Source organism: Tasmannia lanceolata, unplaced genomic scaffold (genome assembly GCF_043159265.1).
Source record: "Tasmannia lanceolata isolate RefF3 unplaced genomic scaffold, GAP_Taslan_0.1 ptg000002l, whole genome shotgun sequence".
Lineage (NCBI taxonomy): Eukaryota > Viridiplantae > Streptophyta > Magnoliopsida > Canellales > Winteraceae > Tasmannia > Tasmannia lanceolata.
The window spans coordinates 32604491-32676579 of NW_027518679.1; the positions used below are offsets into that span (position 1 = coordinate 32604491).

At 39.4% G+C, this 72089-nt stretch overlaps 3 protein-coding genes, 1 long non-coding RNA gene and 1 pseudogene across 6 annotated transcripts; 3 read left to right on the top strand and 2 right to left on the bottom strand.

Moving 5' to 3' along the window:
- Positions 1-260: 260 nt before the first annotated feature.
- LOC143870175 (uncharacterized) lies at positions 261-10725 on the bottom strand. 2 transcript variants are annotated; one of them, XM_077376585.1, is made up of 3 exons: positions 10362-10725; positions 805-4028; positions 261-692 (listed from the first exon to the last, which is right to left on the bottom strand). In XM_077376585.1, the coding sequence occupies exons 2-3, from the start codon at positions 3856-3858 to the stop codon at positions 684-686; spliced, it is 3063 nt and encodes a 1020-aa protein (XP_077232700.1). In that variant the 5' UTR covers positions 3859-4028; positions 10362-10725; the 3' UTR covers positions 261-683. The 2 variants fall into 2 exon arrangements, with proteins under 2 accessions (XP_077232700.1, XP_077232701.1); XM_077376586.1 differs by having other exon boundaries at positions 262-692; positions 817-4028.
- A 10743-nt stretch (positions 10726-21468) lies between these two features.
- On the top strand, positions 21469-22297 carry LOC143884233 (uncharacterized; annotated as a pseudogene).
- Positions 22298-26116: 3819 nt separating this feature from the next.
- On the top strand, positions 26117-46652 carry LOC143870202 (uncharacterized). Its single transcript, XM_077376587.1, has 5 exons — positions 26117-27096; positions 33440-33497; positions 33584-33701; positions 33799-33916; positions 46407-46652. The coding sequence occupies exons 1-5, from the start codon at positions 26560-26562 to the stop codon at positions 46455-46457; spliced, it is 882 nt and encodes a 293-aa protein (XP_077232702.1). The 5' UTR covers positions 26117-26559; the 3' UTR covers positions 46458-46652.
- LOC143870218 (uncharacterized) lies at positions 45734-50767 on the bottom strand. The gene is made up of 3 exons (XR_013245011.1): positions 50452-50767; positions 46646-46784; positions 45734-46519 (listed from the first exon to the last, which is right to left on the bottom strand). It is a non-coding gene; the product is annotated as an uncharacterized LOC143870218 (long non-coding RNA).
- Positions 50768-59788: 9021 nt separating this feature from the next.
- LOC143884242 (uncharacterized) lies at positions 59789-63450 on the top strand. Of its 2 annotated transcripts, XM_077387707.1 has the most exons (4): positions 59789-59878; positions 59989-60057; positions 60286-60435; positions 62769-63450. In XM_077387707.1, exons 2-4 carry the CDS (start codon positions 60046-60048, stop codon positions 63045-63047), a joined length of 441 nt encoding a protein of 146 aa, XP_077243822.1. In that variant the 5' UTR covers positions 59789-59878; positions 59989-60045; the 3' UTR covers positions 63048-63450. The 2 variants fall into 2 exon arrangements, with proteins under 2 accessions (XP_077243822.1, XP_077243812.1); XM_077387697.1 differs by having other exon boundaries at positions 59817-60057.
- The last annotated feature ends 8639 nt before the right edge of the window (positions 63451-72089 follow it).

Here is a 72089-nt window from a genome sequence, read left to right on the forward strand (position 1 = left end):
CAGCTTCTTAACTTCTTCATAAACTTTCAACTCCCATTCAGTTTTGAGTTTTCGGAGCTTTTGCTTCTTTGGCTTAATACCAGGGATTAAGGGTAAGCGATGTTGAACAATTTCTTCACTTAACCCTGGCATGTCATCATATGACCAAGCAAAAACTTCCTTGAACTCTTTAAGTAAGGCGATTAATTCCTTGCGTTCTTCAGGAGATAAAGTTTTACCAATTCGAATCTCCTGAATCAAGGTTTCGTCACCTATATTCACGGTTTCAATTTCCTCTTCGAGTGGTTTTGCTCGGCGATTCTCATCCTGTTGAATCATGTATTTGATTTCAGGAGGAGTGTCGTCGGCATCCTCATCAGAGGGGGAGTCTTGATTGTTATTATTAAGATTATCAAATTCTGAAGCAGAAACAGTAGAAATAAAAGTAGAGACAGGAATGTACTCAGAAGAATTTTTTATTTCATTGAATGCTGAATCAAGTACATGAAATGATGAATCACCCACATCGGGCTTTACAATAGACTCTTGAAACAAATTTACGGACTCAACGAACATATTGACATTTATGTCAATTGACTCTGAACTATGTATGGAAATAATATCTGAATCAACGATAGAGGCAGCATCTGACTTGATCCCTCTGGAAGAAGAGGAATCATCATCGACTTCAGGAGACTCGACATTTATATTACCTGCATCAAAAGAATTATTAGAATAAACAGACTCTGAATCAAACTTAAAGACTGACGGGTACTTATGGACAACTGACTCTTTTGGAGGGACACGACTGTTTAGGAAAGTAACCTGAGGTATGACCTGAAAAGTCCAATTGGTCAATGGTTCTTCTGCCGGGATGATTAAATGGGTAGGGTTCAAAATTGAAATCCTCTGGTCGATCACAGCAATAGTCTGTGAATCTTCAAGAAACAATGAACTCAGAAGGCTCGACTCTACATGCTCTGCCCAATCAGCTTCTGACTCAACTTCTGAAATCTGCAGACCAGTCTGCTTGTCTTCCAACTGCAAATCGAAGAAAATTTCAAAGCCTGGCAACCTTTGCCCTGAACTCTCATCCAGCCAAGTCTCGGCAAAACCACAAAAAGGGACATCAGCACCTTCTTTCCTAAACCGGCCGTTCATCGTCAAACTAATCGGCGCCATTGGTAATTCTAACCCTCTGCGGCGACACTCAGCCCATTTCATCATCAGCAACCTCATTTCTTTAATTTCCTTCTTTGAGGGCTTGTACCCTAGCCCAAACAGACCATTGAAGGATTCGAACTCAGGGAATTCGGTCAAACCCTGATGGTATTTCCCCAGCCCTGCACCTGGCATGTATCCCTGTCGACGAACCATCCGAACGACATTCGAGTTTGTACTGGTCAGGAAACAAATTTCCTCATTCATAGCTTCTTTAAAGGTGATGGTAGCCACCTCTAGTGAAAATCCAGTTAAACTAACATCCTCAGACTTCTCCATTGTCAGGTCCTGAGTAATCAGTCCTACTTCCAGGTCCGGGTCTCCCTTTACGGTTACCACTCCGTTTTTACGAAGAAATTTCAGCTTTTGGTGAAGAGAGGAAGGAACAACCCCGAACTTGTGCAACCAGGGGCGCCCAAGTAACAGCAAAAATGAGGCTTTGATGTCCAAAACCTGGAATTCTATTTCGAAGTCTTCTCCTCCGATTTGTATCTCAGTTACTAGGGTTCCGATCACATCTCGGCGAGTACCATCGTATGCCAGAATACCCTGTTCAGATGGGAAGAAGTCTGCGGGACCAAACCCAAGAGTTGTGGCTGTACTCAGCGGGCAAACATTCAAAGCAGAGCCATTATCAACCAACACCTCTGGTACTCTTTTCTTATTGCAAACAACAGTGATTTTCAGAGATTTTGTGTGGTCTCGACCCTCAGAAGGCAAATCATCATCAGTAAAAGACAAGGTCTTAGACACTCTCGTCATGGCAACCAAGCTCACCAATTCATCAGGAGTGGTGTCTACAGAGACTTGTGCCGAGTTGAGTTCTCGAAGAACTAACTTCCTGTGCCTGGACGAAGCCATGAGTAAGCCCCATACAGAAATATTGGCCTGAGTCTTTTTCAGCTGCTTCAGCAAACTCTCTTCTTCTTCATCTGCGCTGACCTTGTTCTGCCTCAGATTCTCTGCATTTCTTGCAACTTCTACAGGATTTTCTACACATAATTCTTGAGGTTTGAATACACGCCCACCGCGGGTCATATGACGCATCTCGTCACAATGGTTATCCAACAACAATAACTCATCTTCTTCAAAGTCCTCAGCCCTTAAGACATAAGGAGCTGCCCTTGCATTTCCGACACTGTCAGTCTGAAATACACAAGGCTGGGATGATGATGACTCAGCAACTTCGTCATCAACGAAGGAAATCACATAACGTTCTCTCCTTTCTACTGCCTCCAGCTCCCTATCATCAAACTTCATGACATAGGTTTTTTCTGTTGTAATGGCACAAATGAGGTTTGCTGGATCAAGCAGAGGGTCGTCAGTAAAGATGGCGTTGGTAGTAGGAGGAGGCATGGCATGATGGTTAGGAAGTGGGTTTTGAGTGACGTTTGGTCTCTCCACTGCCAACTCATTTTTGTCAATCATGTTTTGGATGGCATGCTTCAAGGCTAAACAATTCTCAGTCAAATGCCCTGGACCTCTGTGATATTCACAGTACTGATCCGTCTTCCAGAATGTGGGTAAGGGATTGGGTGGAGGTTTGATATCTGGGAGCCGGATCTTCCTGTCTTTCATAAGCCTTTTGAATATCATTATTATCGGATATGGAAGAGGATCAAACTTTCTGTCATATGCAATTCTCCTTGGAGCAGTCTCTGCAGCAACTCTGGCCACAGGCCTGGTATAACTGACAGCATGAATTTCTTTGGACTGGACCATAGGTCTTTTCCCGTCTCGGATTTCAGAAGAAACCTTGGCTCTCAAGCCTTTTGTTATGGCATCTTCTGTCTGAGTACCCGTCTTGATTAAATGGTCAAAGCTCGGGTAATGCTGAGGAGCAAGAAAATGAAAATACGTGGGAGACAAACTCTTCAGAACCAGCTTTATCTGCTCTGATTCAGTCATTTTCTGGCTTAGCTGAGCAGATTTGTGTCTCCAGCGCCTGATAAAGAAAGTGAAGGTCTCTTGAGGACCTTGCTTTAGCTGTTTTAGGTCTCTCTTCGTGACCTCAATACCCTCTTCCATTGAGAATTGCTCTATCAGTTTCTCCGAAATATCTTCCAGGGTTCTCACCTCCTCGGGCTTTAACCTTAGAAACCACTTCTTTGCGATCCCAATCAAAGAAATCGGGAATAACTGGGCCATCTGCTCACGGCTCAGACCATACTGCTGGGACAAAATGATAAACCACCTCATGTGGTTACGCGGACACCCGGTTCCGTCATATTTGTCATAATCAGGAGCTTTGAAGTTGGGCGGTAAAGAAACTGTTGAAGATAGTATTAATTCAGATACGTCAAATTTCTTGGGTCCCTGGACTCTCATCTGCTCCATCTCATGAGCCATCTTGCTGAACTTTTCAGACATTTCCTTCTCAAATTTTTCAAATTTTTCTTTTTCTCTATCAACCTCTGGAGCACAATACTCTGCAGCATACTGATCATCATCTAAATTCACCTCGAAAGACTGGATAACGGGTCTATGCGACTCCGGAGCTGGAACATGAGAAGGCTGAAGTACGGGCCTAGACGTGGAAGTCTTATCACTTATCTGTGTTTTCATGTTTGCCATTTCTTCTTTCATTCCTGCCATGTCTCGGGTGAGGTTTTTCATCATCTCTTGCATGCTCATTAAAAGTTCAGTTGTGTCTGCCATTTGATTTACTTCAAAGGAACCGGAAGACTCTGGTGAAGAAGGTGAGTGTACTGCGGATGGCACAGGAGAATCAAAATGACGAACAAGTCTAGACACTGAAGTAGGTCTAGACCAGGCAGGCTTAGCTTGGGAGTCTTTTTTAGGAGCGATGGTTGCTATCTTTCAGAATCCTGATTGGAAGTTAACAAACTAGATTAATTGATTGACAAATGAAATAAAAGAGTTTGTACCAATAGAGACAAAAGTAAAAACAAACATCCTTTGTATTGATTATACTGGCGGCAATCGGTTACAATGTAAAAATGCTGAAAACCCTGAATCAAAAAAAAAAAAAAAAAAAAAATTCTTTGAACAAATGAAAACAATAAAATGACAATCTTGATCCAAAGATCCTCATGGTTCATTAATTCGAGCTCTTCGGTTTGCAGGCTCCCCAAATTCTCTTCCCTTTCGAAGTTTAGACATGAAAATAGATCTCCTCTCCGTGATTTTGTTTCTCCAGGCAGCTACTATGGATGCAATGAGATCAGGAGTAAGGTCTTCACAACAAGGTGGTGTGATAACCTTAGGAGGACACAAGATTCCAATAATCTGAGAAGGGAAACACAAAGGTGCATAGAAAGATGATTTTTCTAAACCCATAAGATGGACAAATGAGTATGGGCAAGTACTGGTAACAATTTGTGGACATGATTGACTCACCCAACGAATTTGGCTTTCCTTTATGGTCTGCAACCAATGGTGCCATTCTTTAAGCTGAGATTGCTTAATCTTGGTCTTCCAGGAATGAAGACTTTTAAGGGTGTACTCAATGCGGTTCTGTGGCTGAAGGATAGTGAGTTTCTCACATAGCCACACATATAACAGCTTGGCACAGCCGAAAAAGTTATCCTGTACCTTTTTACTAGCAATAACGTCTAAGCCATAAAAGGTTTCAGCTAGCATTGTAGGGACAGGATTTCTCCCCTCATTTATCTGATCTACAATTGTTAACAAGGTGAAAGGAGCAGCACTAGAATCTCTACGAAGAACATGACGTGCAAAGACAGCAAAGACTAAGGCATTACGTCGACACTTCTGAAAACGGGAGTCAGTAGGATCGACGTTTTGAGAAAACAGTTCAATGAGGGTTTGAAATTGCACATTTTTCTCAGTTAAGCAAGGCAGAGTTTTCACGATCTTATTTTCAAAAAGTTTGTAAAAAAGATCATGAGGGGAGTCTGTGCTTGAAGGTCGGATCCAGAGTCCCTCGGGAGGAAGCTTTAACAAGGCACACCAGTCCTCAAATATAGGACAGAGTTGAAAAGACCCGAATCGGAAAACATGGAAAACAGGATCCCAACATTTAGCAGCTGCTTGAAGAAACTTCCAATTTATGCCACGACTATTCAGATGAGTAAATGAACCGATGAAACGCTCAGTGATACTCCATTCTTCACACCTTAGCGGAAAAGATTTAATAGTCTCGGCTATCCACTTGTCTAACAGATTGTTCGCCATGATCAGACCTGACACTCAGATAGAACAAGATGATAAGGAAGGGAAGATAACCTTTAAGTGATCAATAGGAATAAGCTTGACAATCTGGGACATGGAATTTTTTCATCAAAGATGAGTGATCACACATCTTTGATCAAACCCTATAATCAACAGATCAAGGACTAAACCTGGCCAAGATAATGGCGACCAAAAAGCCACTGACTAGACTTAGATCTGAATAACGGAATGGATATAACTGATTGAATTAAATAAAGAATCTCTGACTAAGAGGAGAACCATAATATACATAATCAGTATATATATAGGTATATACACATACACACAAATCCTAACCAGGGGCACCAGCCCTAAATCTAATCTAGCGGAGTCGAGAAAATCTCGACTCAAGACAGACTGATGAGTGTGCTAGGACCGTGTTGTAGCCACGCAAGGTGAGCTACTCTAGTCTACAGATGGGACAAAGCTCCTAACTCTAGGCTCCACATGTGTAAGCAACACATGTTCGACCCTATATGAATGCAATCTCGAAACGGGTACTTCCTAGTTGGGCTTTACTAGGTTAGTAAGTATATATAATATATATAAAACAAAGTAGGGCTCCAGACTCAATCTATCGGGTACTATGCGTATGAAACATACTTAACATGTATAACACAAGTACGCCCCATGTTATACATAGTATGTTTCATTGCTCATCGGCTGCTGTAGACAAAAGTACGCCCAATGTCTACGGCTGCAGCACCGGCGCATAGCTTGGAAATAGATTCAACAGTACCATCAGGGTAAAGATATCCCAGTCGGGCACGCATTGAATCTATCCCGTGGAACCAAGAAGGAAAAACAATGAAAGAAATAACAATTATGATAATGCATGATGTGTAGTGTGTGAATCCCTCATTTTAATTACGCGCCTATCTGGTGCCCCTGGATTCTAACGATAAAGTTCCCATTTAAAATGATTTTAGCTCAAATTTCTTCAAAGTTAGTAAAAATGGCATTTTTATAGAGTTAGGCAATGTTTCAAAAAAACTCCCCAGCAGAGTCGCCAGCCTGTGGACCCCGATCCGAGAGAAGAAATGAGAAGGTGAGGGAACAGGCCCCCTACACCATCCTCTGGATCATCCACGTGAATGAGAGCTCTGCCAAGGAACTCTCAAAACGGATGCCACCCTCATAGCATATCACGAGTGGCGATATAAAAAGAAAGAGATATGTCTTGATCCGGAACCGAAGTTCAAAATCGAGACATACCTAAAATAAACTCAGAGTCGCCATCCATGGACATGCCATGGAACCCTAAAATCAAATCCTCTGTGCAATGGATAACCAGAAATATATATGGGTTCGTGCCTGGTTACGAATGGAGAAGGTCTGAGAGCACCCCCAATTCGTCCGAGTGCAAGCACTTGGTCTCTTATGCCATTTTCATTAACTCTAAAGAAGTTGGGTAAAAATCATGTGAAATGGGAACAATCCTCAGGAATCGTCTACCTAAGCATGCATTTCCTGAGAATGAAGAAATAAACACATAAAATGAAATGAAAATGTGTCACCTAAGCAAAGCTAGGTTATGAGTGACATGCCTAATGGGTGTCTAAGTTTCTGGTGGACACACACATGCAAGCTACAACCAAAGGTATAGTATCAGTACAAGAAAGTAAGAAAACACATCAAAACATGAGATACAAATCTATGCTATATATGACAGGACAAGTCCTAACTCTAATGCAGGACTGGACTCGGACCAGAATGGCCATCCATCCTAGCTGCGCTACGTATCCCGGCCTCGGGAAGAATCGGAGCCCACGTAGTTCGATGCCCTATTCTAAGCTAGGATGCCTAAGACACCTAGACCTTTATCCTAGACTCGATCTAAAAGACCGGACTAGTTATTAAAGTTTCTTACACAATTATTTAAATTCCGGTAAATTGTGAATTTTAGGACACCCTATATGCCCTAACTAATGTAGGTTAGCCCTGGGCTAATGCAGGTGGTTCCTACAACCTATGTGTAACTAGGCCGTGCATCCTAAGGAAAACTATGGGTTGACTATATGCCTAATCTAGCCATCGGTTCGACTAGATGTCTGACCGATCGACTCGAGGCCTCCTAACTCTAGAGACACTCACACGACAAGACATACCATATCAATACCAATCAAGACAAACTCTTAACTCTAGAACACAACCTAAACAGCTAGGACATACTCCTAACTCTAGAGGAAGATCTTTTTGAAAATGGTTTGAATATTTTTGTAATTTTTAAAGATTAAAAATGTTTATTTTTTAAGGTTTGGCTGGACTTAGGATGTGGATCCCGAGCTGCACTACGTACCCTGTTGAAAGGGATCAAGCCAACGTAGTTCGGAACGAACTTTCAAACTACGCTTATAAAAGAAACACTCAACACTTTAGATTTATTTATTTTTTTTAGTTTTTTTATATTTTCAAATGTTTTTGATAGTTTTAAAGTTTTCAAATGTTTTTGAGTTTTAAATTTCTAATGTTTTTGGATTTTAAAGCTTTTCCAATGCTCTAAACCTTTAAATGTTTTCAATCTTAAAGGGAACACGCGAGAACAACCACAAACTAGGGCAAAGCCCTAAAACCAAAAGGGGAAACCCCGAACAAGCAACTAACGCCTCAAAGAGACGATCCACAACAAGAAACTGGCGTCTCAAAGAGACAAACCACAACAAGAAAGATAGCGTCCCAAGAAGAGAGAAAAACGATCCAAGATCCCAAGCAAGCAAAGCTCTAATAAGACTGAGTTAGCCTCTAATCAAAGCGAAGTAATCAACAACTCTAAAGGAGAAACTCCGAACTAACAACACTAAAGAGGGAGAATAAATGAGTCAGAGACTCTCTAATAACACTATCGAGTCAAAGACTCACTCTAAAAGAGGAGGCTACTCTAACATGAGGCTAAGTAAGCCTCCTAAAGGGGAAACTGTCTACATGAGACAAGGCTTGTCTCCGAGACACAAATGACGTAAAAAAGAATAAGAGACCCTGCGCATATTTGGCAAAGGTAAAACACCCAGCCGGGCCGGACAGCTACCTAGCCCTAGGGTGCAACAAATGTGCAACCAGATACCCATATAGGATAGGGGTATGAAGCCAAGCCGAGTAGGGTGTTCTCCCAAAACCAAACGACGCACAAAGAGGAGGTTTAGCAAGAGAAAGAGACTGGGCAAGTCTCCTATACACAGAGGTAGGATAGAGAAAAAAAACTAGCAAGACTAGGCAAGTCTCCTATATACAAATGAGGGGTATGCTACTTGGACTGAGCAAGTCCCCTAAGGATGGGCTTGGGCTAGCACCTTCATCGCCCCAATATAAGCATTAAAATTGATATAGGCTCCAAACAATTTTTAAAAAAAAGAAAAAAGTGAAATTTCCACCCAATATGTAATTCTCTTCAAAAAATGGTCAAAATGCCAAACAAATCATGGGAATGATTCAATATGTGATTTCTGACTTGCTAGCATGCTCATCATATCCCAATACAAGCATTAGAACTATATAGGCTCAAAACAATCTAAAAAAAATGAAATCTCCATTCAACATGTAATTTTCAACAAAAATTGTAAAAAATGCCAAACAAATCATGAGAATGATTCAATATATAATTTAAAACTTGCTACCAAGCTCAAACATCCAAAACAATTATTAAAATTGAATTGAGCTCAAGTTATCCATGATTTTCAAGAAATAGCACAATTATGACATATAATGTGAAAAATGCAACTTTGCACTTACTTTTGGACCCCTCAAACATCAAAATCATAAAAAATACTACTAATCAAAATTGTAGATCTCATCATAAGAAACATTCTCTCAGTTGACCACTTTGTTTGGATCTGGCCAGAAGTGGTCGGAAAATGGCTTCTTCCGATCCATCGCCATTAAAGGACATATTAGTGTTTTAACTGAAAGTTCGGGCTCAGTTTTGACTCTTAAAACATTGCTTCTGGAAAAATTCACTCAAGGACAAAGTATTAGAAAATCTCTTGAATAACATTTTTTCTTTGTATGGCTTCGGACGAAACAGACCTGGAGTAGTCTAAAAATGGCCAACAAGCTGCTGTTGTAGAAATGACATTGTTTTCAGAAAAACTGAAGCTTGCAAGTCGTTTTTGACATATTAAAAAGCATTTATGGAAAACTTTGATCAATAAGGAAGTTTTAGGAAATACTATAACGAACACTTTTCCAGTTCACAGTTTTGAACAATTCTAAGCAGTAGCAGTCCAAAAGTTTCACGACACAGTAATTTCTAATACACAACAAAAACATCAATTAAAGGACATATTAGTGTTTTAACTGAAAGTTCGGGCTCCGTTTTGACACTTAAAACATTGATTCTGGAAAACTTCACACAAGGACAAAGTATTAGAAAATCTCTTGAATAACATTTTTTCTTTGTATGGCTTCGGGCGAAACAGACCTGGAATAGCCTAAAAATGGCCAACAAGCTGCTGTTGCAGAAATGACATTGTTTTTAGAAAAACTGAAGCTTGCAAGTCGTTTTTGACATGTTAAAAAGCATTTATGGAAAAATTTGATCAATAAGAAAGTTTTAGGAAATACTATAACGAACACTTTTCCAGTTCACAGTTTTGAACAATTCTAAGCAGTAGCAGTCCAAAAGTTTCACGACACAGTAATTTCTAATACACTTAACAAAAACATCATTATGGACTGAAAATTTTAAACGGGCATAACTCTCTCGTCTTTTGGCCAAATTTGGGCTGCCATATGTCGAATTGACCGGTTTGACGAGATCTACAAGATTGAGATGTTTAATTTTGAAAATTTTGAGCATTTGAGGTCGAAAAATAAAATAAAACAAAAAAATAAAAATAAAAAATCAGAACTAAGGATCACTATACCTAGGAAACACACATACACATTCAGAGACACATACATCTATTTGTAGACATGCGCATATATATCTGCAAATAAGTACATATCCATATACATTCATTGTATTGACATACCTGATGTAGATAATTCCCTGAGTTCCAGTAGAGCCAAATGAAGGAACTGTAATTGTGCTATTGACGGAAAGATGGTTGGGATTCGACCAGAGTTGTCGAAGTCCACCCGATTGCCGGAGATCGGTGGGATGATCGGCGATGGAGGAGAAAGTGAAGGTGGAGGGAGGAGATGGGATTGAAGTAGAAGATGGTGGTAGGAGAAGAAAATCTCCAAACCCTCTCCCTCTCTCTGTGTTTCTCTCTCTCTCTCTCTCTCTCTCTCTCTCTTTTTCTCTCTTTTCTTTCTTTCTGTTTCTCTCTTTTTTTCTTTCTTTCTTTCCTCTTCTTTTTTCTTTTTTCCTTTTCTTTTTCTCCTCAAACACCTCTCTACACTCTTCTTTTATAGTTGAAAATCTCAGATCTAGATCTGAGATTTTCTCCCAAAATCTCAGATCCAGATCTGAGATTCTCAAAATATCAGATCCAGATCTGAGATTCTCAAAATCTCAGATCCAGATCTGAGTTTTCCCAAAATCTCAGATCCAGATCTGAGATTCCCAAAATATCAGATCTAGATCTGAGATTCTCAAAATCTCAGATCCAGATCTGAGATTCTTAAAATCTCGGATCTAGATCTGAGACTCCCAAAATCTCAGATCAAAAAAAAAAAAAAAAAAAAAAAAAAAAAAAAAAAAAAAAAAAAAAAAAAACGAAAATGATAATAATAATAATAATAATAATAAATGATATATATGCCTCCCTTTTCCATGGACAACCACCTTTAAGATGATTCACCCCCCTTTTTAGATTACACTATGTAGATTACACTATGCTTCCTACATTGCTCGTCTTATTTGACAAATCGGCTTGGATTTTGATGAAATTTGGCGGGGGCCTTGGTGAGACCCTACCCTAATTCGCAATGTAATTTGAGATCTTAGCTTAGTGATTGGATGGGGTTTTGCTTGAACACCGCAAGCTTGGGTCTGGTCAAAATGGGGTGTCTACACTCTGGAACCACTATTTATACCTTGGAACTACTATTTATACCTTGGAACCACTACATAATGGTAAATAGTGGTTCCTATGTATAATTAGTGGTTCCTAAGTATAATTAGTAGTTCCTAGGTATAATGAGTGTTTTTTAGTGTTTAAAACCCTATAAATACAGTCATTCTCACAAGTATTAGACTATCTAAACTATGAACCACCATAACATCAGAGTGTTTAGAAAACTATTTAACCCATTGTTCATAAATTCATTGCAACATTGACGCCCAATGAAGTACTATTAGATTATGTGAAGCAATATTTCTACTCTGGAACTACTATTTATACCTTGGAACCACTATTTATAGCTTGGAACCACTACATAATGGTAAATAGTGGTTCCTAGGTATAATTAGTGGTTCCTAGGTATAATGAGTGCTTCTAAGTGTTTAAAACCCTATAAATATAGTCATTCTCATAAGTATTAGGCCATCTAAACTATGAACCATCATAACATCCAAGTGACAATACACCATACATCCAAGTATTGGGCCATCTAAACAATACAACATAGCATTGTAAAGAGGATGATGACAATAACAAATGCCTAACAAAACTATAACAAATCCCTAACAAATAAACAAGATGATGACAATACACCATAGCATTGTAAGGAACATGTTAGACCTATGCAAATGTATCACCATGGACCTACTTGAGAAGCTTAGGTTTGATAGCCAAAGAAAAATAAAAGATCCAATAAAATCTACACTTTATGAGAGGGGAGTTCCACCTCTCAGCAATGGAATTTCGTTTGGGTTTTTTACAAAGACAATGGAGTTTGATTTTGGCATGGGGAAGAAGAAGGTAAAAAGGTCAAAATGTTAGGTGAAATGCATTGGGATTTGTTGCTTACTTTTTTGGAGGGAAAACCAACACAAGGGCATTTTTGTCCAAAAACACTCATTGGGATGCGTTTCACCCCTTTTTGAGAAATTAGCCAACTTAACCCTTTTTTGAAAATTTTAGATAAAAATCATATTTTTTTGAGAATTTTCCCTATCATTTTGGAATCAACTATACATGCACAACGTTTGCATTGATTAATGTTGTAAGGCAAACAAAACCCCTTGGCCTAGAAATCCCTAGTCTCGAATTCAGTCTGGCCGAGCCGCCGAGGGCCATGAATCCTTTTTTTTACAGAGATTTCATATGTTGTATGCCTGTGAAGTCCGGTATTTTTCAAAATGTGCTGTGGGGCCCACTTCATAGGATGATCTGAACCGTTCATTTGTGGGCATAGTCTATTTACGTTGTGGCCCAACAAATGAACAGTTCGTTCATCCTACAAAGTAGGTCCCACAATACTTTTTTGAAAAATTCTGGACTACATGCGCGCGCACACGGTGTAGATCATCCTGCATATGACATATCTCACACCTCTGTTGCCATGAAATACGATGATGCGTAATCTAATGTGTTCATATCTAGGGTTGCGCCTGTAGCTCAAAAGTTGAGGCTTTGTTTCTTGGGCTTGAGCTTGCAGGTTTGATCCCAGCTTACCTACCAAAAAAATGTGTTCATCTCAACACTGACACACTCATTTCTTCCTTGTGTTGCTGGTACATTAAGGCGACGCGTTTGATAACTGTTGCCATTGAAATATAGGCTGGCCCTCAAAAAGTGAACCGTGTTGAGCTTGTTAGTATTTTAATACTAAAAATAAGTACATTTGCTTTTGAAAAAGTTTTTGAAATTTCCATCCAAAATTCAAATGTGCAAAGATTCTCTTCTCTTGTACTTTTCCACCAAAAACTTTTAAACTTTTGAAGGAAGCTCCCTTACCTTTCAAAAGTTTAGTCTAAGATGGGAAGGTGAGAAAAATTCCCCCATCCATGTAAGAGGGAGTGTTGAGACAAAGGCTTGGGCCTTTCAAGGGCATTCAATTTGGTTGCCTTGGGAATTTTACAGAGAGAACCAAGAAAAAATTAAAAAACACACACGCGCGCCGAGCCGGGGCGGGGCGCGTGTGGGTTTGGGTTTGGGTTTTTCCCTAAACGAGATTATTATTTTTAATCACCAAGAGTTGTGTTTGTTTTAAACACCAAGAGTCATGTTTATTTTAAACCCAATCCAAAGGTCACGTCCATTTAATTCTCCCTAAATCTGACCGTTATATACATCCTTAATAATGTTTAAAAACGTACTTAACGTTTAATGGATGTGTCCATATGTTTTAAAGGATGTTTTTACTGTTTTAAAGATGTGTCGTTTTTGCTTTAAAAACAGATTCTCTCCAACATTTTTACACACACAAATTTACTGTTTTTCTCTTTTTCTTCTTAACAGAACAGTGCTCTCTTCTTCTGTTCTTTTCTACTATTTTGTTTTTTTGGGCAATTGGAGTGTTCAGCGTCCGGTTCAGATCTATCTGATCGTGCACTTCAGAGAGATAGCGATGGTGCATCGGGTTGTTGTATCCTGGGGGTGATTGCGTTCGGATCTGTTGCACCGGAGGTTTTTCCGCAGAGGTGCAAAATCACCTTAAAGAGAGTGACCTAGTCGATGCCTCATCTCGCCGCATCGAAAAGGTTCTACTTATCAGTTTCTCTTTTTTTGTTTTTCACAGAAATCAGTAATCAGGTATGCCATATTATTTATATTTAGAGGAAAATTTCGCAACAATTTTACGGTTCTGTTTTCCTCTTTCTAAAATATGGCATCCCATGATGAGCTTATGTCGGATTCTTCAAATCCAAACAAGCCTTTTTGATTTAGTGGTGCTAATTTTAAGAGATGGAAGAAGAAAATATATTTCTATTTATCCACTAAGAAAGTAGCCCATGTTTTAGATGACCTAAGGCCTTGGAGATCAGAACTTGAACCCGTTAGGTCTTTCATGAAAAAGAATTGGACAGATTCTGATTTCCTTTGCCAAAATTTCATTCTAAATTGCCTCTTCGATGAACTATATTATTTTTATAGTGACTGTAAGGATTCCATTACACTTTGGGAAGCCTTACAGAAGAAGTATGATACGGAAGAGACTAGGTCTAAGAAATATGCGATTAGTAAGTATTTTAGATATTATATGGTGGATGAGAAGACGGTGATTTCTCAAACCCACGAGCTGCAAAAACTTGTTCACGACATCCTTGCAAAAGGAATGACTATAAGTGAACAATTTCAAGTTGCAGTCGTGATTGATAAATTACCCCCTTCTTGGAAAGAATTTAGAAATTCCCTTCTTCATAAAACTAAAGAACTATCGATGGAGGGTCTTCTTGTTCGTTGTCGGATCGAAGAAGAAAACCGTAACCAGGATAAGAAAGAAGGAAATACTGAAAATGTAACTAATGTGCATGCCATTTCTGTTGTTAATAATCAAAACCAGAAACCGCAAGTGAATCTAAAGCCCAAAAAGAAGTTGAAGAAAAAGCAACAGAACCAAAACCGGGGTACCTTTAAACGTCAGAACCAAAACACAACTTCTGGAAAGAATGACTATTCCAAAGTTGTGTGTTATATTTGTGGTCTCAAAGGTCATACTGCACGGATATGTCGACGTAAGAAGAATGCGCCAGCCCCTCAAGCCAACGTGACAGAAGAGCCACTTGTGGCTATGATCACTGAAGTTAATATCGTTGGAGGATCTGAAGGGTGGTGGGTCGACAGTGGTGCGTCCTGTCATGTGTGTTTTGACATGAAGTGGTTCAATACGTATGCTCCTGTAGATAATGAGAAGAAGGTGCTTCTAGGGGACTCGCATACTACAAAGGTACTCGGTGTTGGGAACGTTGAGCTTTGCTTCACTTCAGGGCAGAAAGTGATGCTGAAGGATGTTCTTCATACTCCAGACATGAGGAAGAACTTAGTTTCTGGTTTTCTTCTTAAAAAGGCTGGTTTTAAACAAACCATAGAGTCTGACAAGTATGTTGTAACCAAGTAGGGATCCTTTGTTGGTAAAGGATATGCATGTGATGGAATGTTCAAACTGAATGTTGAAATAATGAATGAAAGTGATTCTTCTGTTTACATGCTTTCTTGTGTTAATTCATGGCATGCTAGGTTGTGTCATATACATAGAAAATATGTACATAACATGAGTGTACTAGGTATGATTCCTAAAGTAGTATTAGAAGACTTTAGAAAATGTGAAACATGTAGTAGGGCTAAAATTTCTAAAAAACCTTTCAAAAGTGTTGAAAGGAATTCAGAACTTTTAGACTTAGTCCATAGTGACATATGTGAATTAGATGGTATCTTGACCCAGTGGTAAAAGATACTTTATAGCTTTTATAGATGATTTTTCTAAGTATACAATCATCTATTTAATTAGACATAAGAGTGAAGCCTTAAAAATGTTTAAGGAATACTTATTAGAGGTTGAAAGCCAATTCAATAGGAAGATTAAGAGACCAAGAAGTGATAGAGGAGGTGAGTATGAGTCATTAGAATTCACTGAATTTGTTAAGTCATTAGGAATTATATATGAAACAACCGCTCCTTACTCCCCCGCCTCAAATGGGGTTGCAGAAAGGAAAAATCGAACTCTAGTAGAACTTATGAATGCTTTACTCCTAAGTTCAGGAGCTTCTTCTAACTTATGGGGAGAAGCAATTCTAACTTCCTGCTATGTTCTTAATAGAATTCCTAATTATAAAACTAAAGTCTCACCTTTTGAATTATGAAAAAATAGGAAACCCGATGTGATTTATTTTAGAGTTTGGGGCTGTTTAGCCTATGTAAGGCTTCCTGATATTAAGAGACCCAAACTAGGGAGTAGAGCCATAGAGTGTGCTTTTATGGGATACTAACTTACAAGTAAGACATATAGGGTTAATAACAATGTAATGGTAAAGTCTGTGATGCTGAATTCTTTAAAGATAAATTTCCTTTTAAATCTAGACATAGTGGGGGTACCAAGCTTGAGATTGGGGTAAACCCCGAAGTAGAAATTGAACCCAGGCAAAGTAAAAGAGCTAAAATAGCCAAGGATTTTGGCTCTGATTTCTATGTCTTTAGTTTAGAGGGAGATCCTTCTTCTTTAGAGGAAGCTTTGTCCTCTTCAGATGCCGACTTTTGGAGAGAATCCATCAATGACGAGATGGGGTCATTGATGTCAAACCAGACTTGGAAACTAGTATATTTACCACTAGGATTTAAGACCATAGGATGTAAATGAGTTCTTAGAAGAAAATTGAGACCAGATGGAACCATAGACAAATATAAAGCCAGGCTTATTGCTAAAGGCTTTAGGCAAAAAGAAAATATACACTTCTTTGATACATACTCTCCAGTTACTAGGATTACATCCATTAGAGTTTTGATTGCAGTGGCTGCAATCCATAATCTGGTAATTCATCAAATGGATGTAAAGACAGCCTTTTTAAATGGTAGTCTAGAAGAGGAGATATATATGGACCAACCTAGTGGTTTCATATCTCTAGGTCAAGAAAATAAAGTCTGTAAGTTAATGAAGTCACTGTATGGTCTTAAACAAGCACCAAAACAGTGGCATGAGAAATTTGATAATGTCATTATATCAAATGGTTTTAAAATAAATGAAAGTGATAAATATATATATTATAAGTATATTGATACTTATTGTATTATTATTTGTTTATATGTGGATGATCTTTTAATTTTTGGTTCTAACTTTGAAGTAGTTAAACAAACCAAAAATCTATTAAAGCAAAACTTTGATATGAAAGATCTAGGAGAAGCTAATGTAATTTTAGGGATTAAAATTATAAGAACTGAAAGTGGTATATCTTTAAACCAATCCCATTATATAGAAAATATACTTAAAAAGTATAAGTACTTTGATTGTAATCCAGTATGTACTCTTTTTTATCCTAGTATTAGATTGTATTCTAATGAAGGTGATAGTGTCAATAAAAAAGAGTATGCTAGTATTATTGGTAGTTTAAGGTATGCTACAGACTGTACCAGACCTGATATAGTATATGCGGTAGGTATATTATGTAAATATACTAGTAATCCAAGTATAGAACATTGGAATGCTATATCACGAGTCATGAGATACCTTAAACGAACCATTAATAATGGGATTCACTACCAGAGATTTCCTGCTGTCTTAGAAGGTTTCAGTGATGCCGATTGGAATACTTTGTCAGAAGATTCCAAGGCTACCACTGGTTATGTTTTTACTATTGGTAGTGGTGCAGTTTTTTGGAGATCCAAGAAACAAACTATTATTGCTCAGTCCACTATGGAATCTGAGTTGATAGCACTAACCTCTGCGTGTGAAGAGGCTAGTTGGTTGAGAAACTTTTTATCTGATATACCCATTTGGGAAAGACCTGTTCCTGCTGTTTTGATTCATTGTGACAGCACAGCTGCTATTGGAAGAGTACATAATAAGTATTATAATGGAAAGTCGCGACAGATACGCCGGAAGCACAGTAGTGTGAGAGAGTTGATCTCTAATGGATCGGTCACCATTGACTTTGTGAGATCTGGTGATAATTTGGCAGATCCCTTAACTAAGGCCTTGTCAAGGGAGAAAATCTGCAATACATCGAGGGAGATGGGACAAAAGCCCATTTGTAAATAGTTACCTATGATGGATACCCAACCTAGGGACTAGAGATCCCAAGAACTAGGTTCTTAATGGAAAAAACGAGTCATAGTGTAACTTGTGGACGATCATGCTGATTTCGAGTTTATCTCAATGTCCATCCCTATGGTGTAACCCAAGCATGATATCCTGAAGTGTTTGTAAGGTTGAGTTATTATTCTTAATGAAATCTATAGCTCGTTTGAGTGGGATGTCTAGGCTACAGGAGCATCCTTGATAGACTCACCTACATGTTAGCGCGGAAGTGGGCCACTTCCAAAAGAGAAGAGGGCTTATTCTCTTATGCTTACATGAAAACTGGGATGTAGCACATGGCTGTAATGTGCAAGCTTTTTTGGAACCAATTGTGTGGTGTACGTCTTTTTGTACCCAAGGATTGTAGTTCAAGACATAGTCACTATCAATTCCTTACAGTTATAATGCACTAACACTAAGTAAAGGTTCAAAACATAGTCACCTTTATTATACGTGATACTTTGCTGATTGCCCATCGTAAAGTTTTACGAGTATTTTTTCTATTAAAATAAGTGGGGGATTGTTGTCTTTTAATACTAAAGATAAGGACATTTGCTTTTGAAAAAGTTTTTGAAATTTCTCCAAAATTCAAATGTGCAAAGATTCTCTTCTCTTGTACTTTTCCACCAAAAACTTTTATACTTTTGAAGGAAGCTCTCTTATCTCTCAAAAGTTTAGTCCAAGATGGGAAGGTGAGAAAAATTCTCCCATCCATATAAGAGGGAGTGTTGAGACAAAGGCTTGGGCCTTTCAAGGCCATTCAATTTGGTTGCGTTGGGAATTTTACAAAGAGAACCAAGAACAAATTAAAAAACACAAACGCGCGCGCCGAGCAGAGCCGTGCCGGGTCGGGGCGCGGGCGCGGGTGCGTGTGCTTGTGGGTTTGGGTTGGGTTGGGTTTGGGTTTGGGTTTGGGTTTTTCCCTAAACAAGATTATTTTTTTTAATCACCAAGAGTTGTGTTTATTTTAAACACCAAGAGTCATGTTTATTTTAAACCCAATCCAAAGGTCACGTCCATTTAATTCTCCCTAAATATGACCGCTATATACGTCCTTAATAACATTTCAAAACATACTTAACGTTTAAGGGATGTTTTTACTGTTTTAAAAATGTGTCTTTACTGTTTTTAAAAGGTGTCTTCAACAGACACGTTTTGCTTTAAAAACAGATACTCTCCAACGTTTTTACACACACAACTTTACTATTTTTCTCTTTTTCTTCTTAACAGAGCAGTGTTCTCTTCTTCTGTTCTTTTCTACTATTTTGTTTTTTTGGGCAATTGGAGTGTTCACCGTCTGGTTCAGATCTGTCTGATCGTGCACTTCGGAGAGATAGCGATGGTGCGTCGGGCTGTTGTATGCTGGGGGTGATTGCGTTCGGATCTGTTGCACCGGAGGTTTTTCCGCAGAGGCGCAAAATCACCTTAAAGAGAGCGACCTAGTCCGTGCCTCATCTCGCTGCATCGAAAAGGTTCTACTTATCAGTTTCTCTTTTTTCATTTTTCACAGAAATCAGTAATCAGGTATGCCATATTATTTATATTTAGAGGAAAATTTCACAACAGAGCTAGCTCTGGAAAGATGGCCAACGACAACAAAATGGATAAAAAAGATAACCGAAGTTGGACTCGGGAAGGTCTTTCCTATGCCTAAATCTCATATGGCAACAATAAGAGCTGAACTGAGTGAGAGAAAAAGCTTGAGAGTGATCTGATGTGTGTTGCATACCTCTAAGTTTGTCTCCCTGTTATAGACTGGAGTCCCAAGCATTAGGTAATGTTGCTTTTTATGTAATCTTGCCTGATTGGGTGAGTTTCTTGGAATACTCACTTTCTAAGTTTATCCCACTGAGGCGGTTGCGATTTCTATGGCTTCCAGAAGCATGGCAAACCAAGTGCCGTGTGTCAGCTCCTTGTTGGATGATGAATTGCATCTTGATTAGAGTGTTTTCTCACACTCTTCTCCCTCATGCCCTCTCTAATCTCTCTCACCTCTCTCCCTAGCTCTATCTCACTAGCTCCTTCTTAACACTAGATCAACTAAATTTCCATGGAAGATTTTTTAGAGCAACAAAACATGACGTAAATATAAAACTTTTATGGACTTTCATATCAGTGTAGAAAATATTTGATTAGTAAAGAGTAATTCATATCGAAATATAGATTAGTGATCAATAAGGTTTTGAGCCGAGAACACCTTAGCCACGTGTGTACGCATTGTAAGGAGTATGATTATTGGTTAATAATATGTGCACGTTCGTTGTAAGCCCAATAAGGTTAATTAGTGGTCTTATTTGAGGAACAAAATTCTGTAATGGTGTGCTCTAGGGTTTCCTTTTGAGTTATTAAAAATACATGATTAGTTCCTACTCTCGTACATAAGGTTGTTATTTCTTCCCATTGGAATACACATAAGGAAGTCAAGAGAGTAGAAGACTGCCCGAGATTGTTCTTCATTTTGCAGAGGATCGGAATCATCTCAGGATCAAGAAATTATATTTACCAAAGCATTCAGAAGCCATGGACTGAGGTATTTATATACAATCACTTCTTATGTTTAATATTTTGAACAATATGCTTACGGGATCACACAATCTTAGTTTTTTATAGTAAAAGTAAGGGGCTCTATTACCACCCAAAAAAAAATTTGACATGAGACAAGACTGCCATGTGAGGTGTGTGGATCTCATGTGTGACCATCCATGTTTTCTTCCAATTACTTGGAAGAGATTTGCTAGGCAATTCCGCAGAAAGCCATTGGTCTTAGTCCAATTCCGAACAAACAACCAATGTGTAAGATAAATGACTAAAAATACAATGATTTCAAAAAATTGAGGAACGATAGATGCAAGGGCGCCCTTGCATAAAGAGCTGCAAAAGGGCCCTTGATTTGAACCACGTCATTAAATTGATTTTAAAAAAGGTTACCAGAAATGATGTGATCCAATCAAGGGCCCTTTTCCGGCTCTACACAAAGGGACCCTTGCATATATCATTCCTCTTTCAATTTTCTTGGTAAAGCCTAAAACGAGGTCTGATGGATCTAAGGGCTAGGATCATTTGATAAAGTTCCGATTTCAAAATTTTCAAAAATTTGAGGAACGGTAGATGCAAGGGCGCCCTTGCATAAAGAGACGGAAAAGGGCCCTTGATTTGAACCACATCATTAAGTGCAACCAAATTTACTTAACCAATTTTAAAAGCTTTACCAAAAATGATGTGATCCAATCAAGGGCCCTTTTCCGGCTCTATGCAAGGGGCATTCCTCTTTTAATTTTCTTGGTAAAGCCCTAAAACGAGGTCTGATGGATGTAAGGGCTAGGATCACTCGATCAAGTTCCGATCAAATGACAACCGGTCTCAATCACCTCCGGTGCTCTGATCCTCACACCTAACCGTCGGGATTCTTCCCCTTTTCTCCTTAGCCCTTTTACTTATTCCCCTCCTCCTCCTTCTCCGGCGTACCTTAGCACAAACCCTAACCCCTCTTTCTCCTCCTTCCAAAATCCCACCCTATCAATGAAGGAATCTACAGAAAACCAGGGTACGCAAAAACACCACCCGGCCCCACCACCACCACTACTCTCCAGCCACCACCACACGCGAAGATTGCTGGAGCGAAGGCGCAACCCAAACCTTAATCCAAGCATGGGACGACCGTTATCTCCAGCTCAGCAGAGGTAACCTTTGTCAAAAAGACTGGAAAGATGTCGCTGACGCCGTTACAAACCTCGAAAAACTGATATCCAATGCAAAAACCGAATTGACACTCTAAAAAAGAAATACAAGCTCGAAAAATCCAAACTCGCCCCCTCAAATTGGCCTTTTTACACCCGCCTCGATCTCCTCATCGGCACAAACCCTAACCCTAACCCTAAAAAACCCAATCAAACCCCCAAAACCCCCTCCTCTGTCACTTTCACCATCAAACGTAAGCTCCCCTCTCCAAACCCTAACCCTAACCCTAATGTGATTCTCGCCTATTCGGCTGGATCTTCGTCGAGGATGAACTTGCCTGGATCTACAGATAGTTCCGGTGAGGGGATTCCAGCGTTTAGGGAGAATCGGCCGGATTTCAATTCGCCACCGCCAGAATCTTCGTATGGGGTTCCGACGTTTGGGGAACTGGCTAGGGCGATACTGAAATTTGGGGAGATTTATGAGAGGCGCATATTGAGCTTGAGTAGATGAAGCGCCCTAAGTATAGTTCTGGCATTGGTGAGTTTCGCCTAATTTAGGAAATATTATTGAAAATCAGATTTATTTGTTTCTATCTATGTTGATCGCGTTATAATAAAGTTGTGATATCTATCATTTATGATTATGAATGGAAAATCAAGGATGTTTTAGGAAATTTGACGGTCTCGAATAGGTCTGCAATTTCTTCTTTTTATCTTGTTTTTTTAGCTTTTCTATGTTGAAGAAAGAAGCCAGGCGACTTTGATTCAAGGAGTTGCGTCACGCTCAATTTTCTTTTTCTTTTTCTTTAATATTCTTGAATTGCGTACTGTCAATATCTGTATTTGATCTGAATGTTTTATTTCTTGAGGTTTGGAATTCTTTTCTATTGGTAATTCATTGTGTTTTATTTCTTTCAAACTAAAGCTTTTGAAACTAGGGGTGTTCGTTCGGTTATAACCGAACCGAATAGACCGAAATTTGATAACCGAAATAATTTTGGTTATCAAATTTCAGTAACCGAACCGAAATTTCTAAAAACCGAACGTATTAAAAATTTGGTTATTCGGTTAATAGTGGGAGAAAAAGAGGGAAAAAGCAAAATCTCGGTTTGGATCGGAGGGCTAGGGTCATCCTATCGAAATGATTTTTTGAGCACAACCTAATTAAGTTGTGATCAATCAAATGGACGGTTTTGATCATCCTACGGAGTACCCATATAGCACTTTTTTTTTTTGAAAAAATAATGGTTTTTATCATAATTTCGGTTAACCGATTTTTTTGTTGTTGAGATAACCGAAACCGAATAACCGAATTTCCAAAAAAAAAAATCACCAAAACCGAACCGAAAAGGAAAAAAACCGAACCGAGTTGACCAAACCAATTCGGTTCGGTTTAGTTATTCGATTATAACTTAATAATGAATACCCCTACTTGAAACAATGCTTAGAGAAATGAATAGGGATGTATCTTAGTTACCTAAGACTAAGCTCATTTATAATTCAATATGTTTTGCTTTATGTTAAAGTATAAAGGGAAAATGACTAAAAAAAAGGGGCTACTTCTTATGAGAATTGGGCTGATTCTCTCGAGCGCTTATGAAAACAGGATCGAGCACATGGCCGAAAAGTGCTAAAATGTAAGAACACACTTATGTCTGAATTTGTTATTTGTGTGATATGTTGTCTCAATATATCATTCAAAGTTCTTGGTTCAAGACTTGAGTTCACCAAGTGCTTGTTAAACTCGGTATATCTATACTAAGTATAGGTTTAAGTCCAAAAGACACATATGTTGATGCATGACTTATTCTATTGCCTTGATTAGAAAGTCTCTTCCATAATTTCCTTGTTCCTTTAAAATTTTGAATTTTTTGGGGATTGTTATCTTTTTTCTTATAAAAGTTATTTAGAAATTCAAATTTTAAAAGTCTCTTCAAAATTCCTATTTATTCAGTGTTTTTCTTCTTCCCAAGTGTTCTTTTTCATTCCCTTTGGGCAAGGCAACATAATGCGTGTTCGCAAGGCTACAGGGCTGCTTGAGTGAACATTCGTGGAGCGGAGTCGTTGTATCCTGTAGGCAGACGCTAGAGGCCCATTTGCACAGTCGATTGATCGAATGTGGGGGCGATATTTGCCTTAAGGACAGCGGATTTAGATCCGTGCCCCGACTGAACAAATAAGTTCTTTCTTCTTTCCTTTTTATAGGTTGATTGTCTCCACAAATTGGATTTTTTTTTACTTGCGGCGATTTGATTGGTATGATCAACTTATTTGCAAGTATTTCTTTATTAACTGTTGCTTTATTTTTATAATCCGAAATCTGCATTACTTTTGACTAACCATGGGATCCTCACACCTGTTTTGCTCTCTCTAAGAAGCTGAAAACAAGAAGCGCATTGAAGAACGAGACCTAACCTGATGAACAAAAATGACTGAGCCACGGCAGATGTGGCATATGTGCTTGATGATCGGGAATGCTAATATGATGGGTCATTAGAAGATAACCCAGTGGGTCCAAATCCAGTGCCAAATATAGATCTCATATTCGTAGGATTGTGGCGTGCAAAAATCAATGGCTTAAAGAGATCTTTAAGTCGTACTTTTCATCATGCTTATCAAAGGTCTAGAAACATTCCTTATCCTCGTTGATGATCCAAATGAGAGGAATAAATCCGGATGACAACACTTTGATCAGACGATCTAGGCCCTTAGATCCATCAAGCCTCAGATTCCGCCATTGGATATCCATTGCCTCGTTATACAAAAAGTTTGCCTATACCCTCACCTCTAGAGGTGCAACCAGGGACAGAGCCAGGAATTTGCTCAAGGGGGGCAAAGAATGGTTGTTATATAATAGCCAATCTACCCAAAACCCATGCATAGGTTGGAACCCACAATTTGCAACTCTTATTTTGGAGTTTTTATAAGGTTTACATGTGTATAGTCCATTATTTTTCAAAAAGTACTGTACGGGCCACACCAATGGATGATCAAAACCGTCAATTTGATGGTCCAGAACTTAAATAGGTTGTGCCCAAAAAGTCATTTCCATAGGATGGTCCTAGCCATCCAATCTACAGCGGAATGTATACTATGGTCCTATTTACATTGTGCCCCATCAAGTTGACGGTGTGAACCCTACAGTACTTTTTGAAAAATTCTCGACTATATGGACTCTCTCTTATAAAATCTCCATATTTTGATGGGGCCGCACATTGCTTTATTCATAGAGAGAGCGCAAAGCTAGGGGGGACTATTTAACCATTTAGAACATCATATATGGGGGCCACTTAGGGTGTGTTCGGCAAGGCTTCTCATTCTTGCCCAAATTAACGGTAGAAACGATTGATGAGACCTGGGAAGCGGCTCCGAGTCGCTCCACAGAATCCCATCTTTTTAGGGAGTAAATCGTTTAAAAGCGAGAAATTTTTGAAACGGGCTTTAGTGGACGGGGTGACCCGAACAAGATTTAAGGAATTCTCGTCTTTTTCCATTCTCCGCACCTAAGAAAGGGGGAAACGTGATTACCATAATGGTTACCGAACACACCCTTAGTTTTCTTTGGGGGGACTATTTAACCATTTAGAACATCATATATGGGGGGCCACTTAGTTTTCTTTTGGTGGGAGGTTTTTTTTAAGAAAAATCAACTTTTAACGTTTTTTTTCTCGAAAACACAGTACTCGAAAACACAGTAGACAAACCCATTTGCGGATGAGGATGTTATGGTCCTAAGTGGAGGCTCGCGGCGGCCCCAGGACCGTAACAGAGGATCATAGTCGCGATGTAGCCAACATCTCCCGTATCGTGTCAGAGACCTTATCATCATAAAGGAAGGGCAGGATAGACTTTAGTCACACGAGAGAGAGAGAGAGAGAGAGAGAGAGAGAGAGAGGGGGGGGGGGGGGGGGGCAGGGGTTGTTAAATGGTAAATCAAGGGGGCAAGGGACAGTTTATATATTTAGGGGCGAGACAAACTCTATACTTGGAGTCAGGGAACATGGAAAAAATCAAATTTTGAGAGGGGGCAACTGCCCCTGGCTCCGTCATTGGGTGCAACTCGGTTCGGGTTAGATCGGGCTGAGGCCAACCCTAACCCAATCCGAGATCGCATCCCCTCAACCGTAACCCAACCTGCCCCTTGTTGAGGATGGTCAACCCTAACCCAACCCGCCTCTAAATTTCTCAACCTAACTCTACCCCTCTAAGACATATTGAGCGAATTGGTTTGGGTTCACCTTGGGCCAAACAGAAAAAATACAATAACCTAGAAAATCAAGATAAAATTAGAGGTCCGAGGTTGGGTTTGGCTCAGCTCGGGTTGGGTATGGTTGCCAAAGGCATCAACCCGAAATTAAATCGGGTTGGCTTTTCCCAGCCTCAACCCAACCCAACCCAATCTGAAGAAATGCCAACCCAAACCGAGCCAAAATTGGGTTGAACCCTACCCAAGTTGCACGCCTAAGTCGCCTCTTTCTAATCCAACAACACCTATAAGGCACCCCACATTCAAACCAAAGTGTTGTCTCGCGCGGTGGTAAAGACCGTTTTGTCCTATTGTCTGTGGGTCGAGCCACCATTTGGCGTACCCCCGCCTTCTCCTTCTCTGCAACAAGATTCCTACAAAACCCTAGCACCCTATCCAGCATCGAGAAATACCTAACTCCCTCCATTTTACTTTCGAAACCCTAGCTGAGAAAGAAAAAAACCCTAAATCCCTCCATTTTACTTTCGAAACCCTAGCTGAGAAAAAAAAACCCTAAATCCCTCCATTTTACTTTCGAAACCCTAGCTGAGAAAAAAAATGGCATCTTCGATCCATCCTACAAAACCGTAACACCCGATGCAGCATTGAGAAATACTGCTCCAATTTTCTTTCTAAACCCTAAATCCCTCCATTTTTCTTTCGAAACCCTAGCTGAGAAAAAAAATGGCATCTTCAATCCATTTCACAGTCGATGATAAAGATCTAGACGACGCAGAGCTTTGGGCAGTCATCGATTCCGCCGCTGCATCACATTCCTCCACAAAATCTCGCAAACCCCTCATTGTAAAGAACACAACTCTCCAAAATTCAAATCCTCTCACCCCTGTGGTACCAAAATTCTCCAAAAACCCTAGAAAACACTTTGCAATAGATGAAGATCCTAGGGTTTCAACAGATGGAGAGGTTTTACAAGAGCCATGGACACATCGGAAAATGGCGAGAATGAATGATTTGGGATTCAATGATGAAAACCGGATTGTCGTTGTTCAGCACGTGCAACGGACGCCCCCTACTCCTCCTCCGTCATATTCTTCGCCGGATTCCGGTAGGTTTTTGGTGCAGGAGATTACTCCGGCGGTGGCCGAAAGCTCTCCGTACAATTCGCGGCAGAGCGACGATGATAGGGGCATGAGACATAGCTTATCTGGACGGTTTCCATCTGTTTCGCTATTCAAGCAGTACCAAAATGCTGCCATGGCGGTAATTGAGCTTTTCTTTTATAAGTTCATTAGTTCTGCTTTTAATGTTTTTGTTTGCTTGAATTTTTTGTTTTCTGGAAGTTTAGAATCTTTGAATGAAGAATAAACAATTGAAGATATAGATTTTCTACTTATGCTGGTTTTGCCATCCATTTGTGTAACAATATGTGAGATCCAATCGTTAGATTGGGTGTAGATATCACTGTTGGATTTTCTTGTGGTATATTGGGTAAGTTGGTTAGCTGAGGCAACCTAGCTAGATTAGGCAACTAGATTGAATTAGTAATTAGGCTAGATTAGAATATTCTATACTCATCTCTTTCCGTAGTTATCTTGATTATTTCTATATTTATCATATAAGTGCTCTATATAAGCACTGCTTGATTCTCTTGTAATTGCATCCAAGATTAATAGAAATCTTTGATTTTTCATATGGTATCAGAGCAAATGCCTGAGGTCAAAACTCCTTGATATTAAAAATCCACATCTAATGGCCAGCCAACCCAAAAGAGGGGTCACATGTGCCACGTGTAGGCGAACCCTAAAAAGAGGGGCCACACGTGAGGGGGTCTTGAAGTATAGAAGATTAAATAACACCTTCTCCAACTGCTTTTGGAGTAATCGGTTGTTTCACATGGCATCAGAGCAGGTCGATCGGGCCTAGAACTGATCACAATCCATCAAGTTGCGTTCTCCGGCGGACGGCCGATCTAACTATCTGCCGGGCTCCCTTATTCACCTCTTTTCCTTTTTTTTTCTTCTCAATAGAAAATATTCCTTTGCTAGATCCATATTTATCTGTCATCATGAATTGGTTCTTCACAAAAATAAGGAGTTTGTCAATGTTCCACTTTGCATGCTTACCTTGGCCGTCCAGGTTGTCGGACAACTCATCCTCGCCGTTGAAAGCCAAGGTTCCGACCTCCGCCATCACCATCCAGACCCGTGTGCGTCCTACAGTCCGAGCCCAGCCTTATTCTTCTTCCCGCAAGCCATTTCCCTCCATCACGTCCTTTCTCTTGCGGTTCATCGATCGAACCAGAAAGGCAAAAGAAGCTACATGTAGAAAAAGTAAGAGAGGGAAGGAGATTACGTAAAGTCGAGCTTTGATTTGAAGACAAAGAAGGAGAAAGCGAGAGCGTTTATGAAAGACAAAGAAGCTGAGAGAGGCCAATCAAGCTTTGCTTGGCAAGTGGCTTTGGAGATTTGGTGAGGAGGAATCTCAGCTCTCGGCTAGAGTGATTGCGAGTAAGTATGGGGCGGCTCTTGGTCATTGGGAGTCTTTGGACAATTTCAGGCCGTCAGGGGTTACCTTATGGCGTGATATCTTGAAGTTTCGGCATAAGTTTGGAGAGGGTGTGTGTTTCAGAGTCTATTTTGTGAACCGGATTGGATTCTAGCTAGATAAGTGGTGTTCCCCCCTCCCCTTTAAAGGAATTGTTTCCCTAATTATTCATTTTGGCCTCTTCTTAGGAGGCATTAGTAAGAGACTATTTTGAGCACCGGGGCAATAGGGTGATTTGGAAGCCGATTTTTAGACAGAATTTCTTCGATAGGGAACTCGGTGTGGTGAGTAGATTCTTGGAGACTCTTGAAGGTTGCTACATCAAACTCTCTGGGATGGACAAACGGGTTTGGATTTGGAACTCGGATGGGGAATTCTCCGTTAGATCGTTCTATGCCAATCTTGGTCCTAGGAGAGAATCCAAACGGTCGACTTCTTAAGAGAGCGCAAGATGTGGATCATCGACCATTGCTTGCTTTGTCTTGAGGCCGGTGAATCTGTGGATCATATTTTTACTCAATGTATGTTGGCTAGAGAGATTTGAAGTAGTATCCTTTCAAGATTTGGGATATGCTAGGCTTTTCTTGCAAAGCTATTCAACGTTTTGGAAAGTTGGTTGATGGTTCCATTTAGGAAAAACGGTAAGATCCTTTTGCATGTCTCCTTACTAGCAATGATTTGGGTATTATGGAAAGAGCGCAATGCGAGGCTGTTCAAAGGGTTTTCAAAGAGAACTCTGTTCATCATCGATAAGGTGATGGCCATCACTATATCTTGGGTAAGGACCTTACCTGCTTTTCAATTTGTGTTGGCTCACAATCTTTGGTATGGTTGGAGGGACATCTACTTTTATTCAGAATGGGAATCTAATATTGTTCAAAATTGGCTTCCCCCTGCGCATGGGTTTTTGAAGCTTAACTTTGATGGATCTTGCTTAGGAAACCCGGGCCTATCTGGCATAGGAGGCATTCTAAGAGATGAGCTACGTGAAGTGAAATGGGCCTTCTCTGGTCCTATTGGAATTTCTTATTCTAATGAACCTGAAGTCCGAGCGGTGCTTCAAGGAGTGAAATTCCTTGAAAATTTCGATCTTGATATGGTGGTCATTGAAGGGGACTCCCTCGATGTTATTTGGTAGCTCAAGGGTTTGCACTTGGTTCCATGGAGATTTGCCGTGTTCTTCGATGAGATTAACGATAGGTTGGGGGTCGCTTCCATCCCTTTCATCCATGTTTGGCGATAGGCTAACGAGGTAGCCGATCGATTAGCTAGAGAGGGTGTTTCAAGGGCGGAGGTGGAGTTGTTTGATTTTCTCCTCCCTTGAGTGTTCTTTTTTCTAATCTTTGTACTTGCATTTTCCTTTGTATTTTTCTTCTTTTTCCTTGTGTAGACCTCCTCGGTATTTTTTCTTGGAATGAAATTTTTACCATTAAAAGAAAACGATGAGCCTTGATTTGAAGGAAAGGAGAAGAGGCTAGAAATTCAATGATCTAATGATGTGCCGAGGGAGAAATGAAAAAAAAACAAGGTAAAGCAAAGTTGCTTGGTGGAGAAGTTTCCTTTATTTTATTCATTTTTTGTCTTTGGAAACCGTACAAGGCAACAATGTCTACAAAATACACCAATGCCTTTTCCTTTGTCTTATCCATTGGCATATTGATAATGGTACTTCCTTTCCATTCTAATTTTTCTAGACTTTCTCCTTTGTCTTTCATAAACTCTCTCACTTTCTCCCTCATCTCCAGTTGATAAGTACACCTTTCTTCCCATCTGTTTTTGTCTTTCATATAATTTTTACCACTATGTACTTGATATTTGCACCTCTTTTTCATCCTAATTTTGTTTGAATCATTTTCTTGCAAGCCTCCCTTATGTGAAATCCCTAATTTGATATGTGCACCACCCCCCGCCCCCCCAAAAAAAATTCTTACATTCTTAAAATTCATAAATTTGTGCTTTTTCCGCCGAAATGTCGTTCCTCTTTCATAGCCACGTGTTCTCTTCTTCTTTTTCTTTTTTTCAATTTTCTTTCAAAACCTATCATTCTTCTTTGTCTATTTCAATTTAGGTACCTTAGTTGAGGTGCGTGCTTGGAATATTGCTCTACTTAGTTGAGGTGCCTTGGTTCCTTGAGGTGCGTTCCTGAGAGAGTATTTTCTAATTCCATGAGGATCGGTAGCGAAAGCCGACCCATGATGTCTTTCTCATCGAGGCCTATTCATGCCCATTTCGGCGTTGGTCCATAGTGACCCATTCTTACTCCTTGATCGAGGTCTGAGTTCTATTCAGCCCATTGAGGCAATCATTTATTGAAGCTCATTTCGTTGCTCATCTTCCAAGTGACATATTCTTCAGCAACGACAGGCAGAGTCATCATCTTCTTCGGCAATCAACGTCAGTCACCAGTCACCATCATCAGGGGATCTTCATTAGCGTGCAAAAAATTTGGCGGTGCATCAAATGTTCAATTTAATTTTGTTGGGGGATTTCATTGTAATCAAACGTATGTTGATTTTCAATCCACTTGTGTTTGAGGGGGCATGTGAGAATATGTGAGATTCAGCCATTAGATTGGATGTAGATCTCACTGTTGGATTTTCTTGTGGTAGATTGGGCAAGTTGGTTAACTGAGGCAACCCAACTAGATCAGGCAACTAGATTGGATTAGTACTTAGCTTAAATTAGAATATTCTATACTTATCTCTTTCCATAGTTATCTTGATTTATTTCTATGTTTCGTTTAAGTGCTCTATAAGCATTGCTTGATTCTCTTGTAATTGCATCCAAGATTAATAGAAATCTTTGAATTTTATCAGTTTGCAATGCATGTATTTATGTTGGATTCTTTTAATGGAAACTGGAAAGCCGTCACTCATAAAAACCTTGAGAAGATTGCAGAAGAAAAGGTGTTAAGACTCTTGGCCTAGGCTTCATTCTCTGCAGAGGCTTTATAGAAGTGAGAACAGCAGCAAGTTGTAGAAAACAAGCCATTTTAGGAACCAGATCATTTACTAATCATGAGATTCTGAAACAGGAGTGGAACTGTAAGTAGTAGATTCATGCAACTATAATGCGAACTCTAAGCTTAACAATGACCGTTGAATGACACTCATATGTGTGTCAAAATGCGGCCAAAGCAAATCCTAGTCGACTTGGCACAACGCGATCGAGTAATCGGTTTGACAAGGTTGAGTACTCGATTGACACGGTCATAAATTAGGAAAGTCAAAGGAGTTTTGATTGACTTTGTAGGCAAAACATGGACTAAGACAATAACGCGGCCAAGGCAAAAGGGAGTCTATTCGAGGGAGTCAACGATGACGAATGAGAGTTTTGAAACTATGCACTCATTTAAACCCGCCTTACCTTATAATGAATGTTTATCTACTGGACCTCTGTTCCTAAGTTTGAAAATAATGGCCTGTCTAATAACAGTATACGACAAGCCTAATCACACTTAGCAATTTGTGTTAGCTGGAGCATCCTGCTTACGAATTAGTCTTTGATTTCTTGTTTAGTGCATTCAGCTCTGCCTTGTCAAGTATTGAGCCAGTCATCACTAGTCTCAGTGCTTGCTTCCTTGTTGAGTGGCGCTTTGACCTTTATGCCCAGTTGTTAGTGAGACTTATTCAAACTGGGAGTTGATATGCCTATATAGAGATTCCGACCTCCTTATGTGATATTAGTTGCTGGTTAATTCCCTGTTGAGCAGTGAGTACCTTGTCTTTTTGGTAAAAGATGTGCTCCAATGCTCTTTCCCCATCATGTAAGATGCGAGTGGATACATTTGCTTGCTTTTCAAGTACAACCACAATAAATATCCGCCATGTAATCCAAGTAATGTCCGACTGCTTTCGTGATTCATAATCACATACGAATCCTTGTTTCCTCACTGTGGGATCTGTATATTAATATTCGATTGGTGACAATTCAAGCTTATAAACAGCAATTTAAGTCATCCGCTAGTGGATTCTTGAGTCGTAACTTGGCAGTCCATTTTCTCTCCCTGCATCCGTCTTTAGGCTAACTGGCTGACGGCTAACCCAAATACAAAATACTATTACCAATTCATACTTTACACCAATCTTTGGACTGCATTACAATGTTGATTTGATGGACTTTGGACGAACCACGGCTCCACTCCCTTAGCAGAAGTTAGAATAGGAAATGGTAGCCATCAATCATAAAATATATTGGGTGTCTAATGATTTCCCTGTGTCTACTTGCATTCTCAACTTCTTCATTTTCTGATAACCCTTGTCTTTGCATTTGGTTCTGTTGAACAGTAAACAATCTGACATCCAGGGTTTTAAATTTCAGTTTCGGTCAGCATGGAGACGGAAACATTTTGGTTTCGGTGTTTCTGTGGAAATCTTGTAAAATCAATGAAACATATGGAAACCTATGCAAATGATGAAATTTTATGGTGAAACTTTGGGAAATGCTAGAATAAGGACAAATACCTACTTAGAAACCATCACATGAGCAAAAAAGCCATTCATAATGCCAATTGGCAAAGTGGCGTTAATCATCCCTAGTGGTACGAAAAGAGAGGCCGCAATGATATCCTCTACATCCGTACTATTATAATGCTTGTATCGTATGAATTTCATTCATGGCCTTGCGTTAATCTGGAAAAAACCACTTTATTAATCTCTTTGGAGCCTTTTGTACATTCACTGAATATCCGTTCGTGTACATGCCTTCCTGCATCTGGTGAATAATTTGATGCTCTTATCAAGTTTACCTGATACCCATTTCTGAGGAAAATACATCGTTGTTGATATTGAAACTCTGGCAAATATTATTCACGGGAATACATGGTAGACGGTGCTGTCATATTTCATAGTTGAAAATTCAGCTTCGAAAATGAACATTTTTTTTGTCATGTTTCTTACTTTTTTTTTTTTTTGAGAATTATGGCTAGAAATTTACATGTACCGGTTATAAAAGGGCCTGAAAAATCGGGAGTTCAGAGAATGATTTTTCATGTTTCTTACTTGATACTTCAGCTTCGAGAATGAACATTTTGTTTGTGGATTTTTCTTTTTATGAACAGATTCTAGAGAAAACTGATTACACCATGATTTCTGGAAATCCATTTATCAAGAAATCAGGTAATAATTTAAAATTGTTGGAATTGTATATTGGTCATCTGATCAATATAAATGTTTTCTGGAGTGCATCTCATCTATTTCTTCAGGATGGAGGAAGATATCATTTTTCTTCAACCTTTCATTTGAAATCAAAGACAAGTCCATTGAATTTGATGAAAACCGGAATGTTCTGCGGGCTGAGTTTGTTGTTCGAGCATTTATGCAGTACGTGTTTCATTTCTTGTGATTAAATTTATAAACTTCAGTAAACCAATTTTCATTTTGCTTTTGATTTAATCATGTTGTTTCTGTCCTATTTTAGAGGTGGTAGGTTCTCAGATGGATGGGGCTCATGCGAACGTCGTGAGAAAAGGTTTTTGAAACCAAACCACGATATTCCTAGTACTGCTGAAACCAGAGCTAAAAATAAAGCTTGCCAAGTGAGCCCCGCTTATTTCTCGTTTTTAATATATGATCGTATCATACTTTTTTGACATTTATTGTTTCTAGTTAATTCCCTCATTTAGTATACCGATTGCTTATTGTTTTATGAAAGTCATATAAACTTGTCGGATCCGTGCATTTGTTTTTATCACTTCCTGTGTCTGCAATAAGCACTTGCTCAAGTTACACATGGCAAGACATGAATGCAAGCATTGGTTTTTAGTGACTCAACTCAACTCAACTCAACAAAGCCTTTGTCCCAAACTAGTTGGGGTCGGCTAAATTAATCCTTTAGAAAAATTTCATGGGGAAGGTGAAAGGAATCTACCCGGCTCTAATCCCGACTCTAGTTGGGTTTTTCTATGTCGATCATTTTCTTCCATTCTATCCTATCCAAGGTCATGTTCTCTGTTATGTTCCTAGCTATCAAGTCTTTCCTCACTGTTTTTACCCAAGTTGTTTTCGGTCTGCCTTTACCTCTTTTTACTCCATCAATTTGGCACGAGTCGCCTCTTCTCACCGGGGCATCCATTGGATATGTCCAAACCATCTTAAGCGGTGCTCTCTCATCTTCTCCTTAATTGGTGCCACCCCCACCTTTTTACGAGTGTTTTCATTTTTAATTCAATCTAACCTTGTGTGGCCGCACATCCATCTAAGTATTCGCATCTCTGCTACACTCATCTTATGCACATGCTGCTTCTTGGTGGCCCAACATTTTGAGCCGTACAGCATAGCTGGCCTTACAACTGTCTTATAAAACTTTCCCTTCAACTTGGTAGGGATTTTACGGTCGCACAGAATTCCTGAGGCAAGCTTCCACTTCAACCAATCTGCTCTTATTCTATGGTTAACATCCTCTTCAATCTCTCCTTCCTTATGTAGGATTGAACCAAGATAGCGAAAGATATCCCTCTTAGGTACCTCCTCTCCAGTCATATTTACTACATCCTCGTCCCGCCTCCTTACATTACAATACTTTGTCTTAGTCCTAATCAGTCTAAAACTTTTGGATTCCAAAGTAGTTCTCCATAACTCTAACTTTGCATTTACTCCTGCTTTCGTTTCGTCGATTAATACTATGTCATCTGCAAATAACATACACCACGGCATCTCATCCTGTATACCCTCCTTAAGCTCATCCGTAACTAGTGTAAAATGATAATGGCTTAAAGCTGATCCTTGGTGCAGTCCTATTGTAATTGGAAACTCATTAGACGTGCCATCCGTGGTTTTGACATTAGGTACTGCTCCATCATACTTATCCTTAATCACATCAACATATTTAGTAGGCACTTTTTTCCTTTCAAGGATCCATCAAGCATTGGTTTTTAGTGAAAGCATTGATTTTGAGTGAAATGAAGAAATAAGCATTGAAGAATGAGTTCCCTTCATTAGTTGAAGATAAACTCCAAATGGTTCAATATGTCCAAAGAAAACATTTGTTTAGTGACACGCATGCTTGTCATTTAAGGTTTATGAATGAGAACTACCATTAAAAAAAAGGTTTATGAATGAGAACTATGTTCTGTAACTTAATTTATCTGTCCCTAATGCTTGATGAAAATACTATTATAATATACATGACCGTACAATACAGCGGTGAAAGAAAGCAACGAGGGGGCAAAGTGAGATGAATGAGTTGGGATCGTCGGCTGAGAGAATGATGGTTTGGGAGGAGGGTTGGGGGCATCTGGCCGCTGTCGGCGCTGATAAACCTGTATAAGAGCTAAAAGAGGAGCCGATAATTTTTCTGGGTACTAGAGTAGCTTAGAAAGACAAAATGCTCCGCCGAGGATCTAATTTATCTAACGCTGGGGTAAGGGTGTAAATAAAGCAAACATAGCCAAAGACTTGTGGGGTAAGAGGAATAGGATCACAGTGAGGATGTAAGATCGAAAAGGGGGATTTTCCATCAATGACTGAGGAGGGAAGCTGATTAGCCAAAAAATTGGCGGTAAGGATGGCATCGCTCCAATAGACTTTAGGAACCCGCATTTGGAAGAGAAGAGTGCGGGCAATATTAAGCAAGGATCGGATTTTGTGTTCGGCTACACCATTCTGCTGGGACATGTAGGCACAAGTGGATTGATGGATAATACCATGAGAGGATAAGAACTCCTAAAAGCCATTAGAGGCAGAAAAGTACTCTTGAGCATTATCAGTACGCAAAGATTTAAGACGACAGTCATACTGACTATAGTAATCTCGGCATGGAAAGTACGAAAAGCTATAAACACTTGGGATCGATCCTTAAGGGGAAAGAGCCAATCATACGGGAGAATTCATCAACAAAAATGAGGAAGTATTGATAACCTAGAAGAGACATAGTCTTAGAAGGACCCCAGGCATCAGTGGACTAGCTCAAATGGACGCGAGACGTGGCTAACTAGAGTGGGCGGAAAAGTACGATGGTGCTTCCCAAGCTCACAGCTCTCGCACTGAAAGGACTGAAAAGGGCGAGAGATAACAGAGGACTGTTGAAGTCGCTGAAGAGAAGGATGGCCAAGACGAAAATACCATTGATATGCATCAACAGAGCTATGCAACACAGCACGAGGAGGATCACAATCAAGGTAATAGTGACCATTGGCTGCACGGCCAGACACAATCGTCTTCCCAGTGGAAATTTCCTGAAAGACACAATGAGAGGGGAAGAAAGAGACCAAACAGTGATGAGTTTTGGTAATTTGGGTCACACACAGTAAATTAAAGGGTGACTTAGGAACACAAAGGACTGATGACAAGGTAAGACCATGGTGAGGGAAAACAGTTCCAGTACTAGAGATGGATGCGGTGGTCCTATCTGCTAAAGTAACAGTAGAAGCGAGCTGAAGGGGCTAAATGAGCGAGGGGAAGCATCGTTACCCGTTATATGGTTGGACGCCTCGGAATCAATAATCCAAGGACCAGAGGTAGTAAGAAGCGAAGCATGGGGAAATTAAGTTGTGCAAAAGGGGTAATATGGGCTTGGTGATGCACACACAGGCACAAAAACTCATCATAGTCAGCGCGAGAGATACAGACTAGTCCATCGGAGGGGGAAAGACAAATACCGCCACGGCCAGAAGGTCCATCACCAATATATGCACCCAATAGAAGGCCCAATCAAAGGGGCAGGAATCAGCAGTGGAAAGGGAGCCGAAGTCGGAGAAGTTGATCTGGTAGTACGAGGGGATCTAAGATGAGGATCCATGATGATAGAAATATAGAGACACCCTCAAGCACACTACGGTAGAGGATAAACAAGAGAGAAGTAGAGAATCATACAATGAGCTTGACCATTATAGCGTAGCTCTGATGAAGAGACAAAGCATAAGAAGACATATGATCACTAGCCATGAGGCGAGGAGATGTTAGGAGATGAAGGCGAAGGCACAATAGCTCACTCAGACATTTCAGCAAACACGTGGTGTGCACCTTTGATAGGAAGAGAAAGGGTAGGAAAAATAAGGAAAGGGGAAGTAAACAACGAGATGAAAATGAGCTTAGAAGGGCCGAAAAGACATACCGTGGCTCCGGAGAAGAGAGATAGTGGAGGGAGGCATAAGACTACACGTCAAAAAAGAATGGCAATCTGGTGCATTAGGGCACTAGGAAAAATAGAAAAAGCTGCGAAGAAATAGAAAATAGGCAATTTAAATGATGGTTAGGGCTATGGTTTTAAAAATAAGGAAGTAGTTTTAGAACATATGTTAGCGTAGGATAGAGGGTGCGATATTGATTCGGGTAAGGGAAAGGGGATGCGGCACTGATTTGGGGTTGGAGGGGGCGACACTGTTCACTGGTACTGTTCACGGGTTAGGGTTAGGGTTAGGGTTTGGAAAGGATGGATTTGGGGTTAGGTTTGTCCAAGAGAGAGAGAGAGAGAGAGAGGCGGAGGCGAGGGGGACGTGGCCATTAGGGCATTGTAACCCTAGGGCTCTGATACCATGTTAGAAGAAGAAGAGATGAGAAGAAGAGAAAGAAAGAGTGAGTTGAGGATAGCTCCCCCTCACTTATGTATTTATATAAAGAGAGAAGAGTACAATGACCACGATGCCCTTAGGCATCAACACACACATACACATAGTTATAATATATACATCGCAACAGAATGGTGTTGCAAAAAGGAAGATTCGTTACCTGCTTGATATGACTCGCACCATTATGTTTCAGATGAAAGTTCCTAAGCTTCACTGGGGAGATGCGGCTCTTATAGCGCTATCTAGGGAACCGTTTTCCCTCTATTCTATCTGGGAAAACACCTTTCTCAGTTCTGTATCCTTTAGGAGAGACGCTTTCGTTAGTGTGCCAGCCTTGTTTGTGATGAGTTCTCCCCAATCTATCTCACCGCCAGCCCTGATCCTCCTCTAGGTCCTTCAGAGAGACCTAAGGACCCTGAGGTGCTAAATGAATGAGACATCATCTCCGCCTGCTGCTACAAATGAGGCACCATCTCAGCCAGCTGATCCTCCTCCGCAATCAGATTGTCCGGCTTCAGGTATTTGTTCTCCTTTTGATTTACCCATTGCCACTCGTACTAGATCTCGCACTCTTGCACATCCTATTTCCAAATTTGTTTCTTATGAGCTTCTTCCACCCTCACTTCGTTCATTTGTTTCTAGCCTGGTGCACGACCTATTTGTTGTCGTTGGGTCTTTGCTATAAAGTTTCTTCTAGATGGGTCTGTAGGGCGCGTCAAAGCTCGCCTTGTTTTCAAAGGGTATACTCAGACTTTTGGTGTTTGCTATCATGAGACGTTTTGTCCAGTGGCTAAAATTCCTTCGGTGCGGGTACTAATCTCTTTGGCTGTTAATCGTGGATGGCCTTTGTTTCAACTGGATGTCAAAAATGCCTTCCTCCACAGCGATCTTTCTGAGGAAGTTTATATGGAGCAACCTCCTAGGTATGTTTCTCAAGGGGAGATGTGCACCTCCGCATACTGTATTCAGAAGGCAATTTATCGTTTGAAGCAGTCACCGAGGGCTTGGTTTGGTCGGTTCAGTAGTGTAGTTCTGCATTTTGGGCTGAAGCAGTGTGCTGTTGATCATTCCATATTCAGTCACAGATCAGTAGGTAGATATGTCCATCTGGTAGTGTATGTTGATGATATTGTGATTACAGGAGATGACAGAGTGGGGATACAAAATTTGAAATCCTTTCTTCAGAGGGAATTTTCCACTAAAATTTGGGTCAGCTCAGATATTTTCTTAGTATTGAGGTAGCTCACTTTCGTCATGGCCTTTCTCTGTCATAAAGAAAATATATGTTAGACATTTTAGAGGAGACTGGATCAATGGGGGTAAAACCTGCAGCTACTCCTATGGATCCAACTGTGAAACTTCTTCTTGATCAGGGTGAGTTGTTGGATGATCCGGGTAGACACGGAAGACTGGTTGGTAAGTTAATGTATCTGACCGTCACCAGGCTAGACATAGCGTTTGCAGTGGGCATGGTTAGTCTTTTATGAGTGCTCCACATACTTCCCACTGTGCAGCTGTCATTCAGATCATCAAATACCTGAAGGGTACTCCAGGTAAAGGCTTATGTTTTAGAAAATATGGACATTAAAAGGTAGAAGGGTCCAGTGATGCAGACTGGGCAGCCACATTGTTGGGGTGATCCTAAGCATTCATTTGAAAGGCCCCATCATGGATGGGGTATGTACCAAAAATCAGCTTCATTGGATCACCATAGGGTGTCCATTTGTGGGTGTGAAAATGGACAGATACTGTTTGTGTCCACTAATCTGCCCCTTTTTTCACCCCACAAATAGACACCCTAAGATGATCCAATGGAGCTAATTTTTGGTGGACACCCTATCCCTAAAAGGGCATTCCAAATGAATGCTTTGGATCCCGCCAACAATATGGGCCCACCGCTGTTTGTGCACTCGAGCACAGAAACCCTTTACACACACACACATTTGTTTTTTTTTTAAGAAGGCAGAAATATATAAATAAACAGAACCGAGATGGTCCTGAAGAGATACAAAGAGGAAAAAAGAGAAAATACAATAACTCAAGGGAGAGATAATCAAACCACTCTAAACCCGATCTAAGAACACCTCCCCTAGCTAGAGAATCTGCTTCAGCATTAGCAGTCTCCTTACATGTTCAAACACAATAGAAGACCCCTGAACTAGGTCCTCGATCTCCTCGAATAACGGCAAGAATCTTCAAGGAGGGATCGCCACCCCCGAAAGCCAACGAATTAAATTTAAGGAGTCCCCTTCCACTATGATTTTATCGAACACCGAGCTATCCAAATGCTTGATCCCGCTATGAACAGCTCTTACCTCTGCTTCATTTGAGTCCGCTACTCCGATTGGCCTCGAGTAAGCCCAAAGAACTTTCCCCTTGTCGTTTCTACATAAACCCCCAATTCCTGCATCACCCGGATTACCAAGAGACGAACCATCGAAGTTAAGTTTTAGTAGCCCATCTGAAGGAGGATGCCAAGATTGAATGATTTTCTCTTTACTAACCCCTTCCATACAAATGGTCACCCATCCTTCCCAAAGGTCAAAAGCTGGAACGAAGCGAAACAAAGGAAGGCTCCTTGCCCAGGATATAACAGCAGCTATCAGCTTTACATAAATCCAATAAGGTGACCTTGCCTTTCCTTCAAAGACTCGTGCATTCCTCTCTTTCCATAAGAACCGCCAGGTAGCCATAAGGCACATCTTCCAGAGAGTCCTGCCTTTCTTTCTCCAAGGATTCCACTCCCAGCTCCTAATGAAGTTTGCGATGGTTTTTGAGGGGACCCAACAGACCCCAAAGCGAGCGAAAATGAGGCCCCAAATTTCTTTTGCTACCTTGCAATGGATGAAAATGTGATCTATTGTTTCGCCATCAGATAAGCAGAGAGGGCAGTGATCCACCAGGCACATTCCACACTTCCTCAAAAAATCCATTGTCTGAATATGACCACTGCAAACAGTCCACCTGAAGAAAGAAACTCTCGGCGGACAAAAGAACTTCCATATTGAGGAAGAAAGAGACTCCGCTTCACTAAAAATCATGTGATGGTAAAAGGTTTTAACTGAAAAGAAGCCAGAAGGGCACCAAGTCCATACTCGGCTATTAGCTCCCCTTTTCTTGATATAGCATTCTTCTATCAAAGACGTAAAGCCTTGAAGAGAATTTAATTCTCTATCAAAAAAGGCTCTTCTAAACTTGGGAGTCCAAACCACTTTCGCGTTCACTCTTTCGAAGCAATCCTTAACCCATGCCCTTTCTGAGAAGACACCAAGAATAAATCTGGAAAAAGATCCTTGAGAGGAACAGTCGAGCACCAAGGATCCAGCCAAAAGCGAATCCTATCCCCCACATAGACCTTGAAACGAATGTCTTTCATAAAAAGAACCTCCACCTTCAAAATATCCCTCCAAACCGATACAACTTTGAATTTATAATTGTCAGCAGAGCACCATTTACCTTCCTTAAACCCATACTTACTTCCAATAACTCTAACCCACAAAGAAGATTGTTCTTCACCAAACCTCCGAGCCACTTTCCCAACAAAGCATTGTTAAAACCTTTTACCCTCCAGAGTCCCAATCCTCCATTTTTTATAGGGAGACACAACGCACTCCATTTAACCAAAGGAAGCCCTTTTGAAGAACTCGATCCTCCCCACAGAAATCTTCTCTGAATTTGCTCAATTCTCTGAGCTACACTCACTGGACATTTAAATAGAGAAAGAAAGTATATCGGAATATTTGATAAAACTGCCTTGATGAGAACCAGTCTACCACCTTTGGATACCAAATTGCGCTTCCAGGTGACCAATCTCCGCTCAATTCTGTGAATAATGGGGTTCCACAACTGTTTGTTCGGTCTTCCCACTCCCAGTGGAAGGCCAAGATAAGAGGCAGGTAGAAGATCTTAGGCACAACCCAAAATATCCACAAAAGAGGATGCTTCACAATGGGGAACGTTGATCGCATACAGCCTGGATTTCGCAAAATTAGATCTTTGGCCCGATATCATCTCATAACACCTTAAAATTGCTTTAAGATTTAAAATTTGAGAATCAACCAGAGAGCAAAACAGGAGAGTATCGTCCACAAATTGAAGAATCGATAGTTCTACTCTATTGTTGCCTATTAGAAACCCTTCAAAGAAACTCAACTCACTTCCTTTCTTCATCAGTCTGCAAAGGGATTCAGCTACAATCACAAAAAGAAAAGGAGACAATGGGTCCCCTTGCCTCAAACCTCTAGACGATTTGAAAAATCCTTTAGCCAAGCCATTTTTCAGAACAGAGAACCAAGCGGACGCCAAACAATTTCTAATCCACCACCTCCACCGATCACCAAAGCCCATTCTACCCATCAGGTAATCTAAAGCTCCCCAGTCCACCCTATCATAAGCCTTCTCCATGTCGAGCTTACATAAAACCCCTCCTTCCCCCTTCCTTATGTAATAATCAATAGCTTCATTGGCAATCAATGAACAATCAAGAGTTTATCTATTACTTACAAAAGCACTTTGACTGTCTGAAATAACCGATGGCAATACCACTTTGAGACAATCCGCCAAAACCTTAGCAAGAACTTTGTACAGGCAACCCTCCAAACTAATCGGACGAAAATCCAAAACTTTTGATGCCCCTTCTATCTTTGGGATTAGGGAAATAAAAGAAGCGCCTGTGCCTATGTCAAAACTACGCCCTCAAAAAATTCATGGAAAAATCTTAGTAAATCAGCTTTAACAGCTTCCAAACAAATTTGAGAGAAAGCCAGACAAAATCCATCTGGACCAGGAGCTTTATCTTTGGCTAAAGAGAACAATGCTTTCATAATTTCCTCCTCAGATAAATGAATTTCCAGCCTAGCAGCCTCCTCCAAGCTTAAACTGTCAAACAGAATCTCTTGAGGAATTGGACCTAGTAACCCGTCACCTGAGTAAAGAGACTTGAAGAAATCAAGAGTTTCCGCAATAATCTTCTCCTTGTCCGACACACGGACCCCTTCCACCACTAAAGATTCAATTCTATTTCTTCTCCTTCGGACGCTAGCCATTGCATGGAAGTAAGGTGTGTTTTTGTAGCCCCTAGTCAGCCACTTGACTCTGGATTTTTTACGCCAAGAAATTTCTTCATGCAACAGAAGCCCTTTATGTTCATGGCTTAACCTCCCTAGTTCCTCACAATCTTCTGCCGATGACAAACCACACTCTTCTAGGACATTTAGCTCCAGCATTCTATCCTCCAGGATCCGCTTCCTGCCATGGTCGAGCCCTTTCTTCTCCTTAGCCCACTCTTTTAATTTTGACTTGATGAATCTTAATTTTTTGCCAATGATTACATCAGTTGGTCCTTCAAAAACACACTCAGACCACCACCTTGCTAATCTTTCCTCCATAAGGGTATCTTCCAACCATGCTAACTCAAATCTAAAAGGAGTCGGACTCCACGACTCCATTTTAGGATCTAAGAGGATAGGGCAATGATTAGAAACTGAATGAGCTAGAGCTTTCTGATAGACCTCTAGAATTATTTCCAACCAGTCTCTCGAAAGTAAGAATCTGTCTAGCCTGCTCCTGTTCGATCCTCTGGCCCAAGTGAAAGATGCACCACCCAACGGCAGATCCACCAACTCGTTGATCGCAATGAAGTCTGAAAAATCTCTCATACGTTGATTGACTCGCTGGCACCCCAACCTATCCCATATTTCTAAAATTTCATTAAAATCTCCCCCAATGCACCATGCGTGGGAGCAAAGATCTCTCATCTTTACCAGTTCCCCCAAAAAAGACTCTTTTCAGCTGATAAGATAGGACCGTAGACTCTAGAGAATAACCAATCGGAATTGTCAACCGTCTTTCGGAGAGCTACAGAGAGAGAATGAACTCCAGACCATACATCCTTAAAGATCCATTTAACCGTGTCCCAAGCCACCGGAATGCCCCCCGAAGCTCCATTAGAAGCTAAGAAAGCAAAATCCCACTCATTTTTTAACCCCATACTTCTCATGACTATTCTGCTAATGTGCGCCAACTTGGTTTCCTGAAGGCAAACAACTTCAGGCCTCCAAATTTTAAGCAATTCTTTAATTTGGATTCTTTTCTCCTGGGAACCCAAATCATTTATATTCCAAGATAAGATCTTCATTAAAAACTTAAACAGAGGTGATCTTCCCCGCTCTAACGCCATGGGCTCTCCCTTTTTTCTTTGTACTAGGGCCCTTGCCGTTCGACTCTAAATCATAATTGATATTAGATTTTAATCTTAACAGCTCTCTTTCCTTCCTTTTCATATTTGCTTCAGAATGGGTATTTGAACAGATAGCTCACCCAGCCTCCCTTAGCTCAGCCTCCTTGATATTAGATCTGTACTCCTCTTCAGGTCCCGTAAAAAATAAGCCCAGTTTATTACTAATTTGCAAGGTGTGATCAACCATCAATTCAACAGCATCCTTGTGAAAACCAGACCCCAAGTCGCTCCCGGAAAAAACCATGGTTTTAAATTTCGGCCGAAACGTTTCGGCCGAAATATTTCGGTTTGATGGAAAATGAAAACGAAATTCACAGTGAGTCGGAAAAGTACCAAACTTCGCCGAAATGTTTCGGAAATTTTTGCCGAAAGGTTTCGTTTCGGTAAAATTTCGGTAAAACGTTTCAGAAATTTCGATGAAATTTTTACATTATTTCGTCCGAAATTTCGTACCGAAACCGAAACGTTTCGGTTCGCTGATGACCGAAACCGAAACCGAGATTTAAAACCTTGGAAAAAACAGAAGAAGGCTCCGAGACGAAAGGCAATAGAACGGGCTCCACCTTGCTACACATACTCATAGAAAGGAGGTGAGAGAAACTTCCAAGCAAAATCCTTATGAGAAATCGAAGAGGATGCTCCCTAGCACAGCCAAAGAAACAATTCGCCAGCCCTCCAAGACCACTGTAGTCGATCAGCACCTTGTTGTAACCCATAAAACAAAGGAGGTATGAACCTCCAGCAAGAAGAATAAAATTCGAAATCCTGTTCTCGCAGCTTTTCTCCACCAGGCGACACCCCATCTCTCCTTCCCCCTCGAGCACCTCTTCTATCTCAAAGTTCAATCCGGTTCGAAAACCACCCGCTAGAATTTTTTCATGAAAACACCTCTGAGCCACGGATCGCTTCAAAGAGGAAGAAGGAAAACCATTTGAGAAATCCTCTCCAAATACCGCAACCTGCAAATTATCTGCTGGAGATCTATATATATATCATGTAATTTAACAATAAAAAAAGATAGGATGAGATGAAAAAAAGGATAAGTTTTCTTCATTTAAGTGATTAGTTATTAAATCATTTAAGTGATTAATCATTCAATTACCCATTTTAGACTTGAGAAAATTTTGCATTAACTTTGATATATGATATTTTGATTAATGGCTGACGTTTGCTGGAATTTTGACTTGTTCGTGGTGGTTAGATTTGATTTGCTTATGCTACTTGGAAACTTGAATTTACATATGTTTAAATATTTTACAAACATTGAAAAATAGATTATTGAAACTTATTTCTAATAGTCACTAATTACTTACAGTTATTTTATTTTCATTAACTTTTCACTTTTTTGCTTCTTGTTTGCTTTCTCGACGCTTCCCTAACCATTCACAATTCCTGCTTCCTCCTTTTCGGAGAGCGACAACTATGGTCAAGAGAACTCCAAGGATCTCACTCACAGCACAATCCAAACGTATAAAGACACTACCTCATAAGGCCCTGTTCATTTTAGATTATGAAAACCGATGGTGAGCTCCCAAACCGATGATTGGATTCAAATTACATTAATTTTGAGTCTAATAATTGGTTTAGGGCCTCATCATCAGTTACAATAATCTCAAACGAACAGTGCCTAAGGGTAGAAGTTAAACATAATCACAAGGGAATTTATCACTGAGTCGTCTATCCCGGAGATAATGGTTTTAAGGCTTTTTGAATCCGGATTCAAGTAATTAGTAGCGATCTCCCAAGAAAAGTTCAGATGAAAAATCTGTCTTTAAAGGCTGGTGGGGAATCTGGAGGGGGAGGTCTCTGTCCCAGGGTTGGTTCAAAGTCGCAAGAAACCAACCAAAATCAGTTTTCCAAACGATCAAGATCTTTTGAAAGTGAACCTAATGAGTTCTTCTATTGCAGAGGTCTTTCCCACTGGAGATGGATTGGGCCTGAAAGTCAACCTTTAAACAGGATTTCTTCAATTACTTGGCAGAATAATTAAGGGCATACTAGTCATCTCATACCAATCAATCACAGCCTCATTTTTAACTGTTTTTTTCTTGGGTAACCGAACCTTTATTTTCAAAATGTGATCAATCTCCTAACCAATAGTCAACTCATACCAGTCAATTTGAACAGTTGGTGCAATTTGTGACTCATCCCCTTCTGTTTATTATCACATTTGACAGTATTGCCTGTTGGGGCTCATGATTTTTTCTGTTAAATTGAGTTTATTGCATTTGCTATGCCAGTAAGTACATGCTTTTTCCACCTAAAAAAACCTGGTATGTGCAGGATCTGCTCGGAATTGGAGAGTATCGACCCGGGGCCAGCAATATTCGTTGATTGGTACAACTATCCATTGTATTTGTAACACTCAATCCCCATTCCAATTGTGTTGTATTGATCTGAAAAAACCCATATTTCATATGAAAGAATAGTCCTCTGATCAGAATTTAGTCCTTGCAAATTTCAAATTTAGTTGTATAACACAAATAGAAAGGGAAAGAAGAAAGGGTGAATTCCTTGTTTACCATCTGAAACTCTTGTTTTGTCTTTGGATCCTTTGAATGGTTTGGCAGCTTAAATCCCATAGCAGGGAGAGTTAGTTCTTACTTTCTTTAGATGATTTTGGAAGACATCTCTGTAGGTGAGCTTGGGTTGGAGCAGGAACTGACCAAAAAGTCCACTCAAAATCCAAGAAATTCCTTTCTGCTTTGATGCTAAACAACAAAGCAGGCTTACTTGTTTCTCCTATATAACCTGCATTTTTTTCTACGTAAAATGGGTGTAAAACAAAATTTACTTGTTTTACACCCATTTTCCCACTCTACATTTGAAAGAAACGATCAGTAGGTTCCTTTCCTGTCGACATAAAATGGGTGTAAAACAAATTTTACACCCATTTACCACTTATAAATGGGCATAAAATTTGTTTTACGTCCATTTTACATCGAAAGTAACAGAGCCTTACTGGGCTCTTTTCTCTTCTCATCATGGCCATGCAACATTATCGACGAGACCAGATGAAATTCTCTATTCCTTTATGAAAAAAGATGAAAATCTCAATCTCTCCATTAAATTCCCTTTGTTCAAGGTTTTGCCATCAGAAAATAAACAGTAAATCCATCAAATTTTATTCTCTCTTTTATGGGATTGATCCTTTAGTAAACTACATAAGCTCTTGGGGATTCCTCATGAATTTGATTTACATGCAAAACTATTCTGTACTAACTAAAATCAAGCTAGGGATCAAACCGTTAAGATGATTGGATGTGTGAAAAAAAGTAATTTTTGGACAGTCAAGATTAGTGAGAGTTTGCAACTTGCTCTTTTCCATTTGACGTGAAACTTAGATGTTTTACGGCCCTGCGAACGATAATTGTGCTTATTCCAAATGGTGTAAAAAGTCCCATTTTTACTTAGAAAGAATAACTGTTTTAACAGAAAAAAATTCCGTAAGACCCTGACGAAGTAAAAATCAAAGTAAAACATAACAAAATAAAAAATTTCTTCTCTCGCCCTCTCTCAGCTCAGGTTGGTTGCCCCTAGTTACCATAGAGTAGTGGTAAATTAGAACTTCAGTAGTTAGCAAGTGTAATAGCAGGGTAGTAGTTTCCTTATAGAGTAGTGTTAAGTAAGTTCCCGGTTGTCAACTGAAGTAGTTTGGTGGGTTGGAGTGTCATTACCAAAATAGGATCGTAAGAGGGGTGTGTCATTACTATATATATATATATATATATATATATATATATATATAGAGGAACTAAACTTATGGTGAGCTAGCTTGCCCAATCACATGGGTCCCACATTTTGGGGAGTGATCCAAACCATTCATTTGCAAGGCCTTATCATAGATAGGGGGTGTACCAAAAATCAGCTCCATAGGATCATCCTAACCCCTCCATTTGTGGAGGACAAAAATGGGGCAGATTTGTGTCTGTCCATTTTTGTCCTCCACAAATGGAGGGCTTAGGATGATCCTATGGAGCTGATTTTTGGTACACCCACATCTATGTAAGGGACTTTCAAATGAATTGTTTTTGATCATCCTAACAAAGTGGGCCCCCATGTGATTGGGCAAGCTAGCTCACCATAAGTTTGGTGAGCTTACCCACAGTTTCCTCATATATATATATATATATATATATATATATATATATATATATATATATATATATATATATATATAGAGAGAAAACGGTTCCTACACATATGTGTAGATAAGTTATCTACACACTAGCTTAAAATACAGTGGGGGCCACATTATTTGGGTGATCCAAACCATTCATTTTTAAGGCCTTCACATAGATAGGGTGTCCACAAAATATCAGATCCATAGGATCATCCTAACCATTCGAACTGTGTAGACAAAAAATGGACTAATTTGTGAAGGTTTAAAGACATCTATTTTACCTCCACAAATCGTAGGGTTGGGATGATCCTATTGATCTGATTTTTTGTAGACACCCTATCTATGTGAGGGCCTTTAAAATGGATGGCTTGGATCGCCCAAACAATGTGGGCCCCCACTGTATTTTAAGCTAGTGTGTAGAGAACTCTCTACACATATGTGTAGGAACCGTTTTCTCATATATATATATATATATATATGTGTGTGTGTGTGTGTGTGTGTGTGTGTGTGTGTAGAGAACTCTCTACACATATGTGTAGGAACCGTTCTCTATACACACACACACACACACACACACACACACATATATATATATATATATATATATATATATGAGAAAACGGTTCCTACACATATGTGTAGAGAGTTCTCTACACACTAGCTTAAAATACAGTGGGGGCCCACATTGTTTGGGTGATCCAAGCCATCCATTTTAAAGGCCCTCACATAGATAGGGTGTTTACAAAAAATCAGATCCATAGGATCATCCCAATCCTACGATTTGTGGAGGTAAAATGAATGTCTTTAAACCTTCACAAATTAGTCCATTTTTTACCTCCACAGTTCGAATGGTTAGGATGTTCCTATGGATCTGATTTTTTGTGGACACCCTATCTATGTGAGGGCCTTAAAAATGAATGGTTTGGATCACCCAAATAATGTGGCCCCCAATGTATTTTAAGCTAGTGTGTAGATAACTTATCTACACATACGTGTAGGAACCGTTTTCTCATATATATATATATATATATATATATATATATATATATATATATATATATATATATATATATATAGAGAGAGAGAGAGAGAGAGAGAGAGAGAGAGAGAGAGAGAGATGCCAAAGTCCCAAGACTAGCAAAAAAATTATATTGTTTGTATTCTTTTCCTACTAGTTTGCTAATATGCTACGTGAGCAGACAAGGTGGAGACAAGTCAAAGTAGTCTCCTAATAGTTTAAATGACAACATGCAACCAAATACTACTTGTAGATGCTATGACACCCCCAAAACTGGTTGAAATGCCTACTAAATGTGACACCCCCCTAGGATTTTCGTAAAAACTCTAGATTTCTTGCTTCCTCTTGTGCCCTAAAGTCAACTACAAAACCCTCTTAATCTCTTGGGTTGGCATTGCAAAAACTTATGTCAAAAGAAAATGTGATTTTCTTGCTCTTCATGTATTATTAGACGCTCAATTTAGTGGTAGTAGGAGATGGAGATACAGTTTATTTTTTTCTATTTTTTTTTCCTGTTTTATAAAACCTAAAATCTATTTAAGATAGTGGTATTTTAGTATTTCCTCCTCTTTGAATTTTTTTTTTTTTTCAGAGTTCATGTAAAGTTGTGAATTCACCTAGCGTTGTGGATTCACGGAATGCTTCTGTGAATACAATTAAAAATGTGAAAAAGACAAAAAGAAAACCCTAAAACCAGGCTTGGATGGAGGGAATGTGAGGCAGGGTGATTGATGACTTTCAAAGAGGCTCTGAAAGGGTGCAAGGGATGTGTGAACGGTTAGATTTTGATTTTCAAAATCATGATTTAAGAGTAAAAAATGGTGTTTGGAAAAAGTTTTCTAAAACTTGTTTTGGAAGAGTAAAATATTTCTTAGAGAAAAACTTGCTTTTTGCAAGAGAGTGAGAAGAGTGCAAAACTCACTTAGGGGTGCGCATTCGGTTTTAACCGAACCGAAATAACCGAAATCATGAAACCGATCGATTTTCGGCTACCCAAAATTTTGAATTGAAACCGAAAACCGATTTCGGTTTTAACCGAAAACCGATTTCGGTTTTAACCGAAAACCGAATTCTGAAAAAATCTTTCCAAGGAGTATTAGAATAGAGTAAAAAGAAAAGAGGGTTTTTTCTTTTATAGAATAGAGTGAAAAAAAAAATAATGAGAGAAAAGAGATGGGTTTTTATACCTTTCCGAGGAGGATTTCGTTGGTGAGAGTCGAGCTCCTTGCCTCCTACCTCATCTTCTTCTATTAACCAAACCAAATCTCAGATCTAGAAAATTTCAGACAAAAAAAGGGGTTTGGATTTTAATAGATTTGCAGGGAGAGATGGAGGAATGAATGGCGATGGAGGAGCCGTAGTTAATGGAGGATCCAGGAGTTCGCTTGCCGGAGTTGGAGAGTGGAGAGGCGGCGGACTAAGAAGAGGTAGAAGAAGATGAGGAAGAGAAAAGAAAAAACCCTAGCTTTTCCTTTTGCATGAAAGATTAAAAGTAAAAACTAAAAATGAGAAAAAGGGGGGTGGATATATCAAGTGACTCGTGTCGTGTGAGTTGTGACTTGTGGACGGTTGAATTTAACTTATACTACTTGTGATTGGTAATGAATTAATTACGACTGAAAACCTTTGTGTTGTGACTTGTGGATGGTTGACTTCTTTCAGTGAGGGTAAATTTAACTTATACTACTTGTGATTGGTAATGAATTAATCACCGACACAGAAAAATTGTTCTTTGGACTTGCCACAATTCGGTTTTTCGGTTAACCGAAATAATTTTTGATGGAAACCAAAACTGAAGCCGAACCGAATCGACCAAAACCAGAACCAAAATAAACGAACCAATTCGGTTCGGTTATTCGGTTAAACCCGAATAATGCACACCCCTATGCAAAAGTAGTGAGAAAAGATAGTCCCATATTGCTTTGGCAAAAAGATGGAGATGGGTTTAAATAGCTTTACCCACTTCTCTTTAATGTTTGTTGCACAATGGGTCAAAGCCATGCGTGGAACCGCGGGACAATGTGCATGTGCATGGGCACGTGCACACAACGGGCTATAGGGCGCATCGTAGCTAGGAGCGATTGGAGCCTTTCATTTTTTCAGATTCGATCTGGGCCATTGGATTGAGATCGGTCTAATCCGATGGTGATCCCGAGCAGGTGCGACCCGGACCGTAGGATCGCGCTTGGATGGTTCCAACGGCTAGTGCTGGATCAAGATAGATCTAGTGCGTAGGATCCTGGCTAGTGGAAGGTGTCCGATCGGGTGTGATCTGGACCGTTGGATTGTGCCCATTTAAGTCCAACGTTCCAGAGGCGATTGGGTATAAATTCAAACCCACTGAAAGGATGCCCAAAAATGGTGCTTTTCAACATAAAAAGACACCAAAAGCTCTATTTAAAGAGCAGAAAACGCACAGAACAAATACAATTCGGAATCTAGCTTTGCAAACCTAAAATTACTGATTCCATTAACTTTTTACACTCTTTTTCACTCTCAAAATCCCCTACAAACTTTCTGTTTACAGCGTTTTTGAAGTTTCTGTCAAGTGTACTGTTATTCTGCAGATAGTCAGACACAGTCACTTGGGTCTCAAATACTTGCAGAATTCAAGGGTGATTCAGGCTTGGTTCCGTTCAGTGCAGAACGTCATCAAGCAATCAGTTTGGAACCGGGCTTTATTGTATCTTGGAGGCGAGTTTGTGGTCCCCTGTGCAGACTACTGATGGGGGCGAATATCGTCTTAAGGAAAGTGTTTATGCACCTTGAAGCATCTTCTTATCTTCTTCTCATTTTTGTTCAACCACTACATCACATGAGCATTAGCTATGCTGGCTATCAAAATGAGCTCTGCAATGAGATATGGTTCTCGAATAGGAACACCAACATCCATGGAAAATGACATAAATACCTTTTCTCATAAAAGATGACCAAAATACCCATATCTAATGATATTTTCTATTATATAAGAGTATTTTGGTCATTTACATCATATAATGGTATTTTGGTTATTTTTTCTTGAGACAAAAGAATCTTAAAATTTGCTCTTTTTTAGAATTTTTATCATTTATTTCTTTTTCTAATTTATTTTCTAGTCACTTTTTCACATAAAGTTTGTAGAATTCAATCATTTTGTGGATCCACATAATGTCATAGATTCATTTTAAGCTTTTAATTCACGTAAAATTTGGGAGCATCCATGTAAAAAAACGAAAAAAAAAAATATCAATACAGTACTCCTATCTTATAGAGTATTACCAAAATATCCTTGTCTCATAAAAATTATTAAAATATTCGTATTTGATGGTATTTTCCATGACATAAGGGTATTTTGGTTATTTTATACCATATAATGATATTTTAATCATTTTCCTTGAGACAGAGGAAATTTCACCCCTTTCTTTTCTTTTTTTATTTTAAGTAATCTTTAGAATTGATGTAAAGTTGTGGATTCATGAAAATTTTGTAAAATTCATGTTTGATTCATCTAATTTTTACATATTTGTATGATATAAAACAGTGGAGTCCAGTTTGGTGGGAGTGCACAGGCAGTGCACCCTGAGTGAGATTTTTGGGGTACCGTCCTGAAAGAAAATTTTATTTTCAGATTGAGTTTTAGTTTCTTTTTGTTCTTCATCTTCTTTCTCCTTTGTTTAAGTCTCGTTATTAGTTTTTTCTGTTCTTCTTGTTTTTTCTATACGTAAACCTCCAGTTATTTATGAACTATAGTTGGTAAAGTCTTCAGAGAAACAATAGTTGGGATTTATTCAGGGAAGAAGAAGTTGGCGAAGAAGACAGGAAAAATAGAGAAAATACAAAACAAAAGATGAGGAAGAAGAAAATTTGAAAGAAACCAAAAAAAAACCCCAAAAAAAAAGTGTTATGGTAAAAATGACTTTCGGCGGAAAGAAACTTTTACAGCATTAAAAATGTTTTTAGAGAGTAATTTTTTTAGAGTGGTAAAAATATGTATTGAGTGGTAAAAAATTTTTATCAACGGTAAATTTTTTTTCATGAATGGTAAAATATTTGTACTGCGGTAAAAACATTACCGTAGAAAAATATTTAGAGAAGTAAAATTTTCACCACAGGAATACTTTTTGGTGCAAATTTTTTTTGGATTGGTACATTTTTTTTTGCAGCATCACAACAATTTTTTTAGCCCAAAAGCTAGAGCTTACCATGTTCTTTGTTCTTCTTCTTTGTCATCATGTTTGTTTCTATTGTTCTTCTCCATCTGCTTTCTCTTTAGTTTTTTAGATTTTTTGGATTATTGTTTTTTTATTCTTCTTTTCAATTTTAAGATTTTTCTACTTTTCCTCTATTTTCAATTAAATATTATTAGAAGCCCTCATATTTGTCTCTATTAAGTCTTCAACCAATGTACTTCATAAAAAATCTTAACATTAAGAAGAAAAAGAATAAAAAAAGGATGAAGAAAAAAAAGAAAAGAGTAGATGAAAAATAGAAAAATTCAATAAAAATCCTAAAACAAAATAAACATACGAGGATGAAGAAGAATAAAAAATAAAAATAAAAATTCTAAAAAGAATAAGGGAAAAAAGAAAAAAATGAAGGTAAATTTACAAAGAAATTGTGTTATATATCCGAAATATGGGTTAATTGGTATTGAATATTGTTTGCAATGAAGAGGGGCGTCCTACCAGGGTGTAACTCACGTCGGGGAACCCATTTTTCCACCCGAACCCGACCCGACCTGATATCCAACCCGAAGAGGTTCAACCCGACCCGACCCGAGGGACCCATTTTTCTAACCCGAACCCGACCTGAGTTGGGAAAAGTCAACCTGAACTCGAACCCGACCTGAACTCAACCCGACCCGACCCGGCCTTTTTTCGGGTTGAACCCAACCCGAGTTGCTCCCCTACGTCGTATGATTCAAAAGACTAAAATGCTCTCTCCTTCTCTAATTTTTCCTACTTTTTTCAACGCGACCATCACTGCAACTTGAAAGAGGAGGAATAGGAAGGGGAAGAAGAAGAGGAGAGAGAAGAAAAATAAGAAGACGAAGACGAAGAAAAAGAAAAAGAAAAGAGGAGGAAGAAGGAAACAAAAGAATTGATGCCAAAAAATGGAAGGCACCAAAACAATGAAAAAAAAAGAGGAAGGAAAAAGAAGAAATGACGCTATAACAACGTAAAAGAAGTGTAAGAAGAACGAAAAAAGAATAATCAATGCCGAAAAAATAGAAGACACCGAATAAAAGAAAAAAAGAGGAAGAAGGAAAAGTTGGGGTCAAGTAAGAAAAGTTGGATTCTTGTGGAGAAAAGTTTGAGTCAAGTAGGAAAACTTCGGGTCGTATCGAGAAAAGTTTGGGTCGTGCTCAGAAAATTCGATTCGAGTAGGAAAAGTTGAGATTGAGTAGGAAGAAGTCACGATACGAGCTGAACTTTTCCCAAAACGATCTGAACTTTTCTCGACACAACCCAAATTTTGACTACTCAACCCTAAGTTTCCCGACAAGACCCCAATGCTTCCTAACATGACCCAAACTTTTCCCGACTTCCCCAAACTTTTCCTTCTTTTATTTTTTATTTTTTCGGTGTCTTCCATTTTTTAGACACTGATTCTTCTTTTCTCCTTCCTCTTCTTCTTCCTCTTCTTTTCCATGTTTCTGGCACCTTCCATTATCTTCGGTGGCGATTCTTCTTTTGCCTTCTTCTTCCTCTTGCTTTCTCCCTCTTCTTTTTTTTCCTCTTCCTTCTCTTCCAAGTTGCAGCAATGGTCGTTGGCGGTAATGGAGATGAAAAAATACAAAAAAATATTGAAGGAGAAGAAAGCCTTTTGGTCCTTTCCATCGTATGATGCTACTATTCAGTGCAAACAATTTACACCACCAACCAACCAATATTTCAGAAATATAACACAATATTTTCATAAACTAATAGAAGAAAAAGAAATGCAATAGAGATAGAAGAAGTTGGCAACAATACAAATGAGGTTAGGGAAGTGATATGTGTGCCCCCTTTTCTACTAGGGCCGGCCAGACAGCTGCAGTCTTATCTATGACTACAGAGGGGCTGATGAATTTCACATGGGAAGGATTCAAGAGACCCGATTGCCACATACATTGCATTCGGCTATCCCATGTAAAGAAAAGGGGGTGTATTTTTCATTTCCCATGAGGTTATTGGTTTATGGATTTATGCATCGGGACTCAGAGAGAGTATAAATGGAATAAAGCATTCAAAAAATTCAGGAACTTCAAGGGTACTTTAGAGAGTAGAAAAGTACAGAATGCGGGCAATGATTGCAAACAACTACACTATGTGGGTAATTTTGGACTTTAGTTCAAAACACGCACGAATCTTGAAAAAGTGGAGTAACAAAGACCCTTTTGCCCTTTCTGATACCATCAGAGCCCAGCCTCAATCGTTCTCTCTGCAGTCCTATTTTGAAAATTTTATTATTTCTTACTATCTCTTACGACTAGCATTTAATATATATCGATTCCCTTCAGGTCCTGGCCCTCTAATGAAAACCCTACCTTTAAGAACAGCTATGTTATTAGTTATACTGGCAACGTTCCTTGATCTGTCGCTGCCAACCAACGGAACCCTAGAACTAAGAACAGTAGCATTCTTAGGTATATTGCCATCGTCTCTTCCACTTGATCCGAGTTGATTAAGATATATAGTCAGTCGGTAGATCAGAAATAACAACGTTATTAAATATACCACCAGCGTTTTTCCCACTCTAACCGTTATATCCACTAATCGAACCATCGTTGATTAATTGATCACCCTAATAAGAAACAACAACATTATTAAATATATCACCATCATTTTTCCCACTCGAACCATTATATCCACTAATCGAACCATCGTTGATTAAGGTGGTCGATCTCCCCCATCAGAAACGACGACGTTATTAAATATACCGCCATCATTTTTCCCACTCGAACCGCTATATTCACTAATCGAACCATCGTTGATTAAGGTGGTCAATCGCCCTAATCATAAATGGCAACGTTATTAAATATACCGCATGCATTTTTCCCACTAGAACTTTTATATCCACTAATCAAACAATCGTTTATTAAGGTAGTCAAACCAATATTTTTCCTACTCTATGAAGAACAACGTCTGTCTCTTATAGAGGCGAGCTATACGTTGAGGTGTACTCCTGTGCAACAAATCCGAGGAGGCTATCTGGACTCTGATGGTGCCAGGAAGGGCAAAAGAGTCTTTATTCCTCCTCTTTTCCAAGATCCGTGCGTGTTTTGAACTAAAGTCCAAAACTACCCGCATATCGTAGTTGTTTGCAATCATTGCCTGCATTCCATACTTTTCTCTTGAGAGAGAGAGAGAGAGGTTACATGGAATAAAGCATTGAGAAAATTCAGGAACTTCACAAGGGTAATTTTGTCTTTATATTTAGAGTGGCATATTACTGCTGTTATTTCTTTCTTTCTTGTACAAAATATGCAAAGGAAATGAGATCCATACTCTCTGTATCTTGTATCTTACAATGACACTATACTTTATTAAAGTCTTTCTTGGTTGGTTGTTGAGAGCATTACTAAATCTCAGTAATTGTAACATCCTTTATAAAGCTGATCATATTCTATTGCTTTTTTCCCTTGCTTACTGAAGTTCCTATTTAAATATAAATGAAGATGATTGCACTTCAGTTCTCGAATCATCAACAATCACTAATGGAGGTAGATCTCTTATCCTACAGAGATGGACACCGGGATGTGCCTTGGAACGACTAAAGCTTTCTACAATCCCCATTTGGGCAAGATTCCCAGGACTTCACCTACAGTTCTGGACAAGAAGAGGTCTCAGCAAGATACCTATCTCAATCGAATGAGCTTTGTATATGGACACCCCAACGACTAAAGGATCCAGACCATAGTTACTAGGGTGGGAAACGAATTCGGGAAACGGAAACGGGAAACGCATGAAAAAAAAGGGAAACGAGAAATGAAAAAACGATAGAAAATCGTATGAGAAACATCTTTAGAAACACGAAACGCATTAGAAGCGTTTCGGAAGCGGTAGAAAATACACACATGAAACACAAGGAAAACACGAAATATGTGATTTTGTAGATTTAAACACGAAAAATATTTCTCCAATTTTTTTTTATCATGTTTCGGAAACGTTTCTGAACGCGTTTCCCGCATTTTATGGGAAACGAGTTTCCCACCCATGAGAAACGCGTTTTAGGGGAAACGGGTTTTCCACCTGCCCAAGGAGTTTCCGGCAACTATGATCCAGACTTATCTATGCCAGAGTATGTGTGGATGTAAATGCTAACAAAGATCTCTCAAACATTCTCCACATACAAACTCCCACCGGACCTCTTCTGCAAGTCGTGTAGTATGACCGGAAGCCTCAGTCGTGCAAACATTGTAAGGACCTCAGTCATTCAACTGATAAATGTCCATTGATCCCCAACAATCAAGGAAAGAGCATTAGCAAGATCCCCAAGCCGGAGTGGGTCCAAGCTCAAAGAGAGGGAGGCATGCAAAATAAAGGCACTCAACAATATACCTCACAAGAGATCTTAACAGAGGAGAAGGTTCAAGCTATTGGAAGTGAAGAGCAACTGGAAAAGTGGAGGATATCATCACGGAAAATACATTCAGTATTCTTAAGAACTTGGATCAGGAAGAGAATGCCCAAAGCTTACAGCCTAATACGCATGAAAATTTGCAGGTAATTCACCAAGCTTTGGAAGGAAACTCTGGAAAATATCACATCCTACCCAGGGCCTCACATTACTCTGAAGAATTGTTACTCAACTTTAGACCAATTGGAGGAAGCAGAAGGTGAAAGTAACTATGCCCAATCCCCCTGCCCCGGAATAGAGGCCCAAGACTTTGCCATGAATGTTGGCAAAGAATGGAATGAGGAGACATACTCGGATGAAGAAATTGAAGATGAATCAGACAGGGATGGAAACCATTCATCTGAAACAATCGAACAGAGTACCTGGAAGAAAGTCGGGATGAAAAATCAGAAAACCCCTTCAGTACTCATCAACGGATACCACAGAAGGTTCCAAAAAAGCTTGAAGGAAGAACGTAACATGGGCAGATGCCAACATCTAGTCAATTTAATCCCAGTGGCCGGAGCAAGAGGACAATGGAAAAGAGGATCCATAATTGGAGGAAACCAACGAATTGTTGGCGAATTTTGTTAAGAAATCTTAGGAATTTCTGTTAATGTTAATTAATATAAATCTAATCTATCAAAATAGTAAAAATAAATTACTAAGAGAAAGGTTAGAAATAGCCTGTGTAATGGATCGAGGCACATCGGAAATGACACTCTCTTTAGAGTCAAAATCACCCCCGTCTGCACTGGGTTAACCGGCGTTTATCTCCCAAGATTCAACCATCCTTCAAGATCTCGTCCCTGCAGGGAATTGATCCCATGAACTCGTTATCGCCCATATCGCGAAATAGCAATAAAATAGATGTTGTAAAAATCCAAATGAAAAATCCCTGTAGGGTTTTTCTTTTTCTTTTTCCTAACAAAGAAGATGGTGCATCCTCGGAAGAAAAATAGATATGGGAGAGGAAGAAAACATTCAAGAGAGACTTTTATAGATGGAAGTAATGAAATAGTTAATATAAGAAAAGAATCCCTAAATTATCTCTAACTCCCTTTCTGTTTTACACCACACTCTCTCTAACGTCTACAAATCCCCTAAAATCTCTCCCACTAACCAAAACCGTTTCACAACATTATTTCCAAAATATAAGGAAAGTTAAAATAAAAATAAAAATAATTAAAAGCCTTTAAAATTTCTAAATCAGTTGCAACATGAATCATAACATAGAGTCCCACAGAAAACTCGGCCAAGGCGCTCCCAAAGACCCAATATACTTCCGTCAAGTTAGTCGATTATGTAACTCATAGGTATTGAGCAGTTTGATTTCCTAGGCTAGAGGTCCTCTTTCCTGAGTTATGGATCTCCCTTACTCATGTATTTCGAGTTAGGGTGGCGTATTGCTCTCACGAATGTATCTTTTCTCTCTTTATCAAATAAACCGGTAGGGGTCCCACTAAAACCCACACACACGTACAACAAACAAAAAAAATAAACAAACTGAGGAAGCAGTGTATAAATGGAAGTGCATGTATTGATTGGTTACTCTTTTCTTTCCTCCCTCTTTTTTTATGTGGAACATGTTAAAGTATAAAAGATAAATAACGCCTTTCTCTAACAGCTTAAGCTATTGGAGAAGTTGGTAAGTTAACATGGTATCAGAGCCAAAGGTCTCGAGTTCAAACCTCCCGGATAGCAAAAATCCACATGCGATGGTCGGCCCAAAGTGGGACCACATGTGCCACGTGTTTGCCAAGTGGGCCACATGTGCGGGGGAGTGTTAAAGTATAAAAGATAAATAACGCCTTTCTCTAACAGCTTAAGCTATTGGAGAAGTTGGTAAGTTAAGAGAACACTCCCTCCCCTCTATTTTTGCTTAAAAAAAGCACACACTCTCTCTCTCTCTCTCGTTTTCTTTCTATTTTTCTTTCCTGTTTTCTTTCCATTGTTTTTGCTACAGATACTCTATGACAAAAAAGAACCCATTAGTCTCTCTCTCTCTCTCTCTCTCTCTCTCTCTCTTCCTTGGTAAGGTGCCTTTGTTTTCTTCTTCAAGAACCCATTCTCTTCGACTCTTCACTGAAGTTCTGTTAAATCAAACACCTCATTAAATGACTCTTCCTTTTTTATGTTTGAAGTGACTTTGCTCCGTGTTTCTCACTGACCAATCAGCCTAAGTGGTACTACCTAGAGCAATGGCTCAACAGGTATTTGTTTTCTTCTTCTTCTTCTTCTTCTTCTTTTTTTTTTTGGTTTTCTTCCCAAAATTTTCTCAAGTTTGATTAGGTGCTTCTCTCATAAAATGCCCAAGTAGGTCTCTGTATCGATTCTCCATTGTTCTTGCTTTCATTAAATAGTTTTTTCTTCCTTTTCTGTTTTCTTTTTTTCATGGTGGTATATTTAGTTCTTTATTGTTTAATTGATTTTAATAACAGGAAGAAGGATGGCCTCTAGGTCTGCAGCCCTTGAACATTAGGGTTGGGCTGATCAGAAACCATGACTTTTCTGGATCCATTTCCTTTAGCTCTTTTATCACTGGCTCTCCAAGTTCTTTCTCTGATTCATCATCAAACTTAGACACAGAGGTTAGAGAAAAATAAGACACCCATGATAATATTCTTTGCTTTTTCCATTATTTGTTTTTAAAATTTTTTATTTTAGATGTTTATTTTTAAATGCTTGTGTTAGGATCTAGATATAAAAACATGCAAATTACTAGAACAGAAAACTATTTTCCTTTTTATATGGCTCATCTTTTTATAAATGAAAAAAAAAAAAAAAATTTGCCAATTTTTTGTTTGTTTTCTCAATGATGCAAAATATTAGAACAGAAAACTATTTTTCTTTCTATATGACTCATCTTTTCATAAATGAAATAGAAAAATTGCCAGTTATTTTGTTTGTTTTCTAAATGCTTGTGTTAGGATCTAGATATAAAATGATGCAAAATATTAGAACAGAAAACTATTTTTCTTTCTATATGACATCTTTTCATAAATGACATAGAAAAATTGCCAGTTATTTTGTTTGTTTTCTCAATGCTTTTGTTAGGATCTAGATATAAAAGGATATGCAATTTACTAGAACAGAAAACTATTTTTGTTTTCGTATGGCTAAGATTTTCATAAATGAGAAAGAAAAATTGCCAGTTATTTTGCTTGAGATTTTCATAGATGGCTAAGATTTTCATAAATGCAGTTTATCTGACCCAGCTGCATTGGGTCTAAATCTTGTTTCATTATATTTGTTTCTCTTTATTCATCTACTGAAGTTGGGTAAATTTTTTTCTTTTCAAGTTCTAAAATATTGAAACCACTTTATTCTTCCACAGGGTGTTAACATGATGATGTCTGTACCTTTTCTTCTTACTTCCTTAAAAGCCTCTGAGTAATCAATCAAGTAATATGCCATGCTTCTAAAGTTATCTGAACTTTCCCTTTATTCTTCTACTAAAATAATTGAAGGTCTCAGTTGCTTCTTCTTCTTTTTTTTAAAGTTAATCCAGATAGTCCCAAATCCATCAATTACAATGACATGTTCTTATGCTCCCCCACTGCTAAGAAACTCAATGCATGGAGTTAGAGAAACCAAAATATATGTATTGATGAATAGTGGGGACTCAATTGGTTACATGATAAACTTTAGGCCCTATTTGGATTGCAGGAATTTTCTGAAAATGTTTGGAAAGGAAAAGTATTTCTGAAAGTTCCTACTATTTTACACACACACATAAAAACAACAACAGATGACTTGAACCAACCCAATTCAATTTTTATTTAGAGGGACCTTCAATTTATGATGATATCTAAATTAACCATAATCATATTATTTCCCTCTAAATTGAGGAAAGAAGAAATTTTCCAGAAAAAAATTGTCACAAATATTTTTCTTGCTAACCGGAGGGAGAAATAATTTTGGGATGTTATGTATTTCATGGCTCAATGTTTGTATTGCAGTTTAATTGAAATGTGGAAGTAAACATATGACTCACTCAAATTGTGTTGATTACATGAGAGCTTAGGGCTAAGATGAGCTTTGGATGTCCTATATATATTATTACAGCACTTGCGGTGATATTTTTTCAATATTACTATTTGACTGCAATGTGGGGACTTAAGCTATAGATTTCATCACTCATTGTTTGTCCTTTATCACTGTTCAATTGCAGTTTTTAACTAACATTTCTTTGAACAGTGGTATTTAACCAAACATTTGACTCACTTATATGCTATTGATTACATGAGAGCTTAGGGCTAAGTTAAGTTTTGGATGTTCTATATATTTCAATAGGGATTTGCTTGGGACTTTCACAGAAACGTATTTTGCGGCTGACTGTTGCAATAGAGAGCAGCCACATAGGCTCACTTTTCAGAAGATTTTGTTTTATTCATTTATTCATCTGAGGTGTCTGCTCTCACATGCAACAGCCAGCCACAAAATTCCTTCTTGCGAAAGTCCCTAGCAAATCCGATTTCAATAATTTCAGTGATGTTTGTCTATTCTTGCCATTTGATTGCAATGTGAAGGTGAACATTTGAAGCTAAAGCTCTGTTTCTTTCGATGTAAAACGGGTGTAAAACAAATTTTACACACCACCCATTTTATGTCGAAAGAAATGGGTGTAAAATTTGTTTTACACTATATATATTTCAATAATTGGACTGATGTTTGTCTAATATTACCATTAGATTGCAATGTTAAGGTGAACATTTGAAACTAAAGCTCAGTTTCTTTCAACGTAAAATGGGTGCAAAACAAATTTTTACACCCCACCCATTTTACGTTGAAAGAAATGGGTGCAAAATTTGTTTTACACCCATTTTACGTCGAAAGAAACAGAGCCTGCTGAGTTTTGGATGCTAGGCTTTCAACACAACTTCTAGTGTTTTACCCAATTAACACTAGTAATCGATTCCAGTCTACCGGGTCTTTCTTTCATGACAAGAGCATCACACTTGGGAACCTTATCGGTGTTTCTAGCATTCTAGAGCTCACCAGAAGAACGGTTAGGGGAAGAAAACCCGTAACAAATGACGCGAAGAAAAGCTACAGATCCAAGAAATGGTTCTCTCTATGCGCTAAAGCTCGTGTTAACAGTGAAAGTCCCAACAATCGTCCATCCTTGGGCCATTTTCTTGAAGTAGAGAGAAGAGCTGCTAGGGTCTACATGAGGAATCACAACTCTATGGGTCTCTGAATCTAACTTGCTGTTTGTGGATAGCTATGTTAGTCCTCCTCAACTTGGTGTTGATGTTCAGCAGTATTGGGTGGCCTCCATGATTTGGATCAGAAGTTGAACAAAAGACCCAACAGAGATGTAATCCAGCCAATGGCTATAGAGTTCCAATTCTATTTTCATGTGTATGGTCAGTCCCCCAATTGAAGGATCATCACACCCTCGGGAAATTTCATGCGTCTGTTTTTTGAATTTTCATCGAGTACGAGTGAATAAAGATTCCTTCTTTAGTAGGTAAGCTGGGACCTACGACCTCTAGGTTGAGAGACAAAGTCTCAACCAGTGAGCTACATTCCCAACCCCCTAATTGTACTTCAAACTTCAAATAGGTAGGACAACACGACTGCTTTGTTGAGCCAAATTGGAGTCCATCTTTGCTTTTCTATAGTTTAAAATGGAGTCCATCTTTCCTTAAAACTAGTCCATCTCTTTTATACTAGGGAGTTTTCTCATTTAATTGAAGCAAACCTTACATAGAAATTCCTTTAGGCCCTGTTTGGATTGCATGAAAAACATTTCTGGGAGATATTTTTTTCTTTGGAATTTTTCTGTATAGATATAAAGAAAAATAGTATGGTTACGACTTATTTAGAGGGATCTCTTCACAAATTGAAGATCCCTCTAAATAAAAGTTGAATCAAGCTGGTTCAATTTCTTTTCAATGTGTAATCAAACAATGGAAAAACCAGAAATTTTGTAAAAGTTTTTTATTCTTTCTAAACTTTTCGGAAAATTCGTGCAATAGAAATATTGCCTTAGGGGGTTAGAAAATTCTGACTTCTGCATTTTAAATTTTCTTAGTTGGTCAAAGTTTTTTTTTCTTAACTGAGAATTTATCTAGGGATTGATGTTGGCAGCTTAAGTTTTAATAAGACAAAGAGATAGACGAGGGGTGTTGAAAAAATCCGCTAGGCAAATCTGATTCCATCGTGCACAAATTAATGAAAAAGAGAAGAGTAAGCAAGCCACTACATGAACACCAAGATTTATGTGGTTCGGCCAAGCCTACTCCACGGGTGAGAACACGATCTTCCACTATGAGAAAAAAATAATATACAAGGATTACAATGGATTTAATCCAAAACCCAAAACCCGAAACCCGCAACCCTTTCCTTGCTTCTCAAACCCAAGACTGATTACAAGAGTAAACAGAGAAAAACCCATATGAGAAAAAAATAATATACAAGGATTACAATGGATTTAATCCAAAACCCGCAACCCTTTCCTTGCTTCTCAAACCTAAGACTGTTCACAAGAGTAACCCGAGAAAACCCCACAAGAGAAAACCTAAGAAAAAAAATCCCAAGAGAAAGCTCTAAGAGGAACCCAAGAATAACCCAAAGAACAAACCTCTCTCTCTCTCTCTCTCTCTCTCTCTCTCTCTCTCTCTCTCTCTCTCTCTCCTACATAGCTGACATGATTGTGCACAAATTAATGAAAAGATAAAAGCAAGCCAGCCACCACATTAACACCAAGATTTACGTGGTTTGGCCAAGCCTACTCCACGGGTGAGAAACAAGATCTTCCACTACGAGAAAAAAACAATATACAAGGAATACAATGGATTTAATCCAAAACCCAAAACCAGCGACCCTTTCCTTGCTTCTCAAACCCAAGATTGTTCGCAAGAGTAACCTGAGAAAGACCCACAAGAGAGAACCCAAGGAAAAAAATCCTAAGAAAAATCCCAAGAGAAAGCTCCAAGAGGAACCTAAGAAAAACCCAAAGAACAAACTCTCTCTCTCTCTCTCTCTCTCTCTCTCTCTCTCTCTCTCTCACACACACACACACACACACACACACACATGCGCGGGCACACACACAGGTAGCCGACACACCCAAGCCTCTCACGTTGTAGCTGTGAGAAAGAGGATCTTGCCCAAAACCTCTTCCCGTAATCACCCACGTCCCTCTCGTTTTTTTGGAGAAACCCAAAAAGGAATAACCTAATTTCTGTTTTCCACTACAAGGCAAGTGGCTGGAAAAATAAGGCAACTTTCCCACTGTTACCATGGGAAACAAGGCAACATTCCCAACAATCTTTACTTTGGCTTGTTTCCGAGCCACCTGAAGAGTTTCTGTTGATATTGCCACCGGTCCGCTATCGCCGAAAACCACCACTGGCCTTCTGAAGTACCACTTACATACCCTCGAATCACCTTGGTTCTGACTCCTCCCGAGTCGATCAACATGGCCAATGCGCATGAGTAGCTGCCAACGTGATGACTCACCGATTCACCTAGTCAACCTTAGAGAGGGATATCGAACCATCATCTCCAACACATGTATTGTCATACTCTCACCATCGTCTGCAACCTGAAAACGTGTATGCACCAACTTCGAAAGAGACCTTGCGTGTGCGCACACTTCTCACCTTTCATCATAACTGTACAACCGAGTGTGATTTTCATGGCTTCTGCACAACTGATTTTCCTATGCATTGCAGCCAACATAAGGGGAGTCCCCCAACAGCAAACAGATACAAATTACCAGCTCCCCCCCCCCCCCCCCCCCCTCACCCCCCAACAAAAAAAAAAATCACAATCTCTCACCTGTTTATGATGATTCAAAACATCTGGATGAACAAATCGATCCAAAATCATGGAAAGTACCTGCGACCCATCAAACAAAAGCCCTCAAAACTCAAAACCCATAACCCAAAAACCAATCACCGAAATCATTAAAAAAGAACAACTCAAAAGAACCCACAAAAGAATACAAAAAACCCACCTCGATCCGGCCATTTGAAGCGGCAATATGCAGAGCAGAAAGCCTACATACACCGTACTCTGGTGTAAAATGGTTGGCTCTCTCTCTCTCTCCAAGAGATTGAACCTTCTCCAAATCTCCCAACTGGGCAACCACAAATGGTTGGCTCTCTCTCTCTCTCTCTCTCTCTCTCTCTCTCTCTCTCTCTCTGAGATTGAACTTCCTCCAAATCTCCCACCTGGGCAACCACAAAGAGCCCATTTTCTTGGGTCCCCATGCAACTCAATCCCTTACCCATCACTCCACAATGCGCACTTCACCACCGGGCAGCGCACCACCTTATTAGCAGGTTTTGTTTTATTCATTTAATTCAGCTGAGGTGGCTGTTGTCTACTGCAAAAGTGACCTGTGAAATGGCTTTTCACAAAATTTCCTAGCAAATCCCTTTTTCTTTGGATGCATATCCAGGAAGTACTGGAATAAGAAGTCAAAAGGGAGGACACAAGAATTGGATGTGTCTAGAATTACCTCTTGGTGAAGAGTGGAATAGAGTTACAAGTGTTTGGTAGGAGATAGGCTCAAGAGTAAAGGAAAAAAGTAGGGGTGTCATTATCAACATAGAGTGAAGAGAGAGAAAGAGAGAAAAAAATATAATTCCTAAGATCTTTTAGCCAAAATTTATAGAATTTTATTTGAATGTTAGAAGGGGGTCATGAATGCCACATGCCCAGACATCCAATAATTACTTTGAAAATATGTCTCAAAGTCTCATGTGAATTCTATACAAAATTGGCAACCAAACAAAGAAGGGAAGTGACATATCTGCCCCTTTTGATTACTTGGGACACCAGCAGCAGTGTACGTGGCAATCAGCCCCATTGAATCCTTCTGATGTGAAGGATTTAGTGCTATTATAGGACCTACTTGCCCACGTCTCTTCACACTGTACCTTCCTTGATCTTTGGATCAAGGCTATTACAGGACAACCATGGAAACCGACTGTCACGGATTCATCAAGGCACGCCTCAAGTGTCAGCGCTCTCCAACCTGCTTCACCAGTCCCCTGTTAGTAAGGGCGGAGCTACACATGTTGAAGCGTGGGGGAGGAGCCCAAACATCCTTAAGAACCAAGAGCTCGGCCTACCTAGAAAAGCGATTCAAAAGAAACCCACATCCAGATTTGCTCAGAAGTTTGAATTCGAGCAGGGCAGGGCATTGCTTGGTTCCCGACTGGGTCTGGGGCGAGCCTTATGTGATAGGGGTGAATTCTTGCATCTTTTCATAAAACCACTTAACAATTCAACATTCGTACTCCCCAAAGTGAGATATTCTCTAGCAGTTGGCCTATTCAATGTTGACTACGGGTTCTCAACAACTCCTTATATTATAGCCCGCTGCATGTCCCTACCCATGGCATGATCTTGCCCTTTTAATCCTCACCCATTTTCCCACCAAACATAGACCAGTGGAAGCCTCAACAAGAAACCAATGAACCACTCCAAAGAGAGATCTATTTGCAAGAAGATAGTTTTGTAATCCTTTGGCTAAAACAAGTATTTATTACCTTTTATGAAGTATATTCAAAACAGCTCTTTTGATTAGCAGTTGATAGCCTGTTGGGAATTGTAACAACCAATGAGAACCAACGAGAAACGTGTAAAATAAAGGAGTCCCAATATAAAAAATGGGAGTGCTACCATCATTTCATTTTAAAAATGTCATCTTTTATCTATGAAAACAAGTTCTGATCAATTTTTAACTGTGCTTACAGTGGCCACAAGAATCATCAATTTCACTAATAATAAAAGATACTGAGATCAAGGATCCACCCTTTCAACAAAAGCCACCATGTTTTACATGGTGATCAAAGTTTTAACATAATGCCACAAAGAAATCCATAGTAGCTCCAGCCAGATAACTCAGAATCATGGTAAATTTTCAGCATAGTCTAATAAAAGAATAGCGTACGTACTAAAGATAACGATACAAGGTCGGAGTTTAGACCACTCACAGTAGTTCTACCTACAGAAAAGATCATGAAATAGGCGATCCGAATGGTACCCGAATCTATTTACCATCCCGAGTTTCCAGACACATTGCACTTCTGCTCGGGTAGAGGTTGCAACTCGGACCTCAGACTGATCAAAGAAGAGCGGGGAACATCTCGTTGAATCAGTAAGGACTTACTCTATCAAACAATGTAAGGAGTTACATGTGCTCTGGAGGTGATCATATATCTTTGTCCTTTGAAAAGCCTCTTGGGAGTCTGCTGATAACATTTGCATCCACTATGCTATAGTGCCTGGAAATTTCCTTGTGAACTAATCCTGCATATCTATCAACATGTTCTTCATATTTATTGTACAAAGCAGGAATTGTACTGGATAAGATGGTTCCTGTCACCCAAAGTTGTATTTGGAATCAGCACTCAAAACAGAGTAGGAAATGCATGTATAAAACATGTGTCCATGCGAGTAGGTGTTCCACAATGGCTTGAAATGATTGTTCGTGGAAGTGCAACACACACCCCTTACTGCATCAGCATTTGTTTGAGAACACAGCCACTTCATGCTTGCACTAGGGGTGCAACTCGGGCTGGGTTGGGTCGGGTTGAGGCCAATCCTAGCCCAACCTGAGATAGAATTCCCTAAACCCAAACCCAACCCAACCCAACCTGAGCCTCGGGTCAAGGAGGGTCAACTCTAACCCAACCCACCTCCAAATCTCTCAACCCTAATCCAACCCATGTAACCCGTTTCGGGTCAGGTCGAATCAGGTCAGGTTCAGGTTGGCCCAGGGCAAAAACAAACAAAAAAAAATACAAAAAACATAACCCTATGATTTTTTAAATGACGATAAAATTAGAGGAAGCCTTCAAGTTCCGATTGGGTTGGGTTGCCCAAGACCTCAACCTCAACCTAACCCAGAATTAAATCGGGTTGGCTTTATCAAACCCAAGGGAAATGCCAATCGAACCCAAGCCAAAATCGTGTTGAAACGGTGGGTTTGGGTTGAGCCCGACCCAAGTTGCATCCCTAGCTTACACATGCATGTTGGTGTTTCACAATGGTTTGAAGTATCTTCTTTCATACATGGCACCTCTGAGAAGCCATCGCCTCTTCAGTATAGGCTTCATGTAAGCCCAAGGGTTCCCATGGGTTAATCATTCACCTTATCTTCTTGTTTTGATTCTAGCAAACTAAATTGATTAGCATTTATGGACTGATGTGTTGCTTTGAGGTGTTGTGTTGTATACAGGAATTTCATGTCATAATCGCCATTACACAACTCTTCACAACACATGGCTTGTGGATCAAGAGACAAAGGAACAAAGAGCTTGCACCTACATTGGAGTCATCACCATTTGGAGAAGACCAAATCAATGAGCTCAAGATGAAGATCCCACAAGTTCCCCAACAAGTGTCAAGAAGGAGCTTGGAGTTGAACATGCCATGGTGACACCCCATGCACCTCACAACTAGTAGTGAAGATTGGAGGATGTCACAAGAGCAAGACAAGTTGAAGATGTTCACCTCAAGCTAAAGAAGTCCAAGGAAGTGCAAAGGAGCAAATACATTCCAAGAAGACTCAACGGTATCATTTTTAGAATGTATTTAGAGTCCTCTTGAAATTTTGTAAAATGCACTTTCAATAGGCTTTCAAATGGTTTTCATACTTAACTTTTCACATCTTTGAAAACCATACACACACTCAAAAATGTGTTTGAAAACTTAGGACTTATGCCCAAAGACCATGGCCCAAAAACCCCTAAGCTTTAAAGTAAAAATAAAATTTTTACCAAGGCCGGTCGACTGGGCGTATCCCAGGCGACCGCGGCAGGTAGCTGAAAATCCAGCACTTGCTGAATTTTATCGGGCCGGTCGACCGGGTCAAGCAGGGCGACCGTGGAAGTGTCCCTGGAACGCTAAGAACAATCTGTCATGGGTTTGGGCGGACGACCGCCGTGGGTTGGTCGACCGGGATAGGTTTTATGAGCCGAATTTTTGAGCAAACAGGTAGCCATCGCCGGGCGACCGTCATTAGGGCTGGTCGACCGCAACGGTAAGAAATTTTAAAATATAAAAGGGCCCCCGATAGGGGCAGGCAACCGCGATGGCTCGGTCGACCGCCGCAGTCGAGCAAACTAGCCGTTGGGGTGTTTTCTGCTTGACTTTTTCAAGCCATTTTTTTACGATTTTACCCCCAAACGGTCATATTTTCAAATACATTATATATACATCATTAAAACCTATTTAAACAAGTTTTTGAACATTTTTATAAAGATCAAATCCCATTTTCCTTGAGCAAAAACTTTCTTATCAAAAGCTAAACCTCTTTGATCTTGCATTTGCACATTCTATCAAGAGATACTCCATAGGCTTTACATTTTATCTTCCTTGGAGTGTTTGTGACCTTTCAAATTTGTAATCTGCCTATCTAAGAGGCATTGAGAGCTTTTCATTTATTTTCTTCATTGTATTTGAGGATCTTCTCTTCGGCCCGGTAACAAAGGTGAAGACGCTGTGAGGGTCTACTCTTCGGCCCGTTAAGAAAGGAGAAGACATTGTAAGAGGGAGTGTGCCCTCATCAAGGCTTCGTGCGAAAAAAGGTTTGTTCCCTTTGGAGTTGGAGGAGTTGGGTGTACGGCTTCGAGATTCGTCCTTTAAAGAATCTCACTGTTTTAGTGGAGCGCCCCAATTCAATTTTTATTTAGAGGGACCTTCAATTTATGATGATATCTAAATTAACCATAATCATATTATTTCCCTCTAAATTGAGGAAAGAAGAAATTTTCCACAAAAAAATTGTCACAAATATTTTTCTTTCTAACAGGGGGAGAAATAATTTTGGGATGTTATGTATTTCATGGCTCAATGTTTGTATTGCAGTTTGATTGAAATGTGGAAGTAGACATATGACTCACTTAAATTGTGTTGATTACATGAGAGCTTAGGGCTAAGATAAGCTTTTGGATGTCCTATGTATATTATTGCAGCACTTGCGGTGATATTTTCTCCATATTACTATTTGACTGCAATGTGGAATTGAACATTTGAAATTCCAAGTAACTTAAGCTATAGATTTCGTCACTCATTGTTTGTCCTTTATCACTGTTCAGTTGCAGTTTTTAACTAACATTTATTTGAACAGTGGTATTTAACCAAACATTTGACTCACTTATATCCTATTGATTACATGAGAGCTTAGGGCTAAGTTAAGTTTTGGATGTTAAATATATTTCAATAGGGATTTCTTGGGACTTTCACAGAAACGTATTTTGCGGCTGACTGTTGCAATAGAGAGCAGCCACATAGGCTCACTTTTCAGCAGATTTTGTTTTATTCATTTATTCATCTGAGGTGAGGTGTCTGCTCTCACATGCAACAGCCAGCCACAAAATTCCTTCTTGCAAAAGTCCCTAGCAAATCCGATTTCAATAATTCCACTGATGTTTGTCTATTCCTACCATTTGATTGCAATGTGAAGGTGAACATTTGAAGCTAAAGCTCTGTTTCTTTCGACGTAAAACGGGTGTAAAACAAATTTTACACACCGGTGTAAAATTTGTTTTACACTATATATATTTCAATAATTGGACTGATGTTTGTCTTAGATTACTATTAGATTGCAATGTTAAGGTGAACATTTGAAACTAAAGCTCAGTTTCTTTCAACGTAAAATGGGTGCAAAACAAATTTTTACACCCCACCCATTTTATGTCGAAAGAAATGGGTGCAAATTTTGTTTTACACCCATTTTACGTCGAAAGAAACAGCCTGATGAGTTTTGGATGCTAGGCTGTCAACACAACTTTTAGTGTTTTACCCAATTAACACTAGTAATCGATTGCAGTCTACCAGGTCTTTCTTTCATGACAAGAGCATCACACTAGGGAACCTTATCGGTGTTTCTAGCATTCTAGAGCTCACCAGAAGAACGGTTAGGGGAAGAAAACCCGAAACAATTGACACGAAGAAAAGCTACAGATCCAAGAAATGGTTCTCTCTATGCGCTAATGCTCGTGTTAACAGTGAAAGTCCCAACAATCCTCCATCCTTGGGCCACTTTCTTGAAGTTGAGAGAAGAGCTGCTAGGGTCTACATGAGGAATCACAACTCTATGGGTCTCTGAATCTAACTTGCTGGTTGTGGATAGCTATGTTAGTCCTCCTCAACTTGGTGTTGATGTTCAGCAGTATTGGGTGGCCTCCATGATTTGGATCAGAAGTTGAACAAAAGACCCAACAGAGATGTAATGCAAGAGATGTAATCCATCCAATGGCTATAGAGTTCC

What these genes read in the sequence shown, in the direction of transcription:
- LOC143870202 (XM_077376587.1), top strand. Translation starts at nt 26,560, where the DNA reads ATGGCATCTTCAATCCATTTCACAGTCGATGATAAAGATCTAGACGAC. An exon ending in TCCATTTATCAAGAAATCAG is followed by an intron (nt 33,498 to 33,583) that starts GTAATAATTTAA and finishes CTATTTCTTCAG; the next exon opens with GATGGAGGAAGATATCATTT. An exon ending in CTAAAAATAAAGCTTGCCAA is followed by an intron (nt 33,917 to 46,406) that starts GTGAGCCCCGCT and finishes TGGTATGTGCAG; the next exon opens with GATCTGCTCGGAATTGGAGA.
- LOC143884242 (XM_077387707.1), top strand. An exon ending in CATCAAACTTAGACACAGAG is followed by an intron (nt 60,436 to 62,768) that starts GTTAGAGAAAAA and finishes AATCGATTCCAG; the next exon opens with TCTACCGGGTCTTTCTTTCA.
- LOC143870175 (XM_077376585.1), bottom strand. Translation starts at nt 3,858, where the DNA reads ATGGCAGACACAACTGAACTTTTAATGAGCATGCAAGAGATGATGAAA.